Below are 72,089 nucleotides of genomic sequence, written 5' to 3'. Positions count from 1 at the left end.
CCTGTTGGAACAGCAAGTTCCCTTGCCGGTCTAGGAATGGTAGAACGATGGGTTCGATGACGGTTTGGATGTACCGTGCACTATTCAGTGTCCCCTCGACGATTACCAGAGGTGTACGGCCAGTGTAGGAGATGGCTCCCCACACCATGATGCCGGGTGTTGGCCCTGTGTGCCTCGGTCGTATGCAGTCCTGATTGTGGCGCTCACCTGCACGGCGCCCAACACGCATACGACCATCATTGGCACCAAGGCAGAAGCGATTCTCATCGCTGAAGACGACACGTCTCCATTCGTCCCTCCATTCACGCCTGTCGCGATACCACTGGAGGCGGGCTGCACGATGTTGGGGCGTGAGCGGAAGACGGCCTAACGGTGTGCGGGACAGTAGCCCAGCTTCATGGAGACGGTTGCGAATGGTCCTCGCCGATATCCCAGGAGCAACGGTGTCCCTAATTTGCTGGGAAGTGGCGGTGCGGTCCCCTACGGTACTGCGTAGGATCCTACGGTCTTGGCGTGCATCCGTGCGTCGCTGCGGTCCGGTCCCAGGTCGACGGGCACGTGCACCTTCCGCCGACCACTGGCGACAACATCGATGTACTTTGGAGACCTCACGCCCCACGTGTTGAGCAATTCGGCGGTACGTCCAACCGGCCTCCCGCATGCCCACTATACGCCCTCGCTCAAAGTCCGTCAACTGCACATACGGTTCACGTCCACGCTGTCGCGGCATGCTACCAGTGTTAAAGACTGCGATGGAGCTCCGTATGCCACGGCAAACTGGCTGACACTGACGGCGGCGGTGCACAAATGCTGCGCAGCTAGCGCCATTCGACGGCCAACACCGCGGTTCCTGGTGTGTCCGCTGTGCCGTGCGTGTGATCATTGCTTGTACAGCCCTCTCGCAGTGTCCGAAGCAAGTATGGTGGGTCTGACACACCGGTGTCAATGTGTTCTTTTTTCCGTTTCCAGGAGTGTAGTACAATTTATTTCATACACAGGTCTAAACAATTTCTTTTTTTTTTATTATGGGCACTCGAAGGTCGATTTGTGTGGAACATATAGCAAAATCTGTAGTTGAGTAGAATGAAAAACTTTTATTTTTTCATCGATGAAATTGTCTCTTTCCCAGCACACTGGGCGAATTTTATGGCCTTCGTAAGAACAGGTTTTTGGTTCTTGAAAGAAATAAAAATAATCACAACACAGCTACCGCTGCATCGCTCGCCAAGAAGTGCTTTGAGTGCAGACAGCCGGGCGTAGTGGCCGCGCTGTTAGAGGTACCATGTCACGAACTGCGCGGCGCCTCCGGCCGGAGGTAGGAGTCCTCCCTCGGACATGGGTGTGCGTGTTGTCCTTAGCGTAAAATCATATCCATATAAGTATGTAGTTCCGGCAATACTGGCCATGACCACCTCCTTCTGTGCGGATGCACACATATTACCCGAACACTTACGGGACTTGGTAAGAATGTCTTCCACGAGTAATGAGTGTGTTGGGTAGGGACACTACGAGTGAAGTGAGTGGACACACAAGGTGAGAATGTGTGTCTCGTGCGGGGCGTGCGCGAGATGGTCCCAGCAGTCGCACTATCCTCTGTGCCCTCGGTGGCTCACATAGATTTGCCCATTTCATCAAGAGCAGACGGCCTGGAAACATCGCTTCAACGCCAGCATGGTAACGTGTTCGGTCAGAGGGTTAGCTGCACTCTGTATTTAAAAAATTGAGTTAATCGATCAATTGAAACGGGCGCCTTGCGACGTCCGCCACGAACAGATGCAACGAATGAAAACTAACGAAAATGAGATGTAAAAAGTAAAAAAAAAAATGGATAGACCATCTGCCATGTAAGCAGGAGACACCAGGTTCGAGTCTCTGTCGGAGCACACATTTTCACCTGTCAACCGTTGATATAATTATATCAAAGCCCGTCAGCAGCTAAAGGGATTAATATATGATTCTAATTTAGCGTCAGTTAGTTTAACTAGTGTGTAAATCTAGCGACCGATAACCATAGCCGGCCTCGATGTCCTAGTGGTTCTAGGTGCTTCAGTCCGGAACCACGCGGCTGCTACGGTCGCAGGTTCGAATCCTGTCTCGGGCATGGATGTGCTGTCTATACGTTGGTTAGGTTTAAGTAGCTCTAAGTTTAGGGGACTGATGACCTTAGCTCTTAAGTCCCATAATGCTTAGAGCCATTTGAGCCACATTTTCGATTATCTTAGCAGTTTGGTCCCTTAGGAATTCACACACATTTGGACATCTGAGTGCAGACATTTCCACAAGCAATCTGCAAAGTTATGAAAGTGGTGATTAAGATTATCAGATCTATTATAGCTAATGCTCTCAATCATGGCCAGTTTAAACAATTTTTATGTGAAATTGAGAGTGAGTACGCAGATCTACTGCTTCATGATGATGCACGTTGGTTCTAAAGAGGAAACGTTTTGAACCCTTTTACTTTCACACTAACAAAAATTAAACCACTTATCCATGATAAATGCATTCACTTTCCAAAACTAACGAACAATCGCTTCGAGTAAAAAATTTTTTGTGGTAGACGTTACGTCTCACCTGAAGCAGTTAAATGGTAAAATTACATGGGGAGGGAAACACAATTTTTTTCGATGTTAGAAACGGTTATTTCATTCGAAAATATATTTTCCCCCTTTTTGTTCAAGATTTAGAAAGTGAATTTGCATTCGCGTTCGAAGCCTATTGCAACACAACCAGGTAGGTAATTCTGACGTTGACGTTTGCTACTTCATACCAACAATTTTAATTTCAGGGAAGTTATTCACAACAGGTTTCAGGAATTTTCTATTTTTAAGCAAATTTAATATTACTGTAATGGAATCAACTTTTCCTCCTTTAACAAAGACATCTATAACATCTATAACTTTGAAATGCAACTGCTGGATATAAGGAGCAAACAATTCTGAAGTTCGATATTTCAATGTCTTTGTGCTGATATAAAAATACTGATTAAAAACAAATATTGACTTCGCTCTCAGCATAATTCGTCTGCTTTGAAATACCAATAGAAGGAAGAAATATTGATTTTTTCCACCTGCAATAGTATTAGTGACACATACAACAACCCAAAAGACAGTATTTCCCGTTCTTTCCTTACCTGCGTCTAAACATTGATGCGAACAATCATTTTCAAGCATGAATCATAGGAAGAGCAAACAGAAGTCGTCTTATTAATGAGAACCAAAAATCGTAACTGAGATAAAAAAAAACCATACACACTTGACTTACCCACGAGAGTCGAGGCCATTGTTCACATTAATGTTTCAGTTATTGTCATGATTTAATTTTATGGCTACCTCACAATTTAATTTTATCAATAACTAGCATTGTAATTAAGTATGATATCGAATTTATCTTCAGTTTAATTAAGACCTACAACTTCACTTAAAGTTTATTAAGTGAATTATAGGGAACGTTGTGGAGGAAAGAAGATACAGTGTCGAGTATTGAGAAAGGTATCTTGAGATTGTTTGGATCTATAGAGAGGATGAACGAGTCACAACTATGCAAGACATGCGTAAATGGGAAAAATGGGAGGGGTCGACCTCAGCAAACGTACCTCAGTCTGACTGAGGATCCTTTTTGGCAAAGATCAGCCTTAGTTCTACCTTAATTACATTAGTAACAAAAGCCTACTTCTTTAATTTAAGCTTAAAAATTGCCTCTGAAAAGAAATTTCGGACGTTAGATGTTGATTTGGCTCTGATAAATGAGTTTGTCGACCACTGGTATAGGAAGATTTGAACTGACGTCTTAGGCTGAGCCCGAGACAGTGAGCAGAGGATGTAGGATGACGCACTAGAGCAGCAGTGCCACTATACCATATGACGATAACAACTGCGTAGATTAATTACTGCTTATGTAATAGTGTCAACTACCGTTCTTCTAAAAATAAGTAAATCTGGTAGACATAATCATCTGAGTAAGCCAGTCTACATGCATTATAAAGGGGTTTCATAAATAGGTTCATTATTTAGGAAATCAGGTACCTTTATAGGGACGGAACACTAAGAATATCGTATCACCAGCACTGCACAAATTACGGCACAGTGCATGTACCGACCACACGAGAAACCATTGTTATATATGCGTCGTTAATGAGAAACCTGATACTGAGCCTCTGTAAATCATGCTTCGTCTCACACAATGTCCTCTCCAACAGCTGCATCTAATTTCAGTGGCCACCCTGCATCCGTATTTGGTAACTCGGCCTAGCTTAAGGTGCACTCGTGAAGCAAACTCGCTAGTTTTGTGTTATTTACTGCCCATACATTCTGACAGTCAAATACGCTGTTCCGTCTGCACTGTTTACAGGCAGTGTATACATGTTTCTGAGTAAGACGAGCCTCCTTGGCCAACTGTTTCGCGACAGCAATGTTTGCTGAAATTCGAAACTTCCATAAATTAAAGTTTGTTTTTACTCGAACCTACACGCAGTATTACAGTGCGGAGTTACCACCTTTATAGTTTTGATAATGCTTACCTTCTGATTCCGATTTGTAAACGTCTCACGTAAGGAGCGAATCTCACTATTTATTCTGCCACCTTACACAGGTGCAAAACAATAATATATGCCAGAAAACATCAGATTGGCGTGAAATACAAGAAATGGTCGAAAAAGCGTATCTCATCATACATGCCAGATGTGTCATTAGTAAAAGTTGGAACATCTCTTAGACGCCTAAAAATATTGCAGGCTTTGCTTTCTGGACCCAAAAGAACAGCTGTTAGACGAAACTGCTAACAAATAAGCAGCTATGAACCGCACTACTGTAAAATGACCTAAAGTCTAAGGCCTAAATCTAAATCGTGTGTAACAATGAAATGAAAATTATTTACACCAACATTGCGGCAGCAACATTCAAAAAAGTTTGCAGTTGTGTCATGATTTCTGTACAAGTTGTAAATAACTTTTCACTACTATATCTAGATTGGGCCTTAACTTTAGCTCCTTTTAGGGGAAGTTTTCCAACCAAAAGGCTCTGCGCCTCTGTTCGTTCCTGAGCCCTCCCTGTCAAGGCCATTAGCAGAATCAGGGTGACTTCTTATGCCGGAAGTCTTAGCGCCCCTTTGCTCATGAAGTTAACAGGAATAAATCGAACCCAGGCCCGCAGGATGGCAATCCGTTTCGCTGACCACTCAGCTGTCGGGGTGGACTACCACTACATTAAAGACGCGTAATGTGTATTCACAGTACATGTTGCGTATAACCGAAATAGTGTCATGGCCATCTCTCCAATGGTAAAATATTCAGGCCTAGTCCACATTTGGATCTCTGTGAGGGGGCAGCCAAGGGCTGTGTGATCACGATGGAAAGAAAGGATAACGTTCTACAAGCCTGGATGTGGAATGTAAGGAAGCTATAAAATTACAAATGGAATTTGTTAAGGCCCAATCTAGATATAGTGGTGATCATTTAAATGAAAAGGAAAAAAATGGTTCAAATGGCTCTCAGCACTAGGGTACTTAACATCTGTGGTCATCAGTCCCCTAGAACTTAGAACTACTTAAACCTAACTAACCTAAGGACATCACACACGTCCATGCCCGAGGCAGGATTCGAACCTGTGACCGTAGCAGTGAAAAGGAAAGAAGACAATGATTTGTGGTCAGATGAATATAGGCTGATATCAAAAGCAGCAGGAAATTGTATAGCATTCGTTATAAACAGGAAAGTGGAGCAGAGAGTGAGCTACTGTGAACAATTCAGTGATAGCGTTGTTTTCTTCAGAATAGACCGCAATCAACATCGACAGCAATAAATCAGAGACACATGCCTACATTTCAAGCAGAAGATGAAAAGATGGAAAATAGTGTATGAGGATATTGAATTGGTTGAGCACATAAATGGAGATGAAAATCTAATGGTCTTAGGCCACTGGAGTGCAGTTGCAGGGGACGGAGCAGAACCAATGGTTGCTGGTGAATATGAGCCTGGTAGAAAGAGAATGAAGAATAATGGAGTTCTGCAATAACTTTCAGCTAGTACTCTGTTCAAAAATCACAATACGAGGAGGTTTCGAACGGAAATTTCGGAGAAAGCGTGCGATTATCTCCAACGTTTTATATCATAGCCTGCGGTAAAAAAGAGTATAAATCAGTGATCAATACTCAACAACGGAAACGTGATCTGCGCTCTCATAATAGCAATTTTAATTATGATCTTTGTCCTTTTGTAGAGGAAGAGTGAGTGTGTTTTCTGTTTCATTTTGCAATCGATTCCGATGTTCTAGCTGACTGGCGTTTATTGTTCGCGGTCTGTAACTGATACAATTATCTGTAGTAATAATAGCCATTTGTTCAATAAGTATGAAATTAATTATGGTAATATGTGTTTCTGTCAGTAGCGTGTACCTATTCTGCATATTATTGTTCCGTAATAATTAAATGTTGCCCTGGCCATTTTGTGTAGTTTCATTATTCTAGTGACGACATTCATGACAAACGTGATATAAGTTCTTTTAACGGTCGCTTAATGCTAAAATTATTGAAAAAATAACCTCAGTGAACAGGAAACAGCGTCTTTTTATAGTTTTCAATTCGTATTAGGCCAGAGGTACAGTTATCTTATTAACGGTAATATCTATAAATGTGTACGCTGCCATTGCACAACGGCAGCTATCCAGGAGCATGAAGCCCTACAGAAAAAATACTTAAGCATTGTGATTAATGGATTATGGCGTAATATGAAGGAAAGATTTTTAATCCATCGTAAGACGGATAACTTCACGTCGGGATACTATGGTATTTCTGGCGGTAGCGCCATGAGAAAAATTAGCCTTGACTTTCAACAAACGTTTCATACTGTAGGTATAACGGCACAGTTATCGTTGTATGAACTAATATTCAGGTTAAATTAATTTTAAAAATTACGTTATTGTCTGACTAGACAATGTCCCTTGAAAACACTTTTACAGCGATACTGCAGTGTCTAATAAATACTAGTCAAAAAAAAAAAATGGCTCTGAGCAGTATGGGACTTAACTGGTGAAGTCATCAGTTCCCTAGAGCTTAGAACTGCTTAAACCTAACTAACCTAAGGACATAACACACATGCATGCCAGATGCAGGATTCTAAACTGCGACCGTAGCGGTCGCGCAGTTCCAGACTGTAGATTACTTGTCCATTTGGTCGCAAAGCAACCAACTGGTAAGTAATAGTGTCAACCGCTTTCCAACCCTTTGCTTTCATTTTTAGCCAGGTGACCAATGCCTATCGTTGAAAGCGGACGATGTCTTTTATGTCATTTTTAAGACACTCTGCTCGCCAGCGCCTGAAACGCGACTTGCTAAAAACCAGTGGGTGACTGGCGCTGCAAGTTGCTACCTCGGCCCCCCAGAAGTCGGAACTCGCTCTCACTCTAGCTGGCGTCTCGTTCCGCCCAGAGTGTTAATTCTGTCTACCAGTTCGGGCATCAGAACTGCTAGACAATGCATCAAGGTCTCATCTCCCTGTCCCTTGCTACAGGATACACCCCTTGACGCCCCTCTTGTTACTTCTCAGTCTCTGATACAGACTGACCGACTAAAGTCATAAGATACCTCCTAATATCGTCGGACCTCCATTTGTAAGGCGTAGTGCAGAACCTCGACGTCGTATGGCTTCAGCAGGGTGTTGGAAGTCTCCTTCCGAAGTACTAAACCATCATGCCACCATAGCCGTCCATAACTGCGGGAATATTGCCAGTGCTAAATTTTGTTCACGAACTGACCTCTCGATTACGTTCCATAAATGTTCGATAGCATTCATATCGGGCGATGTTGGTGGCCAAATCATTCGCATGAATTGTCCAGAATGTTCTTGAAACAAATTGGGGATAACTGTCTGCTGGTGATACGGCTCGTTGTCATTCATAAAAATTACGTCGTCATTTGGGAACATGAAGCCTTGAATGGCTGCAAATGGTCATGGTCTCTATGCAACAGAGCACAAAGGCTTCCAGTCAGTAATGGGTTCAGATAGGCCAGAGTATACGTCCATTCCATGTAAACATAGCCCACACCTCTATGGAGCCACCACCAGCTATGCACAGTGCGTTGGTGGCAACTTGTGCCTATGGCGTCGTGGGTTTGCGCCACACACGAATCCTACCATTAGCTCTTGCCAAATGAAATCATGACTCATTTGACGAGGCCATCGTTTTCCAGTCTTCGAGCATCCAACCGATATGGTCACGAGCCCTGGAGAGGAGCTACAGTCGATGTCGTGATTTTAGGTCGTTTGCTGGTACAGACCGTTAACGCCAAATTTCGCCGCACTGTCTTAACAGATATGTCCATCGTACGCTTCTGTGTTGTCCTTGATGAGAGGTAATGGTTGAAATGTGGTATTCCCGGAACACTCATGACACTGTGGATGTTGGAATACTGAATTCTTTAACAATCTCCGAAATGGAAGGTCCCATGCATCTAGCTCCAATACCATTCCGTGTTCAAAGTCTGTTAGCTCCGTCAAGCGGCCATAATCACATCGGAAACTTTTCCGCGTGTATCACCTGAGTAGAAACGACAGTCCGGCAAATCCACTCTCTTTATATACCTTGTGCATGCAATACTACTGACACCTGTATACGTGCATACCGCTGTGGCATCACGTTGTCACCTCCACGTGTATTGCATGTCACTCCCGCGCCCGGATCCTCGGGTTCGATTCCCGGCGGGGTCAGGGATTTTCTCTGCCTCGTGATGACTGGGTGTTGTTTGATGTCCCTAGCTTAGTTAGGTTTAAGTAGTTCTAAGTTCTAGGGGACTGATGACCATAGATTTTAAGTCCTATAGTGCTCAGAGCCATTTGAACCATTTGAACAAATGTTTTACCTGAAATACCCATCAGTATGTCCTGAGGGTAACTCGAACTAATTTATCAGTTCCCACTCATATTACTGATACGCACAACACACTCTAAAATAGTGTGCCCGTTTCTAAGCTTTGCAGCAGATATAAGTTGTGTACTGTACTTAGCTGCACTGGCTGTCGCGTTTCACTGGCGATTTTCTAACTGACTGAGATACCTAGAAACAACACGCTACACACTAGCGAGGATGTAACGGCGCCCCATAAGATAAAAAATTCAATACTACTGTGAATAATGTTGGTACAGTGGTAACAATTGACACACATGCTTGAATTAATATGGGGTTTTACTGAAACGAAAAACAGCGTACATAATGACCAACATATGACACTACGTGTCATGCAAAACCAATAATTAATATATTAATCCTTTTTTCAGCAAAAAATAGCTCTGAATAACAAATGCTAAACTTGTCGCCGTTATTTATCAGTAATACCTGTAGTCGAGGAACAATGTTGGGTATCAGTAGTTACGGTGAGAATTTGCCGTCGGGTGTTGTTTCTTTGCATCCCAAATCAGGAGGCACGACCACGGTAGACTTACGACTTCAAGTAACAAATAAATAATCTCACAAACTGAAATTTGGCGGCCTTGGAGGCCAACCATGACGGACGTGGAGGCGCCGCACGCGATCTTCACCAAACGACAGTACACAGATCTCGCACAGACACAGTAACATGGGGTGACCGCCATCCTACTGAATCTCTCACCTTTAAATAGGTGTTTATCAGTCAGGGTAGGTAGCAACTGACTCACTCTCTCACTACGACTCATTTCATTCACGTTTTCGATGCAGCGACAAGGGCGTGTTGCTGTACAATGTTATGTTGTGCTCAATATTTGCAAACGATTTTGGTTTGAATAAAATGAGTTGTCTACATAGATGATTACACTTGGTCATATGGTACGACGTAATTGGGGGGAACACGGAAAAAATTCAGTGTGGCTGGATGGAGATTATAGCCTCCATATACCAGAACACAAGACCATCCTGTTTCAAACAGGGCATCTTCAAACGGTTCGTTCCTGGCGAACAACACAGTTTGTTTAAACATACTTACACAGAAATTATGCAATAACCTAAACTGCTCTGTACAGTCAATTAATTTTTCATTGCCGAACATTGAACACTCGCCACACACCTACACATACACGCACACGCACACACACACACACACACACACACACACACACACACACACACACACACACATACACATACACACATTCTAAAATCATAAGCTAGTGCTACACTGTTCACTGATTTCTGAACACCAGTCTCTGCATCCACTATCGACTGTGTCACTGACATAAGGAGCATAATTTTTTCTTCTAGATTCCCAGTTTGCGGTTTTCAGTTTTCTACTTGCTTGGCTGAAAGATTGGTTCTGTATGTAGTGCAGATTGGTTCTGTATGTAGTGCTTCACTGTACCTTTGGAATGTACAACTTAAAAGCTTCAATCTAGACACCATGTTAAGCAATTATGCTTTAATAATTTCCTTAGCCATTTTACTGAAAAATTTTATTTTTAAGTAGATAATGCTGTTACCAGGTTATTAGTTGTTTTCAGATTGTGTTCATATTTCGTTCGTATGTTCCCCAGAAATGAATTCAGTAGGTAAGACTAGTCTGTGCGTTTATTCCAGATTCCTACCAACTTACGTGGGACCGATATTATTACATTTAGCCATGCAAACCAATCAGTTGTTGGAAAAAGACGAACAGCCTACAGTTATAACTCTGAATAGTAATGAACGCAGGATGGCGGGAAGTATCGCCCGATTTTAGAAGGCAGAGTCTTTGTAAATGGACCAGATAAAATGCTCAGTTGAAAAATGTGAACCATATCTCAGAAAATCAACATTCACAGTCTCTCACGCCACGATGGGTAAACTTTCCCCCCTTCTAAGCATTAAGCCGGTGTTGGAACAGCACGCCGAATCAAGCCGCTGTGGGATACTTCCTGGCAGATTAAAACTGTATGCTGGACCGAGACTCGAACTAGGGACCTTTGCTTTTCGCTGGCAAGTGCTCTACCGACTGAGCTACCCTAGTACGACTCACGACCCGTCCTCACAGCTTTAATTCCGCCAGTACGACGTCTTCTACCTTCCAACTTCACAGAAGCTCTCCTGCGAACCTTGCAGAAGTAGCACTCCTGGAAGAAAGGATATTACGGTGACATGGGTTAGCCACAGCCTGGGGGATGTTTCTAGAATGAAATTTTCACTCTACAGCGGAGTGTGCGCTGATTTGAAACTTTCTGGCTGTAGAGTGAAAATTTCATTAGAGAAACATCCCCCAGGCTGTGGCTAAGCCATGTCTCCGCAATATCCTCTCTCCCAGGAGTGGTAGTTCTGCAAGGTTCGCAGGAGAGCTTTTGTGAAGTTTGGAAGGTAGGAGACGAGGTACTGGCAGAAGTAAAGGTGTGAGGACGGGGCGTGAGTCGTCAACTGGGCGCCGCAGCGACACTGATGTGGGTCATCACAGCGCAGGAGGTAGCCTTGTGTCACCCAAGCGTGGCCAATGCTGAGCCGGCAGAGAACCACAGAGTCATTGCGAGAGGCCCTCATAGAGGACTGCCACACATTCGTATCTCCAGAATAGCACGCAGTTTTTCGTGCGTGCTGAGATTATGCCATTTCGCCTCCCAAAGCCACAAAATCTTGCTGCGTAGTACTGAACGCAGGTTAGTTGCAGAGAAGCAGATCTCCATAAGCGGTTTCCATGTAGCCTGTTTGGCCAGCTTGTCAGCAAGTTCTTTGCCTGGGATTCCGACGTCACCTGGGGTCCCGACAAACACCATTGAACTACCGGAACGTTTCACAGCATAGATAAGACTCCTGGATGGTCACTATCAAAGGATGACAAGGGTAGCACTGGTCGAGAGCTTGTAGGCTGCTCAAGGAGTCAGTACACAGAGGAAACACCTCTGCAGGGCATGAACGGATGTACTCAAGATCACGAGATATATCCACCAGCTCGGCAGTGAGAGCACTGCAGCTGTCGGGCAAGGAATGTTTATCAGTATGTCCTCCATGGACATACACAAAGCTGACATGAGCATCAGCCACTGAGCAATTGGTGTAAACCATTTCGTAGCCTTGGTACTTGTCAAGAATCGAGAGGCAGTGGCAGCGGACAGCCACGGACTTTACTGAGACATTAGGGCCATGTGAAATGTCCAGGCAAAGCTGTGGCCTCGGTGTACACCAGAGAGGTGCACGTGAATGGGCCTCAAGTATAGGTGGTAAAGGCTAGGACTACATTTCGAAAATAAGGGTTGGGACACAAACTGCAATTGGAATCCCTGACGTGGGCCGCCGATGAGGGAGATGAACCGCAGTGGGTGGAAAAAGACGGTGATTCAGATGTACAGGAGAATTAAGGTACCTGCAATGGAGGCACTGCGGCTTCCACAAGGGCGCTGTTCGCAGGACTCGTCCTAAAAGCTTCTCTCGCTAGGCGAACGCCACAGTGCTGCACTGGGTCCAGTAAAAGCAACGCTTAAACGCCGATGAACCATATAGCAGACTCCCTAGTCAAGGCGGGATTGAGAAGGGCTCTGAAGCAGCGTTGAGCGATCGGCACGCAAGCTGATGTTTCTCAGTCAGCGGATGGTATTGAGGTGCTGCACGTACTTCCGCTTAAGCTGACGGTGAGGAAGCCAAGTTAACTGGCCATCGAAACCCAGTCCTAATAATCGATATGTCTACACTATAGTGGGAGGATCGAAATTAAGGTGAAGTTATGGTTCTGGATGAACGGTACGATGCCGACAGACGTGCATAACACACGACGTTGCGGCAGTAAACAGGAAGCCATGGGCTAGAGCCCATGACTGCACCTTGTTGATGGCTCCCCATAAGAGCCGCTCAGCAACACCAGTATTGGTGGAGCTATATTAAATGCAGAAGTCATCTGCATACAGAGAAGGTGAGACAGACGGCATTACAGCTGCTGATTGACCATTAATGGCCACTAAAAATAGAGAGAAACTCAATACAGAGCCATTGGGGACCCCATTCTCCTGGATATGGGGGGAAATATGGGAGGCACTAACTTCGACTCTAAATTCAGGATAGAAATAGAGAGTCGGCCTCAGAGACTCGTATAATGTGGCAAGGATATTCTATCGTCAGGTCGTGACATACGCTTTTCGTAAATCAAAAAACTAGCGGTTGGCGTCTGGAGAAGGCTGTTCGGATGGCAGACTCCAAGGACACAAGATTATCAGTGGTAGAGCGACCTTGGCGGAAGCCGCCGTGACATGGAGTCACTAGACCAAGTGACTTCAGGACCCAAACCTACTGCCGACACACCATACATTCCAGCAGCTAACAAAGAACGTTGGTGAAGCTGATGTTCCGATAGCTATCCATATCAAGTGGGTTTTTACCAGGTTTGAGCACTGGAATGATTGCACTCTCCCGCCATTGCGATGGAAAGACGCCATCGCACCAGAACCAGTTGAAGATGACGAGGAGATGTCGCTTGTAGTCAGATGAGAGGTGTTAAATCATCTGACTGTAGACCCGATCTGGTCCAGGAACTGTGTCGGGGAAATGTGCAAGGATACTGAGGAGCTCCCACTCTGTAAATGTGGCGTAATAGGATTTACTGTGGCGTGTAGTAAACGAGAGGACTTTCCCATCCAGCCGCTGTTGGAGAGTGCGAAAGCATTGGGTGATGGGGGGGGGGGGGGGGGGGGGAGGGGTTAATTCCCGACGCAGAGGCTCGAGCAAAGTGCTTGGCTATCGCGTTTGCGTCGGTAGATTAAACGCCATTTATGTTAACACCAGGAACACCTGTTGGGGTCTGGTACCCGAAAACACGTTTGATCTTTGCCCAGACTCGGGAAGTGACGTATGGCACCAAATGGTAGAGACGTATCTCTCCCAACAATCTTCCTTCTGTCGTTTGATAAGTTGGCGACAGCGAGTACGGAGCCTTTAGGCAATGAGGTGCTCCAGGGAAGGTTGTCGCTTATGCCACTGTAGAACTCGCCGACGCTCCTTAATTGTTTCAGCGTTTTCTGGCGACCACCATGTGACAGTCTTTCTCTGGGGGCCACCCTAAAGAGCTACGGATCGTGTTTTCTACCACAAAAACGATTCTTGTAGTCACCTGCTCAATCATCACGTCAGTGTCCCCGTATGGGGGAGATTGGGTGATGATATCACAGGTGAGAGTTTCCTAATCCGCCTTGTTTAAAGCATATTTGGGCAGAAGTCCATGGGCTTTCCGCTGAGGCAGTGACAAGAAGATGGGGAAGTGGTCTCTACCACGAAGGTCATCATGTGCTCTGCAGTGGATACATGGGAGAAGCTCTGGGCTGCAGATTGAAAAATCAATGGACAAGTAACTACCTTGAGCCACGTTGAAATGTGTGGCGGCCACAGTATTTAAAAGGTAGAACAGAGACAGTGAACTTACATCTCTCCCAGTAGGCATGGTGCCACTCCCACAAGGTGTTATGCGAGTTAAAATCTCCCAAAAGTAGGAAAGGTTTATGGAGTTGATCAATGAGTGCAGCTCATTCATTCAGGGATACTACACCATCGGGAGGTTGACATACACTGGAGACTGTTATTGCCTGCATCATCCGTATTCTGACTGCCGCAGCTTCAAGAGGGGTTTGAAGTGGCACAGGTTCCACAGGTTCACTACAGACTTGATTACTGTCGCTATGGTTCTGGTAGTATCCCATATAGATATGGAGGGCAGTGATCTGCATTGCCAGGAACCAGGTTTTCTGGAGGGCAATGAAGAAAGCAGGTGTAAAGCTTAACAGCTGCAATACCTCAGCCAGTTGGTGGAAAAAACAGCTGCAATTCCACTGGAGGATGACGTCATCGTGAGACTGGGAAGGCATGGAACACTTAATGAGGCATTTTATGCACCCGGGTCACTTGCTACCACCAACTTTTTGCCTGATCAGTCTATAACCAGTCTGAGGGTCTGGCGGGATCTGGGTCCTCAGTGGACGCCAGAATCTACACCTCATCTGCAGACGCAGAGCTTGGAGGTAGCGGTGGTTTGGGTGTCTCTGCAACTCTCTTGGTCTTGGGACCTTCGTCTTGGATTTCTGCCGCTGTTCTTTGGGATTCTCTGGCTTTGAAGACTTCACTGATTCAGTCTTCAGGACTGAAATTGAGCTTGAAGCCCTGAGACCAGCTGCTTTTGGGCGACAAGTGCGTGTCATCTTTCCCATTAACGGGAACTGGGAAGAGAGTGATTGGAGAGAGCCAGCTGCTGTAGCCAAGCCATTCAGGGCGCTTCAGCCCAGAACCACATGCTACTACAGTCACAGCTTCGAATCTTGCCTCAGGTATGGATGTGTGTGGTGTCCTTAGCTTAGTTAGGTTCAAGTAGTTCTGATGACCCCAGATGTTAAATCTCAGAGTGCTTAGAGCCATTTGAAGCATTTGATCCAAGGGACCCTATCCTAGTGAAAGCAACTGAAGAAGTTTTACACTTTTCCAGAAGGGGGGATGGATGTCCCCAATGGTTTGGGGGTTTGCTCCTGAAGTAGGTGGTGCAGGAGCAACAGGGAGGGAAGTGCCCCCCACCCCGACACCATCAAAGGGACATGGGTAGTCTTCTGGCCCCGAGAGATGATTGGGGTTGGCAGAGCTGATGGGGCTAGAATTGTTGTAGCAGCAGCATAAGACAATGTCATGTGTGCTGTAGGTAGGTGTTCAAATTTCCTGTTAGACTCAGTATAGATCAGTCAGTCCACGGTCTTAAGTACTCCATTATTCTCATTTCTTTCTGGAGAATCTGCAATCTGGCGAGCAAGGTGAATGGTGCTCTCAACAGCTGACACAGATGGGAGGCAGGCACATGGAGTAATGGGATGTGATGGGCGTCCACAGTATGGACATGTGACGCTGGAAGTACAGTGGGAAGACATATGACTGAACTTCCAACATTTAAAGCATCACATTGCGGAAGGGATACATTGTTTTACATGACAGCGTTAGACCATCTCCTTGACATTCTCGGGTAATGTATCACCCTCAAAGTGTGCAGCTCATCATTTGACTGCAAAAGAAGGTTCCTGTGAAATATGGTACCCTTGACCACATTTAAGCTCTTATGGGACTTTACAGACATATCGCCCAGCTTGTCACAAGTGAGTAACGCACGTGACTCGGCAGAGGATGCTATTTTTATGAAGATTGACCCAGATCTCATTTTGGACAAAACCTCCACCTTCCCAAACGTGTCACCTCTAAATGCTCAACAAAAAACTGAGGATTCGTCCTCATGACAGATTTCCCATCAGCTCTCGAACACACAAGGTACCAGGGAGAGTAAGACCTACTGCCAGCCTTAGCTTGACGCTCCTCCAATGGTGTGTCCAGGGAGGGGAACGATTTGAGGCCATACTTCTGTGCATTTAATTGAAAGAGTGAATGCTTAGAGACTGCTGGTGTTTGACCACCGGCAAGAGGTGATGTACTACACTTCATTGCGTGTCATTCACCTTGATGCCACCCACTCCAACCTGGGGCCTCCCCACGAGCGCCACCCAGCTGCAGCAATGGCCACCTGGCAGGATAGCGACTGCCAGTAGTTCAGTGCCCCAGGGGAATGGGCATCTACCCCATGGCATACGTGGTGAGTTGGGGCACAGGCATCAGTAGAGCGATACCCTTGTGGTCAGGGGGCTACAACCAACAGGGTATACGGGGGCCCCACTAAAGACTGACTACTGTGCTGGATATCAGGTGCAACCAGGTAAACAAGTCTATTATCATCATCAGCTTAAAAAACTATACTGCATAGCTGATGCAAAAATACCCACTCAGGTATGTGACCTCTCCCATTAGTTGGAGAATGAGCAGAAGTGCAGATCAACGTCGATAGAGAATGTGATAGGTCTCAGCACATGATGGACACAATGCACTGTGTAAGGCGCCCTTCCCAATTTGCTTGTTCCTCCTGAAAATTTGGAAAAATGGAGGTCAAACCCTACGGGAGACCGACACAAAGACCGAAACGTGTGAGACTCCTTTTAGTCGCCTCCTACGATAGGCAGGAAATCCTCAGGCCTACTCTAACCCCCGGACCCGCAAGAGGGGAGGGGGGGGGGGGTTGTGGTCGTGTGTTATAAATTATACCGTGAACTATTCTTCTACCTAAAAGTCTTTTACACTTCATTTTGGCAGTAATACCCCTAGGCCATAAGAGCGCTATGGTTTTCCTTTTATTATATCTATAATTATTGTGCAAACTATTTCTGTGCATTGGGAATTAACCATAACCCTACCACACATATACTTCTGCTTTCGAATGGGAGAAGCTGCAGCAACACTGCTATTAACAATGAAATGCACAAGTGGAAACGCACCTTTACAATGTGTACGTGGATCATAGATGGATATTTCCATTTCTTCCATCAGTAGTTCCATTTGTTCGTCATCATACCAAACGTACATTCAGTTCCTTGGCTTTCTCCGGGAGGCATGGGATGGTAACCAAGTGTCTCATGAAATTATCTAAGACGGGCTAAGCTTCAACCTAGAAAATTGCAAATATTTTTTCATCAGTCACTCCTTGAACATTTGTTGGTGCTAAGCCAGCCGCGGAGGCCGAGCGGTTCGAGGCGCTCAGTCCGGAACCGTGCGACTGCTGCGGTCACAGGTTTGAATCCTGCCTCGGGAATGGATGAATGTGATGTCCTTAGGTTAGTTAGGTTTAAGTAGTTCTAAGTTATAGGGAACTGATGACCACAGATGTTAAGTTGTATAGTGCTCAGAGCCATTTGAACCATTTGTTGGTGCTGAGGTAACAAACAGTCCCCTAACTCGTAAGTTTGTTAGTCAGTACACTTTGCACAAACATCCGTAAGTTGTCTGAATTAGATGCCAACAATTTAGCGGTGGTCATCAGTAACTGCTTGGAATACAGCAGAATAATATTGTTGGAACTTTAAAATCCTCTAAAAATATTGACACTTCGTAGCCACAATCAAATCCAATGAAGTACTATGAAAGTTCGTTTACTACGAAGACCAACGTACAAATAAAGGAGAACTGAACACCTAAATGGGGTGTGCCGTTGTTTGTAGGAACTTCGAATATTACAGAATGTACAGATATTACAAACGTAATTTCCAGAGCCTGACAGAAATGTTTAATTCTATATAGGGTGGTAAGAAACAGTCTGAAATCTTTTAAATATGTTGTAGGGTAGGTGGTGCAGGGAAATAGTTGTTAAGAAAAAGATACTGTATGATGCGTTGTTTCCGACTTAATTAGCCTTGACATTACCCAATCAAGCCGTTGCGAACACATGTTCAAGCGATCATCCAGATAGAATTAGTGTTAGTTGTTCTCACAGAGCGCGAGAATGTTCTTTGGTTTGGGTTCGATCCTTACTATTGTCCTACGTCCAATTTCTGTATCGCTTTCTCGGTCCTTTTAGGAAATCAAACGAAGATAACGTTTAACGACAACGTCTCTGTCGGGCCGCTAGAATCTGTGTGCGCAAAGACCTGCTAGGCTAGCCTCGGTGATGATTAACTCGGAAATGGCGGAACGTATCGAATATTTTGCTTAACAATTATTTTTCGGTACAGCCTAACGCTTTCCAGACTCTTTCTGACCACCCTGTATAACAATTAATTATGGTGGCTAGGCTTGAACTAGCAACCCACCGCATTCCAGTCAGCTTTTCTAAGCGCTAAGCGACTTTGAACGCAGCGCAGCTGGTGGCAGTATTCAGGACATTGCTTTGTATCCATCCATCATACGTGGTTTAGAAATAGCAGTTTGGATGTCTTTCACTGACAACTTCTCTAAATCGACAAATAGTTGCCATTGATGGAAGAACAGGAGCAATTGAATTCCATATGGGCGTTCAAATACAGGTTGAGTAACCTGACATTACCACTGGAAACATGTCCCAAACCACTACAAAGCTGAACAACCAATTCGAAAGCCCGAAAATAAGGAGAGGGGATGGTTGAATTTATTAATACAAACCATTGAGAAATGCACAGAAGTATGATTTTCAACACATGTTTTTAATAGAAACCTGTTATTTTTAGAACAACTGCAAGTAGAAAACGTTATGTAATGCCGTTTGTTACATTGTAAAATGTCAAGAAGACCCGGAGTATTATGTAAGGTAACGGCGACGCTTGAAACCTCAGACATAGCAAATAAGGTCTATAGGAGTTAATTTATGATGACTCCAATGTTTACGATTTTGGCTGTCTTAGTGTCTGCATGATGCGCTTGCTGAATTAGTCAAATGGTTCAAATGGCTCTGAGCACTATGGGACTTAACATCTGAGGTCATCTGTCCCCTGACTGACCTAAGGACATCTCACACATCCATATCCGAGGCAGGATACGAACCTGCCACCGTAGCAGTCGCGCGGTTACAGACTGAAGTTCCTAGAACCGCTGAATTAGTCCTTGTACTACGAATAACTGTAGTACACTGTCTTACCGGATTTCTGTGATAGTGTACTGTACATGTAAGAAACAGAAGTACGTATAGCTGGAACGTGCTATGGTAGCAAATACAACAGCGTGTACAGTGTCGTAAGAACTGTGAAAATTGTTTATTCTGACTCTGGATAGGCGGAGATGATACTCATCTACGGCGAGTGCAGACAAAATATAGTTGGAACCTATAAATTCAACAAAGAAAAGTACACGGACACAGATAGTCCAACGCGCCGCACGTTTGGAAACACCTGCAAACAATTGTATGCAACAGCTATGGTCGTTACACTCAAACGGGTCTGTAACAAACCCATAACAGGAGAGGAAGGTGCAGCTGGTGTGTTGGCTGCTGTTGCACATGAGTTCACGTGACATCCCTAGAGGCAGTACAATGAATGAAATTGTGTAATGCGCATATTTCATCATCACGAATTTCACCCGTATCATGTGTCAATGCATCACTTGTTACATGGAGATAACTTTAATAATCGCCGGCCGGTGTAGCCGAGCGGTTCTACGCGCTTCAGTCTGGAACTGCGAAACTGCTATGGTCGCAGGTTCGAATCCTGTCTCGGGCATGGATGTGTGTGATGTCCTTCGGTTAGTTAGGTTTAAGTAGTTCTAAGTTATAGGGGACTGATGGCCTCAGACGTTAAGTCCCATAGTGCTCAGAGCCATTTGAACCATTTGACTTTAATAATCGAGTGAATATCTGTCAGTGGTCATTAATATAGAAAGTATTGCAGTTGCACCTGTTTACCGATGAAACAGGTTTTAAAAAACACGGTGCAGTGAATATACTAAACATGCGTTACTGGACCTCGCTGGATTCGACGCGTAGAGCGACAGCGACCGTGGCATATAAATGTATGGTGAGAAGTAATTGCGACCATCTCATTAGACCTCACTTCATAGAAAGCAACCAGACACCAGCAAAATACGGGGATTAATGCTTAGATTTTAGAATTCGAGTGATAGCTTATTTAAAATGAATGCAGCAGAATACTAAATATGAGTTAAGGAGGTCTGATCCAAATGCAGGTTTGATTTCCGCCGAGTATTAACTGAGTGAAAGCTGCTTGTTCTTGGGAATAAGCTAATATTGTCAACAAGAAATGACAGGAATATAAATATTAAGAGGCCAATGTGTAAATACCTAGACTCGTGAACAGGGTTCGAAAATATCCTTCTAGAATGGAAAGAATTAACCGAAAATATAATACCATGCGACAGAAATGAATGAAAATAAGTAAAGTAGACTAATTTTCGTGTCGAATTATCACTCATTTCAAATACCGTATGAATAGAAAAATGACAGAATTGAGTCTTTGAACAACATCTTGAACGTGGCCTTTCCACGACAGTTCACTATCCGAACACCTAGACTTTTGAACTGTTCGGTTTCCCTGATCATGTGCCCATTCTGTGAAAGTGAAACGTTTTGTTTTGTTCAATTGTGTGTTAGAAAATGTAGAAACTGAGTCTCACTGTGATTTAGCATTAGTTTATTTTCTACAAGCCATGAACTTATGTCATGAACTGTACTATTTGAAACAGAGCCAATATTGCACACAATCCTTTACTACCGAACTAGTGTCTTCAGTAAAGAGACATATTTTAGACTTACCCATAATACTAAACGGAATATCATTTATATAAATAGAGAACAGGTGTGGCTCCAACACTGATCCCTGGGGCACCCTGAACCCCTCCACATTCATTTTAACATTGTAAATAATGACCTTTTGCTATGTTACTAAAGTAAGAGGTGAACCAATAGTGAGCAACTCCACATGTTCTATTATGGTCAAATTTCTGGAGCAATATTTTGTTATCAACACAATCAAATGCCTTAATTAAATAAAAAATCATGCCTACCGTTCGAAACCTTTTGTTTAACCCATCGAGCACCTCACAGAGAAAAGTGAATATAGCATTGTTAAACGACTTCTAAAGCCAAACTGTGCATTTGATAGCGAATCGTGTGATATAAAATGATAAATAATCCTTATATACACAGCCTTCTCAATAACTTTAGCAAACACTGATGGCATAGGAATAGGTCTAAAATTGTCTACATTATCCCTTTCTCCCTTTTTATGAAGGGGTTTTACTACTGAGTGCTTTAATCGTTCAGGAAACCGACCAGTCCTAAAGGAAAAATTACAAATATAGCTAAATGCAGGGATAACACGTGTAGCACAGTAATGTAATATTTTGCTAGGCTCTCCGTGATAACCATGAGAGTTCTTAGTGTCCAGTGATTTAATGATATCTGTATCACAGAGAAGTGTTTCAGACATCAGTCACGGAAAGAGATTTGTCAAGAAAGTTGTGATTCCCTGTAGAAACTAAATTTTTATTTAATTCACCATCAATGCACAGGAAAGTACTGTTAAACACTTTACATATATTTATCAGTAACAGAAACATTATTATTACGAACTGACTTTGTATCGACGACCGTGCTGTTGACCCGGCACTTCCTTCACAACTGACCATATGTTTTTCATTTTATCCTGTGAATTACCTGTTCTAATTGCATACCACATACTCTTTGTCTTCCTAATACCATTTATAACACCTTACAGTACTGTTTGTAATGGGCTACTGTAGCTTGACTGTGACTACAACATTTTGCTATAATTCCCGCTTTGCTCTACGTGATATCCCTATCCCACTAGTCAGCCACCTGGGCTACCTAATACTGCTAGTACCCCGTTTAGCACGTTCTAATGGAAAGCAACTCCCAAAGAGCACGATAATTGCGTTAAGGAAAGCATTATATTTATCATTTATGTTATTGGCACTATAAACATCCTGCCACCCTTGTTCCTTGACAAGGTTTAAAAAACTCTCTGTTGCTGTTAGATTCACTTTCCTACATAGCTTGTAGTTACATGTGACATTTGTTTGAGTACAAAAAAGTTGAGTACAAATGTGTTAAAAATGGTTCAAATGGCTCTGAGCACTATGGGACTTAACAGTGGCGGTCATCAGTCCCCTAGAACTTAGAACTACTTAAACCTAACTAACATATGGACATCACACACATCCATGCCCGAGGCAGGATTCGAACCTGTGACCGTAGCAGCCACACGGTTCCAGACTGCGCGCCTAGAACCGCGAGACCACCGCGACCGGCAAAGTGTTAAAATTGGTGCATCATAATCTGAAAGGACATTCATCCTTTTACTAACACAATTCCCATCTAATAATGAAGAACGAATAAAAATAATGTATCTGGCTGTGCTAATGTTCCCCTGCACGCTGGTTGAAAAAAAAAACACAGTCTGCGTCAGATCATATGGATTTAGGAGATCTACCAACTTCTAATTTCTTGCACCATCATATACATACTTTATATTGAAAACACCACATATAACTAATATCTGGTACTTCCTACAAAGTGAATCAAGAGGCTTCTCTAGCTTCAGCAGAAATGGTCTGAAGTCAGATCTTAGGGAACGTACAAACAATTTGAAGTTTAGTTTCACTAAACTCAACTGCTCCTGCTCAACATTCAAATATCTGATGAGCGCATTAGCTTGATCAGTCTCTTGACTCGAATAGAATAATGTTTTTTACGTACACTTTAACTCCCCCATCCCGCAGGCAACTCCTTGAAAAACAGGTAGCTAATCTGTATACTGGTAAAGCAAGCCTCCGAAATGTCAAATTAATTAAGAGGTGCTCCGACATACCAATAATTTCACAGTCAACATCTACAAGTACTTTACTAAGACCTCCTATATCTTGATGAAATATGCTAATTCCTTTTCTACTTGGAAACATGACATCCTCTGAAGGTGAGTCTTAATCTGAGGGACTTCCTTTAATCAGGTATGCCTTTCAGGTGACTTCACTCTAAAAAAGGTGCAGCTCTACCACCAGCTACTACAGGATTTTTTCCATGATTGATCATACAATCACCCACTACACTGTCACCTGTAAGCTTTGCCAGCCTCCCATTCACATACCTCTTGAGGTGCTGGTCATGCCTAGTGAATCCCGGTCTACTGACAGACTCAAATCACACCAGTGAAGTGTGATCCATGCCCTCTGCTATCAGCGCCCTCTCCAGCCCCATGTTTATGCACCAACAGGCGCATTAAGATGAGGCCGATCATGACGCTGAAACAGTTGCAAGAAATTCACATCAGTGCCACCAGTTGGAGTAGCTATCCTTACCAGCTCCACCCACTGTCACTACCTGATCCTTCCTAGTAAAACACCTACATAACTCCGCTATGCTGTCAGTCAACTGAGCCAGCCTTGCACTAGGCTTCACAATACTGGTGACCTGGTACTCACTCCCCAACACTTCCTTCAACTGCTGGCCTCACCTCTACCTTGCGAACTATCTAGCACCAGAACCTTCTTCTTTTGGTAAACTTTGCAACTGACGGAGGCCCCTGTAACGTCTCTTAGGAAAATACATATTATGTAATAAAGAGAAAACATTGTGTGTCATGTTTTGTTCTTGTATAGAATTATGTATTTTTTTTATTTAGATAATATCTGTGTCTGGCTAGTACTGAAACCGCCACAGACGATACTTATTAAATATCAAACAAAGATGAGGATAGATGACTAGTATAAATAGTGAAAAAAGAACATTAATTTCTCTGTCGTCTTCTTAGAGTTACGTGAGTAGGAAGAAACTGTGACGTTATATTGTACGCTTGCGTAGCCATCGTTTATCAAGATTGTGAGAGCGACGCCATTGGACATATCCTCGGAAAGGTGTGTGATTAATTGATTTGTTAAACGTTTTGAATAGAGTTACATAGTGAAACCTTGCGTTATGATTTGTAATAAGCTTGCCAGAAATTTTATCCCATCCCTTTAAGACATTTTCAGTTATTTAAATATTATTCGTGGTGCAGAGCTGCGCTACTAACGAACGAGCCGCTGCCGCGGCGCATTCAATTTGCATTAAATGAAATCTATCATACCGCAAAGAAGCGGGCAGGTAATAGTGAAGCAAAATTATTTCTTAAAGCTTTCGGAATAGCAGAGCAGCAGATTTTATGAAGTGTTTTACAGGTTGACGCGGGCTGCTGATGATATATTATTAACAGGGCAAAAAGATAGTTTACCTCCATAACATAAAATAAATCTTGCTGTGCATTGTTCTGGTCTGGCAAACCTTATAGTAAAACCACCTTTTTCTATGACAATAGTCTCATGTTTTCGTGTTAGTCGTGGTAATTATTGGTGTTTTACTGTTAACAAAAATCCACTGCAAAATTTTGATGTTGAACAATCATTGCGTACTGTAACGTTACTATTGATAACGAAATAATTTGCATTAACCTTTTCAATAACTATAAAGTAAGGAAGATATGTTGAACTTTATAGTGAGTTACAGAAACGAAAAAATGTTCCTTTAGTAGAAAGCCAGATCCAGAATAATAAGAACATGATATATTTTGTTTTGTTGAAAATTAATGATCCAAAGACAGTCACACCACAGCATCACTAAAAGGTATTTCGGGGCTCTTTTCGTAGTAACATATTTTATTTCATATATTAGTTGTTACGCGAGTAATAATAAAACAAAGCAAATAATAACGGAGCCAGCAAAACCACCTGACTGCTGAGGACTGCTGCATGTTCCAACATTTACAGCTACAAGTGGCTCCTCTCCACTCAACTCTGACTGTTGGTCAAATCTGTTTCATATACGCCAAGTATAACTGTCTGAATACCTCCTCCTCCTCCTAGCTGCCTTCTTTCCAACTGCCAGTTCGCATTATCCACCTCCTTCCACCTTCCTCAACCTATCTATTTCCTCCTTTGCGCATTGTAACTGCACCAGAAGGGCACACATCTTACGCTTATGTTCCTCTACCAACTTATTTCTACTACAGATTCTGCATTCCCAGTAAAGGATCCCGCTAGAATTCCCACTGGCTCCCCTGCTGTATTCCACCTCCCCCCCTCCAATGAAAATACCTTGAACAAATCGAATCACACACAGTAACCCACTGGTCACAAACCCACGACAAAGCCCACAATTTCTCACTCAGGCAAAATGTTACCTAAATTCAGTTACGCCAGTGAAACTATTTATAGTAACAGTAGCGGTCTCGAAATTCTCCGTCTGCTAAGAAAGCAAATACTTCTATTAATACTACTACAACACAGCTAATACCAATATCAACATCACAAAGTTATTAGCTAAAACCAAAAATTCAAGCGGCGACTGGAACACTCTATGAAGTTAAAGCACTAAATGATACATTTTACTATAAGCCCTAACAAACGTCAGCTTAAAACTAAAACACGAAACGTACTTAACGACTTCAACGCATGGAAAACTCAAACAAAAAAAACAAAAAAAACAGCGCTCAAACGTTTCCAAAAGTTTATTAAATCGTTATTTCACCACAAACAGCAGGAAACATTTCTGAAAACTATTAAATTTAAGAACTGTATAACAGTGCACAAATAACTTTGTCAGTATTTGCCTATATAACCGCTACAGCTGCAACTACATATCGCAAAATGTAAACACGTTACTAAGGCGTGAGGGTTGGACGAACAACATAAGCACATTCGCGAATAACAGACCACTCTACTCAATAACACAGGAAGATTAATGAAAATCCACTAATAAGTTACTTTTACAGAAAATATTAACACAAAAAACTTTAAAATAAGCAACTGAAGACTACAACTTTATAAAATATTGACGAGCAATTTCAACAGCAGACCAGCGCAAGTGGACGTCACACCAAAAAACACGTTAAAGGAGAGCGTATGCTGTGATGTGCCTAAAACCCCAGAAGATATGAAATATCGTGTTGAAGCAGCCGGTGGCAACATTACACCAGATGTACAGAGTCGTATAAGACATTCATTATGCGGTTGACTGCAAATGTGTTCAAAAAATGGCTCTGAGCAATATAAGACTTAACATCTGAGGTCATCAGTCCCCTATAACTTAGAACTACTTAAACCTAACTTAAGTAAGAACATCACACACATCCATGCCCGAGGCAGGATTCGAACCTGCGACCGTTGCGGTCGCGTGGTTCCAGACTGAAGCGCCTAGAACCTCTTGGCCACATCGGCCGGCTGCAAATGGGTGCAGCAAATGATGGGGACCACTTCGAACATTTATTGGCCTGAAATATGAGGCCACGCTCTTTTACTTTCTGTAACAGAAAACAAAAACAGATTTTTAATTTAATTACATTTTTATGTTAGTGAATATTTTCTTCTTAACAAATCAGTGTTGTACAGTATTCTTCAGATAAATAGACTAATAGAAATGTTTAGCCTGTGGACGTAACGTGCTGTTCGTGTGTTTTCTGGACCTACGTTACGTCTCTGTTCTTTTTGTATCTCTAATTATCTCGGGTCTCTCCGATACATACCATTGAACTGCTGAGGAGTTACTCAAGCGTAGCTTCACGTTATAAAATACTCTGTATGTAATGAACATTTTACGATGTAAGGAACGGCGTTCATTAAGTATATTTTGTATTTTTATTTGTGCTAAGAATAATAGCAGGTTTTCATTAACAAAAAATGAGTATGTGTTAAAAACCATACTTCCGTGCATTTCTCAATGGTTTGTATTAACAAATTACACCAGCCACTCTCCTCACTTTCGGTATGCGGAATGGGTGATTCTGTGTTTGTTGTTGTTTGAGACGTGTTTCCAGTGGTAACGTTATGTGACTCACACTTTATGTTCCACCACCAATGATAAGATCAGTAACTCCGACCAGAATGGTGATGCAAGTCCATGGTAAAATATCCCAGTAGACAGATACCTGAGAAGAGAAATTCTTAAATATACTAATCGATCATGGCGACCTGCACAGTTATTTTACATTTATGTTAGTGTGATAGACATTTGCTTGGTCCGCCATTTTCACACTCCTTTAGCAATAGGTAGCAAATGTGCTACATATTTTTACACTCTTTCATTAATGTTTTCGTTAAAACGGTGATGTCGAAATGGAAACACTTGAGACAGAATTACAGATGAGAACGTAGAGTACACGACAAAATGGATCAGGTAACCCAGGGAAAAGTTCTGCGAAATGCAGTTCCACTTAGCCTTAGATTTATCTCACGAATTTCTTAAAAACTATTTTAATTCCAAGCGATGTGTATAGGTCTTTGTCATCGAATACGGAACCCGAGGGCCCAATTAAACAACCTCAAGAATGTTCTCCCTTCAATGTGTGAATGAAGATTATTCTGCGAGATCCTCATTAGCTCCAGTCGATGAAAAAGTGCCACTGCCCAGTATAGCATCTCAACCGTTGAGTGATCGATAGCTCGAAGGAGGAGTGGAACGTTTGCTGCGACTGCCGGTGAGACCGTGTGCGAGCCTGTGTGTGAAGCGGTACGGACAGCGCAGTTCCGCGGGGCAACGGATCGGCTGTTAGTTCTGCCACCCGTGTGGCTGCCAAGCTGGTCTGATTGAGCATTCTCTGGTCGCGGGGCACCTGCACCGGAAACGGCAATAGACACATTATTCCTCTGGCCGACCAGGTATTGAGGCGGGCAGTGAGTCTTCGTCATCCACACATCTTTTGGATGTTCCAAGTTTTCTACTGTTTGTCATCACACAGCTGGTTTGTGTGCTCGGTGAGCTATCCTGCGTCTGGTCAGAGAATTTGAGGAGCGTGTCGCTCTTATCAAAACATAATAGATTCTATTTGGTAACTATCTTAGAGTTGTTATTTCATAGTGTGTTTTAAATTATTGTGGTTTTGCAAACTGCTTTAATGTTTAGTGAGTCATTACTTAGGACATCCAAAGTGTTTTTTAGTCTGGTGGGTTGTGTACTAAAACGCGAATTCGCTTTCTTTAGGCATTTGGAGCCCGTGAGCTGATGCGCCTTACCGGAGAACATCTCGTTCCATATATTTTGGTGTTTTTCACTTCAAAGCCCTGTTTGTGTGTATACAGGGTGAGTCACCTAACGTTACCGCTGGATATATTTCGTAAACCACATCAAATACTGACGAATCGATTGCACAGACCGGACGTGAGGAGAGGGGCTAATGTAATTGGTTAATACAAACCATAAAAAAATGCACGGAAGTATGTTTTTTATCACGAACCGACGTTTTTTTAAATGGAACCCCGTTAGTTTTGTTAGCACATCTGAACATATAAACAAATACGTAATCAGTGCCATTTGTTGCATTGTAAAATGTTAACTACATCCGGAGATATTGTAACCTAAAGTTGACGCTTGAGTACCACTCCTCCGCTGTTCGATCGTCTGTATCGGAGAATACCGAATTACGTAGGGATCCAACACGTGGTTTCCGTTTTCAATTACGGAGTGGAATAGAGTGTGTCCCGACATGCCCGGCCAATAGATGTTCAATGTGGTGGCCATCATTTGCTGCACACAGTTGCAATTTCTGGAGTAATGAATCTTGTACACGCCGCAGTACATCCGGTGTAATGTCGCCGTAGGCTTCCACAATACGTTGTTTCATATCGTCTGGGGTTGTAGGCACATCACGGTACACATTCGCCTTTAACATACCCCACAGAAACAAGTCCAGAGGTGTAAGATCAGGAGAACGGACTGGCCAACTTATGCGTCCTCCACGTCGTATGAAACGCCCGTCGAACGTGTACCTCAACTCTCATGGTAATGTGCATGTGCGTCAGTGAAAAAGACCAATAAAAAGGTGGACGTATTGTACTGTTCCAGTTCTCCTGTACCTAAGGTCCATCACCGTTCCCTTTGGATCCCTATGTAATTTGGTGCTCTCCGATATACACGATCGAACAGCTGAGGAGTGGTACTCAAGCGTCAACTTTAGGTTACAATATCTCCAGATGTAATTAACATTTTTCAATGCAACAAACGGCACTGATTACGTATTTGTCTATATGTTCAGATGTGCTAACAAAACTAACGGGGTTCCATTTAAAAATCGTCTGTTTGTGTTAAAAAACATACTTCCGTGCATTTTTTTATGGTTTGTATTAACCAATTACACTACCCCCTCTCCTCACGTTCGGTCTGTGGAATCGATTCGTCAGTATTAGATGTGGCTTACGAAATATATCCAGCGGTAATGTTAGGTGACTCACACTGTGTAAGTGAGGTTCATTCGCCAACCGTTAGAGTCTCTCTTCCAACTGCGTTTCCACCCCCGCGCAACGTTTAAGATTGGAATCAGCATCTCGGTTGGCCGCTGAAATTCTTCACTATCGGGTGTAAGAGAGGGGTGGTTGCCATGGCCGGTTACTTTAGTATTTTTTAGAAACTTTTCACAACGGTTAAGCCCTCAGTGCCACGGTGTAATCCGATGACCTATGTTTTTACTCCTTTTATTTAAATCTATCTTAAATCTGTCGTATGTTTGTGCCTTAGGGCGTGTTCCCACTGGTTGCTTAGAAAATGAATGTGATGAGCTACGTATCCAGTCTGCCCTAAGTAATTTCGGGTCCGTTCATCCGGACCACATACCCGACGTGTGGTGGTTTATTGATTAGGAGCTTTAACTGCTTTTGTTCGCTTTCAGTGAATCCCTTTTTAGGTAAACGTTAACTATTTGTTGTATTTTAGTGAAACACACTCAAAAATTGTTTGTGTACTACCTAGTTGAAGACTCTTCCCTCATAACCTTTGAAGAGAGTGTTACGTAACTACATATGCTGAGATATTATCTTCTTTCTCTTATTAAAATTTGCTGTAAATATTTAAACTATAGTAAACAGTGGCACACAAGATTTGTGAATTTTTGGAAAGAAAGTAACATTTGTTGTAATTTCCAATTATTTTACTTCATGTTTCTATGAATGACTTTTAGAGAGTTGATAGCAAGTATTTGAAGTAACACAATAACTTTTTGTTATTCGATCTCACTGAAATAATTGATAAAATGTTGATCAATAATAAGTAACTGTTTTAATTAATTGTCTTTAAATTAAGTTTTGCCTTAATTTGTCAAGATCCTTTTGGCCTAATTAATAAAATCGCTTTTGCTGACAGGTGTTTATGAAAATCTTCATACGAATTGTGTGCACCCATTATTTGTTGAGGTCCCTCCACTGTCTGGCAACGCTAACGCTAGTAGTGAGTACCAACACCATTGGGAATAAAGTAAGGAAGTCCAGTGGGAAATACACTGTAAAAGAATTTTTAACAGCTGGTAAAAGACAAATTATCTCTGCTGAAGGCACACCAAGAAGACGACACATACTACCTCTTGACGAGTCTCGGGAGTGCTATTAACTCCCTTTCTCTTCAGCAGCAAAAGTTTTCAAAACTTAAAATACAACACCCTGAGTGTAATGAACTGCAGGCAGTGAGTTGATTACCGTGTTCTTATTCAGATGAATGAATGTGGACCTATTCATCTTACCTTATAGACAAGATAGCTTCTGTTGTTATAGTCCAGACAAAACATATTCTGTTTTAATGTTTGTCTTGAATGTTCTGAACATGCTGAAAAGCATTGTTAATCATTGTGCAGTAGGAAGAAAATTTGTCACGAAAGCTTTTAGCTCTTCATGTAAGGAAGTAAACTCTCCTACAAACACCTCTTCTGTGTTCTACAGTCGGCGAATCACTGCGCAGCCAGAGCAACACCAATAAATCGATGAATTCAACCTGGCTGAGCTTTGACTGTGATGAAAAATATTCGGTTGCACCTGTGACATATTCTACATTGTACCTTAACTCCAATGGAAATTCCCTTTCTGGTAGGCATCAGTTTGTAAAAATAAAGATAATCACGATAAGGAAAGCAAACAATGACGTGCAGATTTCAATACACATGCATCGATCAATAGTAATTCGTTACCTTGTCCTCCAGCGTTTGATACGCCCGGATCTAGTTTGAGGAGGGAGGGAGGGCGGGGTGCAAACTGGGGTATCTGCACCAGACGGCAATCTCATGGGGCCGAAATTCATATTCTTGAATAAAAAACCTTGTTTCACAAAGCACATGCAAGTTTATCTATTGATGATTTATATTATTTTGAAACGCATCTCTGTTGATTTCGGAACAGTTTTGAATACATTCTATTTGGATTTCTGAATGAACGATGAGATGATTTTTGAACGCGTACATGCTATACGTGATGCCTATGCCAGGGGAATCCCCGTCGCATCTAGAAGTAAAAAGCTTTATCTCAGTCAGGGCTGTACGAGCTGAGCCGAATAAGCGGGTGAATGCCAATAGCTGTTTTTTTATGCAGTTGATGGGGTGTGCGAATGATCAGTGTTGTTTTAATGATTAGCAAAATTCATTTATTCAGACTACCAGAGTGGAAATAAACGACTAACAGGAATAACAGGTAAGAGAAATTACATGTTATTTCCTCGTTGTTTACATGAAAATGAAATTTTGACAGAAAACTTTTGCCAGATCGCTACACTCCCTGGTTAGCAGCCGCTTATGTTCTGTTCTCGGAATAACGTGGAAAACGATTTGTACTAAAACGTAATAACGCCCAATCTAGGAATATAACTAAACCGGGGATTCTGATAGGGTTAATGAAGTCAACCGGACATAAGTTTTGACAATGGCAGGAATAGTTACAGAATTAATTATGAGAAGATTGTTTGTTAAGACGAGGAAGGAGAAGTAACACGGTCATCACACAAATGATATGCAAAGGTATGACGATTCCAAATTTATACAAAAATTTTCGTACTACTACATTTCGATCTCATGCTTCAGAAACTGGAAGGTACGAGTAAAACGTGAAACTACTCCGTAACATAAAACCTCTTACCTGCAGTAGGCCCACGTGGCATTTGATATTGGTACGTCGTGAATTATATCTCCTGACGGTAGCTCATAGCAGTTAAATCTTGCTCATTCACCGTACAATTTCATAAGGAGGTCATCAAGCGGTCAACGTAATCGCTGCCGACTCCATTAGGGATCCTACTCGATATCGGTCTCTTTCCACAATGTTTGTGTTAGGAAATCGTGTTCCATGTGCCCTCGAGATGCGAATCGGTCGAGAACTACTCTCCAGACCAAAAGAGGACTCAACTGTAAGAGGAACATTTGTCTACTGTTCAGCCGTCCAGGTGGCATGTTGAAGGCTTCACACCTAATGTAGAGATACGCCAGAGTAAACAAACAGCAGGCCTCCAACAATAAAGACCATACTACTGAGGCCTTCTGTACACCTTTTACCGCGGAACAGCACATCCAGAGATGCCACTTGCAGTTCTGTATTAAACTGGTAACTTCATTCCCTTACAGCCAAATAACGATCCTTGTTCTCCGATATCCTAAGTGGTGGGGCCTGTCTTCTGAATACAGTTTCGGCCTCTATAAACTGTCGTCTCATCCGAGAAACCACACAACGGTTCACATTAAGCCATCGTGCGTCATCAGTGTGCGACTCTCTTGCTACCATTCTTCCTATGGCCCTCCACAGCAGAGAGTCTGCAGGCATCTTCTCTGTGCCGTACTGCACCGTCTGTGATTGTGTACATAGCTATTGTGAATGTTGGCCTGCCCTGGAAACGCTATCCTGCTTAATAGGTGCACTGACGCCACTGCTTTCATGGTTGTCCGTTGATCGGAATGCCATCTTCAGTGTAGAACAAAATCGTAACATCTGGTAGCAGTTTGTATGATTATGTCGTGAATTAGACACAGCACGGGGAAATGGCTACTTGTTGCCTTAAGTAGTGGACACGAGTATGCGTTCTTGGTCTATGTTTTAGCATGTATGTAGCTACTTAAGTAACATGCGAAATAACAAGTGTCAATAACTGTAAATCAAGTCGGAGTACAGTAGGCCGCCAGTACGGAGACTTGCAATACGCTGCTGGAACTTCGGCTGGCGTTCAGTAAGCAATGCAACACATCTTTTTTTCTCGGCCTGTTTCAGTTGAAGAAATGCAGAATACTTGTGGGACGTTATGGAATGTTCCTTCCTCAGCCCCTACACTTTCACGAAGTTCCGACGGATGACGACGCCATAGCTAGTCTCGAAGACGGCGTCTATAACTGAGGTTCGTTCCAAGCAAGGAGTTGTCACTCAGTTTCTTTTGGCGATAAACCAGAACATCACAGATACAGGCGCTTGTAGAATGCCTATCGAGAGCAGGAAGTGAACAAAAGCTCGGTGACTCGTTGGGGGAGGCGTGTGCCATAATCGCAGTAAAGACGCGTAAATCTATCTGATCTTCCACGTGCCGGCAGGCCGCGAACATTACTTCGGCCACTTATTCGAAATGATTGACGGATCAGAAACAAACACCTCACTGCACAATGAACGTATCTGATGGTAGTTCTGACACACTCGTCCACCAGTTTGTGTACTCAATGGTGTCTGCCCACTGTGTTCTTCGCCTCCTTACGTGAGACCATAAAGAGGAACGAAGTACCATCTCTGCGGAGTTACTTCCTAATTACGGGGCTGATCGTGACTATTTTTTTGCCGAACATTGTCACAGGCGATGAAACATGAGTTCAAAGCTTCGAACCGGAAACAAAACGGAAAGCCAGGAAGTGGCGGCACACATTCTCCGATGAAAAAGTTCAGACCCACAGTGTCAGCCAGTAAAGTCACGGCGTCGGTCTTCTGGGAGTCTGAAGGGGTTATTCTGTTTAACGTTCTCCTACACGTTGCAACGATCAACTCGGAAATCGATTGTGCTATTCATAGGAATCTTGAGAAACGACTTCAGCGTGTTCGTCTCCATAAGAATGCAAACCAGCTTCTCGTTCCCCAAGAAAACGTAAGGCCTCCCATGTCTTCGCACCCCAGACGAATGAACAAAACTCATTGGAGTGTTCTTAGTCAACCACAGTACAACCCAGCTCTGGCTCCTTCCGCCTTTGATATGTGTGGCTCATTGAATGATGCACTCAGCGGGAAGCAGTGCGTGGATGATGGGAAGCGAAACGTTAACTCTGAAGTTACAGAGCGAGCATACGGGCTCTTGTAGTAAAGTGGCGGAAGGCAATCGCATTGAAAGGAGATTGTGTTGAAAAATACGGTTTTGTAGCAAAAAGGGTCGGGAATAATACTGCGTATTGGAATATTGAGTAAAACGAATCTGTTTCCAAAACGAAATATGTAGAATTACTTATTGAAAGTACTCCGTACTAGAGCGAAATCATTCAGTTGAGTACTGAGTTATAGACTACTAAAGGAACCGCAAAAATTTCTGTGAGAGCATATGTTTATCTTCCACAACTTAGTCACAACCGCGCTTTTTTTGAGTTGTAGATTCCGTAACAGGTGTTACATTAAGACAAAAATCGTCATTGCACAACGGTAGCAGATAAACATATCTTCGTACATACTTTTACTTAGATCTTTGTGAGATCTGCAACATGATACTACGTAACTTTATGTAGCTCTTATGCATTAGCTTACACCTACAATATGTGCAGGTGGAAAACAATTTCGCTTCATGTAACTGATAAAATCAATAAATTTGGGAGCTATGTTGGCGCAACCAGACATAAACACAGACATAAGGGTCTAACATATGACACACTTCCTTTCTGCATCAGGTGTTACAAATTGTCTACTCTGTGAGCTATCCTTAACTGTACAGGTAATCCAAGATGAGTAGAGCATCGATCTGTTTTTTTTTCTAACAATGGTGTAGGGCACGGAAGTAAGAAAAGATCTTGAGCTCCACAGGTAAAGGGACGTCAGCGGCAGGATGCTTACATATCTTAGCCGAAACCTGAAATGCATAGGTGTCTTTCGTTGCGCCTGTCTGAGACTCAACGTACTCTCGATATGGTTAGCAGCAATCTATACTTTTCATAACATTATTCGGATGATTTGACGAGAATATTGTACAAGAATAAGTAGCAAATACTTTCCAGCACTACCACTTTGGGCCTCTTCAGAAGTGGTGATGCAACCGTAAATACCTCTCTTAATGCTAATCGAAAATCGGTGCAAAAAAAAAAAATTAACAAACGCAAACACAATCTCGATTCATTTTATCTCTTTAATCGAGAATTAATCCTGAAGGATTGTTCTTTTATATATTGTCATCTCTGCTACAATTGCTGGTATTTAGAACATTACAATTTCTCCTCAATTCTCAAGAAGTCTTTATTTTCTCTGAGCTCCTTCCATGCACATAAGATCATTACTTTTCAAATAATTAGACACAAAGAAAGTATTTGGCACACGGTGATATTATCAGTTATGTCGATCAATGGGGAAATGTTTAACTTAAAACAATGAACAGCAGTGGTTGCTCAACTGGTAAGAGCATTGACCGTGAAAGGGAAGGTCCTAGATTCTCGTGAAAAAGTTTGGGAATAAAAAAAGCTGTCTAACTCTAAAAGCGAAAGGCAAGGTTTTGCGCTCTGAGACACAGAAGTATACCCTAGGGAAGTATCAGTACCATTCGCCGTACAAAATATGATGAATGTTAGCATTATAAGTGACAGATTTAAAGCAGAAATAAGCTTGATTATGTCTGTAACAAAACTTAATTCAAGGGCGTTTCAAAAAGATTAGTCCCATTTCACAGTACAAGATGTACTGTATGACAAAGTGGAAACTTCAGGTAAATTTTAATGAACAGATCCAGACTAAAAGATTACCATATAGCTAATAGTAAACTGCCAGTTCGTGTGGTGGGCGGTAATTGGCTCACTAGAGAAACAAGCCTGCTCGTTTATTACGAAAAGTGTTTCGAGTCGAGATGACGAAAACCCAGCAACAAATGAAACTTTATGTTCTCAACAGGTATACTTCAGGTATCATTGTGTGGCGTGATTATCGTGGAGAGTAAGTCAATGCATCGGCTTTAAGGGGTGAGAAGAACTGACATTGTAGTATTGGCCTAAAAATTCGGCTGAGTCCTTTTTTTCTTGCAGTTTGTAAAAAAACACTATGTGACCCCACCCCTCCCTTGTCCTTCCTTCTAACAGTTTTCGGTGAACTGCGTTGTCGCTTATCTAGAGCAATGTAGGTAGTAACACCAGATGAGCTTCGAAAAGTTGAAATCGCCTTCAGTCTACTAATGCTCTGAAAGCATTCAGGAAGTAACCGACAACTTTCATGTATAGGATTGATGCATTTCGGTACATCTGAATGCACCCTATATAATATGCAAACCTGCATGATCATACCAAAAATCAAACAAAATAACCTACGCCATTGACTGCAGGACAAACAGAGTAAATCAGCTTCCGGAGAGATGAAGCTGGCTACTAAGTAATAGAAATGCGCTGTGTCAGGTCGCTGGATACACCGCTCATCAACTTACCTTTCTAAGCTTAAAATTGCAGGTGATAAAATAAATTACCTTACAGTAACAAGTGCACAAGTTCAAGAGATCAGAAAAAAAACTTCGGTTAAACAGTATAATAAGCATAATACCGTCTGCGGTAGACTAATGAAGGTTTGGGATAAGTAGTACGTCATGGAGACGGGAATGAAAGTAGGAAAAATTAATTCACATCTGCTTTCCTACAATTCTTAGGCAATATTTTACAAAAGTGACTGAGATAAAAGACGAAAAACAACAGTACACAAAATTCATGAGTTTAAGGAACAAGTTCAGTGCCAGTGGGTACCAGGGGTAGCAGATTTTAATATTCAGGAAACATTAGAGCCAGTGGGCAGGGAAATACCAGTGAGTTTTTAAGAAATGAGTGTTCAGAAGCCCCATTAGGAAATTCAGATCGGTACTGCTACATTTGTTACCGGTAGGATCGATCAGCACTCAAGTATTACGAAGGTGCTTCGTGAACTCAAATGGGAATCGTGTAGGGAAGACAACGCTCATTTGGCAAGGTGCAATTGCGAAATCCTTAGGGAACCAGCATCTGACACCAACTGCAGAACGATTCTACTGCTGTCAACGTAAGCTCGACATCAAAAAAAGTGGGTCACCCCTGAATTCCAAGGTGTAGGCTGCACCTGAATGTATGCATCCAACATAGCATATCTGTGTTGCACGTAGTCGCAACCATCCACAGTACAGTCGTTGTAAGATACACAATGGGTACTGCTAGAGACTACTAGAGAACACCAGTCTTTATGACAGTCCGTCCAGATGTAAAGTAAAACCACGATAGTACAGAAGACATCTGACAGTCCTTAACGTTTGTAAATTAAACTTAATTACAATAAGTGACATTTCAAATGTTATGGGACAAATAGTTTTGTCACATAAATCGTTCAGTTATCCTTAGGCAAAAATTATATATTTGAGACAGTATATGGATTTATAAAGTTGTATGGCAATTGGAAACAAGTTCTTTGCTGTCTAAAAGGTTTACCCAACACAAGATGAACGTCGTTCAACTTTCAACGGGGAGTGCTTTCCCATCAACTTTATGTAATATTAAGCAGTTAAAATAAAACGTGATTGCCGGCCGCCGTGGTCTAGCGGTTCTAGGCGCTCAGTCCAGAGCCGCGCGACTGTTACGGTCGCAGGTTCGAATCCTGCCTCGGGCATGGATGTGTGTGATGTCCTTAGGTTAGATAGGTTTACGTACTTCTAAGTTCTAGGGGACTGATGACCTCAGCAGTTGAGTCCCATAGTGCTCAGAGCCTTTGATAAACGGCGGCAACCTCTGTACGGAAATCCCAACATTAACAGCGAATCACAAGTAATATCATTGTTCACATTACTCATCACCAGTTACTTGTACACAAAGTTGTACTTTAAATGACATGACCAACGTCTGCGTTCTGGATGCGGATGCAAACCCAGAACGTAAAGCCGTTGTTAACCAAGCAAAACTTTTTGCCTTATCGAGACTCGATCATTAGACAGAAAGAGAATTCAAATATTGACGTTTGCACCAGTATCAGTTATCAATTCTCAACTTGAACGTAAATGACGATAAGGTTTGTACGAAAGCAGGAACCCTAACATGGCAATTACCTTCTTGATAATTAACCTCGAAAGACGTTGTATAGTGTTGCATTGTCAGGCAATAAAGGATGCTCGTCTTTAAAATTGAAATTCCATTATGTAATGCTGGGGACAAGGATGCGAATCCAGCACCTAATCGGATTGTTGAATAAGTAAATAAAATCAGAATGTAGATATCACAGTTTGTCACCAGTAGTGGGGTTGGAACCTTAAGTGACGACTGAAGTTGCATTGCCTGACCGAGATTAATACCCGGTGCCCACCGCCGTCGTTGTCTAACCAGGAACAGACTAGAAATGTCCAGTGTTGGTTCACCATCAGTGAGATTTGCACACGTTTAACTAGAAATAAGGTGACGCAAACGTCTTTGCTGACTGAGATTCGAACGCCGCACACATGGTTATGAAGACACGTTTATAATCAACTTCATATTCAATAGTAGCTAGGAGTAGCATGTTTAGTTGCAAACCTTAACGCCTTACTCACCCCTAGTAACGTGTTGCCTAATATCTGCGATATCATGATATTAATTTACAAGTGTATTGACTGCCGTAAAGAGCAATGTTCTCTAGTAGTTGTGTATCATTGAGATGTAAATGAAGTGCCTCAGTAGAAAGTAATTTCCGTCGTGCACCACGTATTGCTTCAGAGACACTGTGAACATGTTATAAGTGCACAAAACCTGTGTTATATACCAAGTATATACTATTATTTGGAGAAGCTGCCGCCAAACCTCTTTACTTTTACATTGCGCTCAGTTGTCGTGGTTGAATACAGGTTTTCTTAAGGCTACGTCTAATGCACAGCGCTTACAAGAAAGTATAGTTTCCTGCGTCATGCTATTGCTACCTAGGTGAAATATTTTGTGGCAGCTATGTTTAAAATGAATGTATTTTTGAAAGTATTGTTCGTCAAATATTTGAATAAATCGTCAACTGTAGGTGTGCCTGCACATGTTATAGCATAACAGCTGTAGCTGCGTTAGTTTTTACTACAGACTTGGGTAGATTAGGTGTAACTTTTGATCCTTCAAGGGTTGATCGTGGCCCTGCGGCCCGGGTCTGTACTAGCTGCGGCTTGCGATCTACGGGCTAGCCAGGCTGGCCGAGGCGAGACGCAAGTGAGCGAGCTGGCGGTTGCGTTGGGGGGGCCAACAGCCCGGGACGAGCCAGCATCCCTCTGCCTCTGCCGCTCCGTTTGACGTAAATATGTTTACCTCCTCTCCTGCAATCAGTATAAGAGCGGCAAGCAGAAATACACAGCAGGCTGTCTGCCGTAATGGCTCACTAGAAGAGGTCTATTCGAGGTAGAGTCAAAAAATGGTTCAAATGGCTCTGAGCACTATGGGACACATCTGATGTCATCAGTCCCTAGAACTTAGAACTACTTAAACCTAACTAACCTAAGGACGTCACACACATCCATGTCCGAGGCAGGATTTGAACCTGCGACAGTATCGGTCGCGCAGTTCTACACTGAAGCGCCTAGAACCACTCGGCCACTCTGGCCGGCCGAGGTAGAGTCGTCGCTCTCATTGAGGAAGGAGGATGTTCCATCAGAGAAGCTGGCAGGCGGTATGGCGTACCACATACCACTGCAACTAGATGGTGGAGGATCTGCCTTGAAATAGCCACCACCAACAGGACTCCTGATTCAGGCAGGAAGAGAGTGATCTCACAGCAGGAAGACAAGGACGTAGTGTCTAGGAGCAGAGAAAATCCCTTTCTGAAAGCGAAGCACTTGCGGCGGGAGACCAACTTCCCCGGCTCCTGTGACACGATTCTCCGAAGGCTGAGGGACGCTGAACTGCATGCACAACGATCCGCCGTGAATCAAGAGTTCAGCAAAGACTACGTTTTATACCGGCTATCATTTGCGGAGCTCCATCTGATTGCGTCGTGGGACAACGTCATTTTCACTGATGAGAAGGTGTTTTCCCCCAACAACGACGGTCAACGAATCGTTTACAGGCCGCAAGGGACTCGCCATCGACGCGAATATGTAACCACGACGAGAAGAAGTGGCCGGCTATCTGTTACCTGCTGGGGTTAGAATTGTACGAGAGGGGCGGGAATTCTTCACAGCATAGAAGGAACTCTGGACATCGCGCAGTATGCTCACATATTGGAAAATGTGATGCTGCCGCCAGTGCGAACGCTGTACGCAGAATGGGACGTCGCATTGGAAGAGGACCATTCTCCCATTCACAAGTCTGCATTTGTTCAGCAGCGGCTCCACACGATTGGCGACAACACCATGGAATGGCCACCACGGGCGGCTGATAATAACACCATGGAAAACATGAGGGCTGAGATCGCCAGAAAATTAACAGAGAACTGGCCACGAAACCAACCAACTACTGCGGACGCTCTTTGGGACTGCGTCCTGGAAGCCTTGGAGGAAGTTGTTTCTTCAGGCTGTTACGTCCGACGGCTTATACATTCTATGCCAAGACGCGTGATAGAAGTACAAAATATTGAAGGATACTGGACAAAATATTAGAGTTCTTAAAATGTTTTGGTACGTCTTCCTTTTCGTCATTTTTCCTCATTGGAAGCTAGTGGAAGATAGCGTAGCAACAGAAGAGATACGATATAGGTTAGCTTTCCTTTGAGTTTCCCTTTTAACTCAAGTGGGTTTCTTTTGAATATGCTGTTTGTTAAGTATTCTACTTTGATTTCATTATTACCAAGTCTACATACTTACAAACCAATCAGCGTAGATGGACTGTGTCACAGTAGTTTTTGTTATTTCGAATACGTCTCTCTTTTCCCCTCCACCCATGAATACACCCTCCGTCCCCCACACAATACGCCAAGTATTTCGTGTTACGTTTACTCGCCGCGCGGGATTAGCCGAGCGGTCTTAGGTGCTGCAGTCATGGACTGTGAGGCTGGTACCGGTGGAGGTTCGAGACCTCCCTCGGGCATGGGTGTGTATGTATGTGCTTAGGAAAATTTAGGTTAAGTAGAATGTAAGATTAGGGACTGATTTCCTTAGCAGTTAAGTCCCATAAGATTTCACACATATATGAACATTTATGGTTACTCGTTGTTAATATCTCATCTATTCTCTCTCATACTCTCTCTCTCTGACACTATCACCGCAAGTGCCCTTCTATTACACCCCCCCCCCAAAAAACTTTGTAAACAAATCTAGCGGTTTCCAATGACGCTACATTTTCACTTTTAATTGATGCTGTCTTTACTCTCTATCATTCCTCTCACCACCTATGAAACCGTATTCGTTGATCTCCCATTCCCTATAACCCATTCTTGGTTCTGAGAACAGTCCTTCTTTATCTCTCGGTCCTAAGATAAAACGAACTGTGGCACACGTCTAAGTAAGCAATACTTTGCAAGCATTTCACGTTATATTTTGCACTTCTGCACTATTATCAATTCCCATATCCCGCCCACCTTCCTGTTACGCGTCCGCTGACATCTGCATCTGCATCTAAATGAATACTCTACAATTCATAATTATGTGCTTGGCAGTGGGTTCTGTGGTTGGTGGATTAATATTTTATTGATGTGTAAAACGTGTAGGTTCACGTCAGGCGTTGATTTTTAACACACACAAGTAACTCTCCTTCACCCCTAGTAACGCCAAGTGCAGAACGCCAGTAAGCTCCGTAGTTCAATATCCGCAGTAAAGATAACATCCCTTCGCTGCCGACTGGGCATTTGTTTCAGCTGTGACAGATAAAGAAACCCCGTAAGGCAGAGACCCTGTCACCAGCAAGCAGTCGTAAACTAGAAAACGTATTTCATTTAATGAACCAATGGCCATGTAAGTTCACATTGGTCTTACTTTATTTGAAACTGAGACGTTGAAAATCAGCACAAATTATTCATTATTTTATTTCAAGCCCTAGCTTGTGGACTCCGAGCTACTGGTGAAAAATAGTTGCATTTCCAACGTCTCTTCGTTTGTTGTCAGCTGTAACGCGTTCGTTTCAACTCACAGCCACATGATGAGCGTTTTATCACAACATTACAAGATCAAACGTTTCCTTACATCTTTTCAAGTTGCAACATTCCTCTCCATCCTATTGCCGAAAACGGATTTGGGTTTGGCGTTGTGTTCCTTGTGATCACCAACGACGATGTTGTGGATTCAACTTCTAGCCAGCAGAGTATTTTCCATCACATCATTGAAAGTACAAACATGCCGTTCCTAGCTATTATTGGGAAAGAATTTGATACTTAAAGTTTCTTCATGATCACGTGTGCGGGGTTTGAATTCCATTCAGCACAGAGCTTTTCGTCGCGTGATCTCTAGCTAAACATGCTCCCATCTCGCTACTGATGAGCCAACAATAGCTATTTATCGTCTGTTCCTGGCTAGAAAACGGCGGTGCTAGATGGTGGGTTCGAATCCCAGTGAGGAAAAAACAATTCTATCGTCAATTAAACTTCCAACATTTCGCTATTGGTGAAAACATTTGATATTTAACTTCTGATTTTATGTATAGTCGTGCTTAAAAGTATCCGAACGACCTGAGTTGCATTTCACCTGATTCCCATGCGACCTACATATCGCAGCTGTCTAGCAGGTCCTCTAATCGCTCCTTGGTACAGTCGTTTGACTATTGCAAATGGTTCCAACAAGTCAACACTAGAAAACACTGCTCTGTATCGCCATAACTCAAGATGTAAAGTAATAACACGATACTAAAAATATCAGGGAACACCTCATCACGGATAAGACTGTCCTTAAGGCTTGTAAGCTCGCATTTATTGCAATAACTGACATACCTGAAATGTTAGCAGTCTCATTATTGCGTCAGATAGGTAATGCACGTAGTAAGTTCGTCGTATTCATGATTTCCTCTTCAAATACTTGTTATTTAGCACAAAAGTCATTACAAATGTACGTTATTCACGAGCAGCTAGCTGAGAATATGTATGAAATTCAAATGACACGACGAACGGACACGTTCTGCATATGGATTCAAACCCAGATCATGCAAACTAAGATTTCGTGACTGACGGAAATTACAGTCATTCCTGAATAGGCATAAAGAGAGTGATATACCTCGATTTTAGACAGTATCAGTTAACAAATATCAACTTAAAATTACATTACATAAACATTTTTAACTGGCGTGAATTCCTACCCAGCATCTATTGCCCCTGTTAATGAACTACGAGAGATGTTAAATACTGCTTCTTTACAAGTAACTTACTTGAAATGGAGTGAGGTAAAGCTTTGTGTTGGCAGGGATTCGAAACAAGAACCGAATCGGATTGTTATCGAAGTACAATCAACTTTGACATATGGGATTTTCTCTGCAGTAGCTAGATGTATTAAATGAAATGACGAGACGAAACATAAATTTTTCCTTTCCAGGACTCCAACCAGGCACATATCGCTGTCATATTCCAGAGAAAAGGAACGTTAAGTAGAGGTTTGTTACACCAGCAGCGACATGTGAGCATGTTGGAACTAGAAATAATATGACAAAGAGTTTAGTGCTGACTAGGAATCGACCACTAAACATATCGTTGTTGACTACACACAAAGAGACGACAGGTACCGAATGTTTCTCCACCAGCAGATCGGAATAACATCCTTGAACTTACAGTGATCTCACAAATAGTTCTGTCTCACATTGGGAGTCAAAAATGTCAGATATCGTTAGTGTTGACAAGGAATGAAAATGCATTAAAAAGAAAAAATTATTATCCACCAGCAGATAGGTGTTCTCATGCTAGAGCTTGAGAATACATAGTGAAAAGTTTAGTGCTGGGTCAGGATTCCAACCCATGCAACCGCAATATTTGGAGATGTGTAGGAACCTGCAGTTTTGAACAAACAACAAGTTGAAATCGATCTGTTTTGTCACGAAGGGATCACATTCCACGTTAAGGGCGGTCTGAGTGGCATTCCCAGTTCAGAACTAATTTTATCGACATACAGAAGCTCAAATAAAAGACGGAATAAGTGTCCTGTGATCATACACAGGCTTTGTTTCGTCACTAGAAATAAATAACTAGTATAAGAAAAGTTACTGGTGATAGAGTTTCTACATGTCGCCACTCCTTACTTTGTTGTGGTTCCACCTAAAGTCTACTTGATAGAGAAGGAATATCATGTTTAATGTGATTTTCAGACCACATTGCCATTATACCTTTTTCACTTGGCGTAGCCAGAAGAGAACAGAATCTGCCTCTCCCTATAAAAAAACATCGGCAGATGTTGGAACCGAACCGAAACCAACATCACATGAAACTATCAACAGACTTTCCACGACTTATTTCTTTATCATAACACCTTTGCGGCAAACAAGATGAGAATTCCGACATACAGGCTCCCTGTAGTGGTTTGCAGGATGTTCAGTACATTCATTTTCTTGGTTAACCGGTTCGCTATGAAGTAGCTGCCTTTGCTACCCAGTGCATACATTCGACTCTATTTTGTGATCACCGAAATAAAATGAGGTAACTGCCACCTACACAGAACTGCCAACAGTGTAGGATGCAGAAATTTAAATAGGAACTGTTCCTTTCCATTTGAGCTACTCTATTACGCTATCTGTTTGTAGAAACCATCGTGCAGTGCAAAAGAAATGCTGTAACTGTCTGTGTCTCAGGTGTCTAAATCCGGCCATGTGCATTATCTCACAGCACTGTTGAATGCAGAAGTTCTGGATGAACTGTTCTTTCCTTCCAGAGGTGCTGTATCTACGTTACGGCTAGTAGCGTAACGGTAAGCGTCGCGCACTGTTGATAACACGTCGCGTGTTCTGTTACGTTCGCTGCTACATTTTCTTTTAAACGTAATTGTGCTGTCTGCTAAAGTTAGCAATTTCATGGAATTTAGAACATAATTCTCTTCACTTCTCGACCCAAAATAGTCGCATGTTGAAAAAAAGCTAACTTCTGCGTCATTTTGTTGTTTTCAGGTTTAACAGACGGCCAGGCAGCAGATGCGCTCGAGGCTTTTCTATTATGTATGGGGAGAGCGCATCGTGTCAAAATAGTCAGAAAAGTATTTTCTACATTGGCTGTTGTCTGGTAGTGGCATTTTATTCGTCTTCAAACCTTGTTTGACAGCTTTAACTCAGACCAAGTTTTCTACATTCATGTAATCAATAAACTACATGTGCATTGTCGGACTGTTATAGATAACATCAGAGAATTCGCATATATCGTTGATGATTAATTTCTCTCTCATGTTTGGTATTGTTTTAACAACACTAAAACAAGTCTTACGAAAACTGTGTACTGTATTGTAAGAAATGAAATAAAACTACCTACGATAACCTTACGACGAAAGTCTATTTTACCAAAACTGAGTATCTGTACACAAGCGTGCCTATATGTGCACGAATTAGTAAAACACTATTCACTTAGATTTCGACTGAGTCTGTGTTTGAACGGTATGCTGTGTCATACTCAACACGTATGCAAACGTGCCATTTCAAAAATAAAGTTACGTATTCCTAGAAACCCAAAATTTGTTTGTCAGCATCGGAAAGAGGCGTTAAATGTTGTGCAGCATTGTAAGTTTTTCACCATTGCACTATGAGCTGAAAGTATTTTCTTACGATTTTCATATCGATGTTTGATCTGACTGCTTGCAGCTCTTACACAAAAGGAATAAAAACGTTACATTCAGCGAGGCTGGAACCGCGAACCATAACAGTCGCGTATCCACAGGTCAGCACGTCAACACAGAGCTAACGGATAGATATAGTTTGGGTCATCCTCTTACGAGGTCAATAGTGGCTAGAACTCGTAAACCGCTATTTACAGGACGAGAATAGTTACGATTCCCACGTTCAATGACTTTGCTGGGCTGAAAACCGTAAATTTACAATCTTCTGTTACACATCAAGCGATAACAACTCAGGTTATTCAATGGAAATGACACGAGAAATCAAATGAACTTTGAGGCTTAATTCCGTGCACACCAAGAAGTAACTCGTCGATCACAGAGTTGCCAAACATACCTAGCGTTGTTGCCAAATTTCACTTACATTACCAGCAGGACGATGACGAACCGATGTGATGCTACAGCGGGCTGGGAGGTGACCATAGCTGGCGTCTCAAAGACGCGGCTGCTACGGCCTGGAATACGTAAAGCGTATGATTCGCATTTCTGTAACTAGGTTTAGGGACTGGAGCTTAGTTGCTAATAATACTCAGAACTGACTGCTACTAAGCATCATAAATCAGTAACTCTCATAGTTGTTTTTATATTTCTTTCGTAACTGCACTCAAAACTAAGAAATTCGTTCACTGACGTTTTCGTGACTCGCCGATAGTCGAGCACAACAAACAAATAAAAGTAAAAAGAGAATATGGGTGTGTGTGGGTGTGTGAGAGAGAGAGAGAGAGGGAGAGAGAGAGAGATAGGGAGGGGCAGAGGGAGGGAGGGAGAGAGAGAGAGAGAGAGAGAGAGAGAGAGAGAGAGAGAGAGGGTAAAAATTCTTGTAAAGACGTTGAATACTGGTATGTAAAGAAATCTTTCATTGAATAACTCTTTCCACATCATTACGAAATGTCGTATTCATGATCTATGGAACAAGTATTAATCTAATCTAATTAAATCATACCATATTGCTGACTATCCATGATGAGTCATGAAGTACCGAAATTTTCGCCTATATCAGTAAACAAATCTAAACTTGAAAATAAAAGACGACAGTTTTTGTAATAAATCGGGACTCCTATCAAGACCCTTTCATCTCTGTTAACTAACCATGAAAGATGTCCATTATATCTCAATTCAGAAGTAACGAAGTGTGTATGAATTTAAAGATGAAGCGCATGGTATGAAGTTCTGTTACGGAGATACGAACCCAAGACGTAATCGAATTGTTAACTAGGTAAAATCAAATGCTACGTATCGGTTTTTCTTGCCAGCTACTAGGTGTTAAATCTAAAATAACGACACAAAGTTTTGTGCCTGAGAGACAATCGGACCGCACTCCTATGTTATTCCGAGATGCTGGTGGAGAAACATTCGGTAAGTGTCGTCTCTTTGTGTGTAGTCAACAACGATATGTTTGGGGTTTGATTCTCAGTCAGCACTGAACACTTCGTCATATTATTTCTAGTTCCAACATGCTCACATGTCGCTGCTGGTGTAACAAACCTATACTTAACTTTCCTTTCCTCTGGAATATAACAGCGATACGTGCCTGGTTGGAGTCCTGGAAAGGAAAAATTAAAGTTTCGTCTCGTCATTTCATTTAATACATCTAGCTACTGCAGAGAAAATGCGATATGTCAAAGTTGATTGTTTTTCGATAACAATCCGATTAGGTTCTGGGTTCGAATACCTGTCCAACACAAAGCTTTACCTCACTGCATTTCAAGTAAGTTACTTGTAAGGAAGCAGTATTTAACATCTCTCGTAGTTCGTTAACAGGGACAATAGATGCTGGGTAGGAATTCACGACCGTTAAAAATGTTTACGTTATGTAATTTAAAGTTGATATTTGTTAACTGATACTGTCTAAAATCGAGGTATATCACTCTCTTTATGCCTAGTCAGGAATGACTGTTAATTTCCGTCAGTCACGAAATCTTAGTTTGCATGATCTGGGTTTGAATCCATATGTGGAACGAGTCGATTCGTCGTGTCATTTGAAGTTCATACATATTCTCAACTAGCTTCTCTTGAATAACGTACATTTGTAATGACATTTTGTTCTAAATAACAATTATTTGAAGAGGAAATCATGAATACGACGAACTTACTACGTGCATTACCTATCTGACGTAATAATGAGACTGATAACATTTCAGGTATGTCAGTTATTGCAATAAACGCGAGCTTACATCCTTAAGGACAGTCTTATCCGTGATGAGGTGTTCCCTGATATTTTTAGTATCGTGGTATTACTTTACATCCTGAGTTATTGCGATACAGAGCAGTGTTTTCTAGTGTTGACTTGTTGGAACCATTTGCAATAGTCAAACGACTGTAGCAAGGAGCGATTAGAGGACCTGCTAGACAGCTGCGATATGTGGGTTGCATGGGAATCAGGGGAAATGCAATCCAAGTCGTTCGGATACTTTTCAGCATTACTGTACTACGTTAGCAATCCGATTAGGTGCTGGGTTCACATCCCTCTCACAAGCTATATATGGTGGCATTTCGATTTTACACATGAACATACCTTTTTCCTTGTCAATGACACCATATTAAAGGTCGTTGGGGGTAGTTCCCAGGACAGTAACTGTTATGACAGGATTCCCAGTTCAGTACAAAAATATTTTCGTCATTTATTTTCAGGATCTGGATTGATAACTGATACTGGTGCATATGTCTATACTTCATGTCTCTTTGTGCCTAGTGATCCGGTCTCAATAAGGTACAAACAAAGCTTAGCTTAGGTGGCAAAGGCTATAGGTGCTGCGTTTCAATCCAGGTCCAGAACGACGACGTTGCTCATGTCATTTTAAGTTCAAATTTGTGTACACGTAGCTGTTGATGTGTAATGAGAACAGTGATATTACTGGTGATGTTCTGTTAATGTTGAGAATTCCTCAGAGTGCTTGTTGTCGTTAATCGCGTTTTTCTACTGGTTCGTCCAATATCCAGTTTCCAGAGCCACTTGCCATTGAGCGACCTTCAGCACGTGGATGGAAAACCTTTTAGAGAGCGAAAAATCTTTTTCCAATTCTGTACAGCTTTGTAACTCCATATATTGTCTCAAGTATTTAATTTTGACTAAGGATTACTGTACGATATATGTAAAATAATCCGTTTTCTCAGAACTTTTGGAATGTCACTTGTAATTAAAGTTAGTTTATGAGTGTTATGGGGTATCTCATCGCTAGGACCGTGTTTTCTAATACGTTTTGTATGACGATATTAGTTGAGGCTGAGACTGACTGCCATAAAGAACTTTGGTTTCTTTGTAGTCTCTAGCAGTACCCATTGTGTGTAGTCAAACCACTGTACCCCATGGGGTTTTGGTGTTTAGAGGACCTGCAGCACAGCTATGTTATGTTGGTTGCATTCGGCAGTGACCGACTTTTTTTGCTCTCTAGTGAACATTTTGCATACCGGCCACTAAGATAAGAAATGAGGAATTAGGGCTTGCAGAGTAGCTTTTAGACAGTTGTTTCTCCGTCTCCCTATTTGTTAGTGGAACAGGGAAGGAAGTGGTACAGCAGGGCATTCCCTATGCACAAGAACAGTGTGTGATCTCAACAATGAAAGCAGTGTGCAGTGTCGTGTGAATTTGTGTCCTCACATCTCCGATATCCCACTCCAAGTGTTAAAGCAACGAAACAGCACTTTCAGATTATCCTGGTAAAAACCGTCACTGACCGCTGCTCTGAGGAACTTCGCGAGACATCAGTGTCAGCTAGTCGGGTGGTCGCCTAAAGATTGACTGCTGATCGAACCTACCGGTAACAAAGAGGAGCCATGTTTCACTACGAATAATTCAGAATTGCAGAGAATAGCATCGTTACATCCGATGAACAATTCTGAAACATTTTGAAAATAGTTGATGTTCTGCAGTCAATAATATGTTAGTACAAAACTATTCCGTCGTTTTTCTGTGGGGTCTGTTACTGGAAAACTTTCCTACGCAAATGACAAGTAAAGTGCTATTGCCGCTACATACATCTCCCTAATCCGCACATTTTCAGGCGAGACGCGGCTGCTTATACACGCCGCTGTTTTCCTGAAAGACTGCCAGAATGAAAGGGCGTCTCGGTCGGCGTAATAGGCACATGTCTCGGCCGCGCTAGGCGGCCGGGGGAAAGGGTCGGCTAGGGTAATGGGTTTTTGCACGCCGGGGAGACGGGAGTAGTGCCAGCTGCCTTGGCATAAGCGCCAGATTGCTGGCCTTAAGAAGGATAAATTACACGACGCGGACGTATAAAACGCATTATTTACTGCGGACAATCGCCGCACTAAAACACCTCGCTAAGGGTGTGGGCACGGCGGCTACGACCTGCGGAAACGGTGCCTCAGCCACGGCCGGTACCGTAAATCCCAGACAGGCTGCGCGGGGTGCCTGCAGCGCCTCTACTCTAGGCGGCAGGCCCCGTAAACTGTGTGCGACTTCACGAAACTCCTCCAGCATCCACGTGGCGGTCACTTACCATGTGTAGCTAAGGACTGAATGTGGTCTTCTCATTTCTGTACCTTTTGAGCACAAACTGCTCTGTGTAACATGATTTTATCTGCTCGCTAACTCAGTAAGGTGTTTCACAATTTTACAGTTCACGAGGCCGGGTGTGATACCCTCCTGTGGTTAATAACGACAGTATTGTGTACCTTCAATGTGGCTTTGTGACATTACGAGTTGAAACCTCCCACTGTAGGTGGAAAATAAGAGGGATGGGGATGGTGAAGCTTATTTAAAACTGGGACATGGAGCCACAAGTACAGGTTGCAGACGATCCTGTCCCGTCCTACGTGGCTGTGGACTGGCCTTCACTAGGCATTGAGGTCACAAACGTCATGGCATTGAGCTGTGCACGTATTCAGACCAGAATCGTGCACACAAGGTCTGAAAGGGCAGTTCAGTGGCGGAACGGTCATTTGTGCTGCGTCACACGAGGGAAATAAACAGATTCTGAACGCGGAATGGTAGTTGGAGTTAGACGTTGGGATATTCCACGTCGGAAATCGTTAGGGAATTCAATATTCCGAAATGTAATACCATATTCCTATCATTATTTCTCACTCCGGACAACGAAGTGGAAAACGGCCTTAACTGATCTGCGCAAAAATCTATGTGAAACGTACGATGAACGTGTCCGTTAGGGCAGGTGAAATTTGACGTTAATGGGCTTTGGCAGCTGGGTTTCCTTGTCCAAATGAACCGATCATTGGAAATGGTTATATTTGGCTATTTGGAGATCATTTGCAACCATTCAACGATGGAACCCTTACGGATGTTAATGCACCATGTCACCGGGCTACAACTCTTCGCGATTGGTCTGAAGAACATTCTGGACAAATCGAGCGAATGATTTACCCACCCAACTCGCTCGACACGAAACCCGTCGAAAATTTATGAGGTATAATCGAGAGGTCACTTCGTGTACAGAACCCTGCATTGGCAAACAGTTTCACAATTGAGCTGCTCGGGGGAACACAATGGTAAGCGCCATCGCTGTGTATTTTGAGGTAGATGGCTAATGACACCACCTGTGGGATGCACAATGCAGTAAACTTACTAGTAGCTCCAAATTCACTCAACGGATGTCAGGGCCGAGCTTAGTGGTAAGCGCCACTGTCCGTCTGTTGCGGAAACAGTGTTAAGTGACAGAGAGAATGGCTCCTAGTAAAAACATCTCCGAGATTATGGCAACAGTGAACATGGCAGAAGACGAGAAATATACATCCAATGATACTAATATCTTCAAGAGGGATCCAGAATACGTTCCTAACCTTTCATATGATTCAGAGTTATGTTATTTTGTAAATATACTGTCTTTAGTACGTTTCACGAACATAATGGTAAGTGCATGTACATACCATTATGTTCCTGAAGTATGTTAATTTTGAGGGTGGTTTAGAATGGCTACATTTTTTGGCTAAGTGGTATGTGAATGCGCATTTCTCATTTATATTGTTACATGTAATAATAATAATGGTAACAGTAATAGTAGTTTTCGTTGTTATACAGGTTATTAGCGAATCAGATCATGTTGCCCAAAACAACGAACAGTGTATCGCTCCTGCAAAAACCATTCAGGAAAAGGCCCTCGAACAGACAAAGAGGTCGTCTTGGAAAAGGTGCTGCTGTGGCCAAAATAAGAACTGGAACATGGTACTGCTTTGGAAATATCTAATTTCAACTGGTAGATTTCGTGTGATTGAACACCACACAATGTTCCCGTCCGATAGAGATTTCGCGACGATTTAAAATTAAAATTACGTTCGCAAAAAGGCACAAGATGTGTACAGTCCAGATCAGTGGTGCGAGATCATCAAGAAGTCGGATAAGAAGAATCCATTGCTTGTATATAATATAAAAAGAGAGGATTTCTATCAAATACGATACGATAAAGAAGCGTCTGTCTTCAGAAAGAAGACAGTTGATGGTCGAGATGTCAACCGAAGGAAAGTATGTAGGCGGAAGGTGACCTCCGAATGTCCATCATCTTTATTCATCAGCGAGACATTTTGACATGACATTTGGCATGAAATAAGCTTCAGGAAACGTGGAAGGCAAGGCCCAGTTCCTATGTTTCGATTTAAATACAATGGGCCAAGGCTTATTGAAAAGAAGGAAGGTGCTGACGTCCTGTCGCTCCTAAATTACATACCTCCTGTCCACCGTGGATTTATCCTGTCACTAAAGCCAAAATTTTTGAATGAAAAAGACATTAGGTAATGAGAGTGATGAATGATTTTGCAGTTTCAGTAAAGTGTTGAAGACTTACTGTAAAATTTATTATGTAATGCTCTATCACTATGTGTTGTTAACGGTGTATGGTAATGTAATAATTTTTGTATATTTCATTTGTTTCAGTCAGTTCTGAGTTTCATTTATGTCTGCATAGTAGAAGACAGATGTTAGAATCACTACAGAATAAAAGGACTGTTAAAAAAAAACTATTCAGATTTGCAGATGAATTGAAACTTTAGATGCGCTGTATCTCGAAACTGTGATTTTGGCACTTACCAGTTTGTTCCCCCGAGAAGCTCAATTATGGACTGCTATAGGGGCAACATGACTCGATACTTGTGCAGGAGACTTCCAACGACTTGTAGAGTACTTGCCACATAGAGTTGCTGCACCACGCCGAGCGAAAGGAGGTCCGACGCGACATTAGAATGTGTCACACGTCTTTTGTCATCTCGGTGTATTTAGCAGTGTGGTGATGGGTGGATCGACAGCCTAGGGAGTCTTTGAAGAAAAGCAATAACAACTATTATCAAGCAGATGGCGCCTTCTCCTCCTCACCGATTTCGACAAATTGATGGTATGTGGAGGGCTTCGTCAGAAATGAAAATAACAGTTGTAGGGACTCCACATGGGCAAGAGTTAAAAGTTGCCATAAAGGAGATGGCGCAGTGGAAAAGTACATATCGGCAAACGGAGAGTAGTGGGGTCGAATCTCTGTTCGGCAACTTTTTTATTTATTTTTACTTTCACTTTTGGCGTTACTTACACAGGGAAAGAACCGAAATAATGAACAATACATCCTGTTTATTAACATTTTCGTACACAGCTCTAAAAGGGCAGGAAGAAGAAAAATGGGGATTGAAAACAAGTTTCCAAGAAGGGATTGTACTTACAGGGATTCTAATTAAAGTATCCGATGAAACAGGTAAGTCGAAAATTCTCATGTGTCGACCGTCAATCGTAGTACTCTTTTCAACTCACGTACAATTTTGAACTTGACTGACAGTCAGCAGTCGTCTTTTACGTTTTAATGCAGGATACGAACAGCCAATCAGTTGCACATTTTTACTGCACTGACCTTGTTTCCACATCGACTAACGGTATCTTCATCAGGATACGTTCACATTGCATGGAAAGGTTGTTGGTTGGTTGGGGAAGGAGACCAGACAGCGTGGTCATCGGTCTCATCGGATTAGGGAAGGATGGGAAGGAAGTCGCCAGTGCCCTGTCAGAGGAACCATCCCGGCATTTGCCTGGAGTGATTTAGGCAAATAACGGAAAACCGTAATCAGGATGGCCGGACGCGGGATTGAACCGTCGTCCTCCCGAATGCGAGTCCAGTGTCTAACCTCTGCGCCACCTCGCTACATTGCGTCGAAAGATAACGAAACCATGTGAGCTTCAGTACTCGAGTCGAGTAAGTAACTACAGTATAATTTTTACTTATTTGACTTTAGCACTTCAGCTCATAAAATTTTATTATTTCTCCTTTTAATGTGAACCAATGCAACTGTAAATCATTCTGATGAAGGTATCCTTAGTCTTTATCGGAACTAGGTCAATACAATAAATTCTACGCAGTCGGCAGTATGTTCTTATCCGTGATTAAACAATTTACGTTCGTGAGTTGTGCTTCTAGATTACCACATTCAATCGACTTATAAGCAGAACCCGGACCATAGAGGAGCGTAGTACTCGTGGAACGACAGCATATAAGCAAGGTAACCACTTCGTATGCAAATCATTTATCATTTCTAGAAACTGATGTCAGCAGTCTACGTATGTTTACAAGAGAGCAACGGCTCATTTGGACTGAGGATACAAAAAGTGGATGAGTACGCGTCATTAATTCGTTATAATGTATCAAAGTTAAGAAAGCTTCATACTAAACCATTTGACTAATGTGAGATGTCCTCCAGTCACGAGAGTGAATTTCGTCTGTTATACGACGAGATTTTTAAGGATGAAGAAGGATTGCTATTGTGCAGCGTTGAAGTGACTCAACCAAAATGTGCTCTGCGATATCTACTTTTATCGTGTGCCAAAGAATTTGATCAAAATACAGCGAAACCGATCTCATCTTGTCTACAAAGTAAAAGAAATCATATACCAAGGCGATTGTATCTTAGTACATCACCAGCTAACGTTTCCAGTATTTGGTGATACGATGCGTTACCCGTGGATTGCTGCCAGGCTGTGCTACGAGAGAGAACATTCCTTTGTGAATACAAAACTAGTTAGTTTTTCTATAGAAACATTAACACAACGATGTAACTGCAAAAATGCGGTGTGTAAAAAGTACAAGATGCCGAGAAAATAACTGCTTCAGCCACTTGTATAACATCAACTGTAAAATAACAGATGTATTTAATTTTACATAAAAAATTATCACGGGCACCTTAAAAATATTTCTGAAAATTTATTTGCAATCCGAAATTATCTTTTGCCTTTCCTATGACTTTTATGAAAATATTAACAAATGTGCTATATGAATGAATGTTATTTCAGTTTAGTTAGTGTGTGAGTAAAGCATAAACTGGAACTTAAAAAGATGGTTCTGCATAGGATTCGACCCTAAGACCCTCAAATTACCAGGTTGTACTCTTTCCGCTGCGCCAACCGCTACTAGGAAATTACCCTAATATATGAAGCTCATTCCCCACCAGACCAGCGCACAAGGATTTTTTTTTCTAAGCACTTGATTATTCGGAGCTTCCGTATCTGTTACTTTCATTCCCGGCGAATCCCAGCGTATAACGTAAATTTTAACAAATTCGACGCGTAGGCGACGTACGTTTGTGAGAGCTGAGTCTAACATGGCCGTTGCAATTTCACCAAAACTATGTTTCACATCTACTGAATACGCTACAATAAATCCACTGACAACACGGAGATATTGAGATGACACGAACTATTTTGCAGCAATGATCTTACTTATCCGAAACTTATTTTCAAACGTTACTGATGTTCGCGATCATGAATATTACGAAATATAAAAGAAAAGTAATAACTGACATACTTGTTGAGATATTACGTCGTATGGGGCATCAAATTAAGTGTCCGTAAGGATATTGCAGTTACTCTGCTTGTCCTAAAACTTGAAGCCGATTTTGCAAGAGCTTGGTAATGTAAATCTGCCATATACTGAGTGAGCCACAGCTCCACGTAATATAACGCCACCAGATGTTACACTGTTCCTTTCGGAATGGTCCCAGACAATAAACATTTAATATTTAAGCTTAATTGTTGGTTAGTTTATTGATTATACAAACGACCATTAGTAAAAATGTATATGAAGAGAGGGTATATACGTGCTACTTTTACCTGTCAATAATTAATTTTATGAATTAACGTTACTTACTTACAGTGATGAACGAAATACATTTGTGAGTATTGTTTACATTTTGACACTTCTGACAAAGGAAGTTAAGAATGCAGGAGCCATGATCGATGTCAGTGTTATATCAGTAGATGTGTAAATGATAAAGTTCTCTTTAACAGCTAGAATGGGCATCAGAGTATATTGGTCTTGTCCATGTTTAGAGATCAGGGCTGACAAAGTACTTAAGGGATCACTGTGAAGGACACTCGTATCAGACAGCGTTATCAGCACCTGAGACTTCGAATGTAACATTTGGGTCACCATGTGGCCGGATGATCACATATTAGAATATCCAGGATTATGGAGCATTTCACGTATAAGCTTTCGGTCTTTCATTGGTAATCAAGACTTTAATAAAATGGCAAAGGTAATGTTGTCAGACATCAGGGAGGAGTTGTGGTCTAAATATTGACAGACTTATTCATTCTTAACATCACATGACAAAACAATAGCACACAAACATTTGTATTTGAAAAACGCTTTCAATAATATGTGGTCTGTGTTGAACAAAGTGATCAACTGCGGATCAACACACCACACTAACCAGAACTAATCGCTTTATCTGACCTCATAAACGTGAATCCGTGGTATGGCCCAAAACCTACGCTACTATCAAAGATCTACACTCTAAAACTCCGTAAAGAAAAATATGGTTCCCATGAACAGGGTGCTGAGAAGCATATGTTGGATCCCTACGCTGTAGCAGTGAATACGTTACCCTTCTGCAAGTAATAGCGGCACAGCACGATGCAGTCACCGACTGAAGTCATGGACAGCGTCAATCTGTTATTACTGGCGCTGGTGCGAAAAATACGCAAATACGTTGTCTTAGGTACAGCTGATTCGGTGCACAGGTCGTACTTCCCTATCAGACTCTGAAGTCCCGGTGGATTCCAGTGTGAAGGTCTGGTCTGCCAAACTGATTTGACTCCGTGCCACGATTCTGCATGACAGAATATGTCAAACATTTAGATGGCCGACTCAGAACTGTTAAGTACACCCTCGCATCACTCATGGTGTGCATGATACAATAATCAGTACCTCTGGCGGGTCAGATGGTGACTGGCAATGGCTCTAAGTGGCACACTAATAAAGGACACATCCTACCGTTTAGGTAAAGACCTGCTGTTCTTTACTAGCGAAGCGCTAGTACAAGAGTGTGTTCTCTTCCTCTACATCTTTGCTCCCCAGCTCAGTAGCAGAGCATATTTACATGCTTAGACTACTCCGACTTTAGCACAAGCCAATCACAAGCTGGAGCGCAGCATTCGGAGCTGGGAGACGCCTACCTGCTCTGCATGCCCAGATTTGACCAAACAGCAACACTAAAAATTAATTGGGAGAAAAGGAAAATGATTCCTCTTCTCGTCCTCCTTCCCACACATTTACGCCTTGTCTTTGCTAAAAGCATCACCTGGATGGAACCAGGGCCTTCCGTAAAAATATCGTTAGTTCTCTTGTTGTGTCCATTTCGAACTTTCCAAAGAACGGCCACAAACTCGCTAAAAGCATTGTCCTTCACAAATATGTTTTGCAGCAGAGGCTGGATGGCTGGGCGCGACTACCCTGTACCACGGAAGTTCATAGAAACTCACAGCTGTCTCATCGGCTTCCTAACTAACAAGGGCGCACCCTCTGCTTTTTTGCCAGTCATCAATTTCAATTCACACAAAGCTCTGCTCATAGCTGCAGTGACATCACAGCGTTAGTCAGCCTACCTGGACGCGGATGCCAACCGACTGGCTCCACCCAGTGCGTCAGCACAACGAGACTGAGGGACTTGGCAGTCCACAAACGTTTCACCCAGGTTCCGATGGGAAAAACGCTCTCCTCAGCTGTCAGCCGCCGTATGCTTTTACTGCAGTCAACTAACTTGGCACCCTCATCCTTTGAATGCAGGTAAAGCGTGCCGCTGCCCCTTACTAGAGCACACAAGCAAGAGTGTTATCTACTGCCATCCATTTCATGATATGAATGAAGACAGATCGTATCAAATATAGCAACCAAGTAATAAAGATCTTCTTCCCTAGGAACATTAAGCAGCATGACACTGCTCTGCAATCTATCACGACCTCCTCGTTCCTCTCATATTTATTCTTGGAGAGTGTCACACTTTAAAATGGTTAGTGCGACATGCACCAGAATAAATTGTGATACTTCAGTTCGGTCATTATCAATGAAATAAACATGAATCAATCTTTGTACACCATAAAACCCAGCACAGCGTTATACCTTGCCTTTACCACATTCAACCAGGGGTCATACATACACTCTCTGCTACACGGCAACAACATTAAAGTGAGAAATAAAATTGTGATGAGTGTACCATTGTACAGCTTATTTCTTTAACATGTCAGTCTGTTCCTTTAGTACAAAGATGTGTCAACATAATAAAACAACATATAAGTGACATAAAACAACTGAATCTTTACACAAAATGAAAGATAATTAGTTCATTAAGAAAAAATAATATTTGGTAAAAACACACAGAAAATACATGTAATCTTTTAAAAATGAAAACAGGAAGGCATGTATAAAACTAATTAATTGAAAACAACAGGTACCTCCTACAGCTCTCTTCTCAAAGGTCTTTAGGGAGTCCAATTTCTTAAATTTATAGTTATCACAGGAATAAACGCAGTACTAATATGTTGGATGTGCCAGCTATGCGAGATGAGTTTGCCAAGATGGGCTACCCCTTTTACTTGTGATGTGCACTACAGGCAGCAGTCTTGGTGTGGCAGGACCCCCTCCTTGTATGTGGGCAGCAATTACTGGCGTCTCAGTTTCTGACTGTTTTGAATGACGTGTTAGTTGGCAATCCGTTGCCATTGTCGTAGACGTTCAAGGGATTAGCCCGGCAGCATATGGACACAGGATTGAGGTGAACTACCTCCTGCCGTCGCCGTCTGTGTCGACCCATGTTTCCAGAGAAGTAAGTACCTCCATTCAGTGCTCCGCAACTCGTTCCTGTGTGGCTTGCTCGTCCTTCCATTCAGTGGTAGATCGCTCAGGATCTCGTACACCAGAAGCAGTCACGAAAGTGGTCGCCTGCCGGCAGACCACCAGCCCTTCGTTGACAGCTCACGGTGCGCAGAGGCTCTTCTACACCTGCCTCCATTCTTGTAGTCCGCTGACGTCATATCGACCAGCTCCCCTGTAGTCACTATATGGGTGAACGCCACCTGCAGAGAGCAGCACCCCCTGTGTCTCACAGGACTGCCAGACCATCTTAATTGCCGCTCCAGTCCTTGGAGCCCCGTCTGCTCAGCTGCTATGGCCACCATGGTATCAGCGACCTCTCCAACTGCCTGATACTCCGCCATCCACTCAGCTCCCATAGTCTGCACAGTGCTTTCATGTTGGCTTAGTGCCATGTTTCTACAAATACAGAGAGAATTATAACGAAACTGAGAACGATTGCTTTAGATGATTATTCCTGGGGAAAGTCAAGGAATAAAATGGTTTACAGAGCTCTTTTGAGAGAAACAAAATTTGATTATATTCTACAATTATTCCTTAATTGTATTACAGCAATAATTGTAAAGGAATAATTTATTGTGCCTAAATCTTTATAATGTTAATTAGGGGTGACGCATTGTAATGTATGATAATGTAGTGTTAATTTCCCACAACCCTTCATGCAAGTCAAAGTACTAAGCTGGCTTAGGCTACACATTCACTCCAGTCACACCATCTAAGTCAACTACTTAATCATACAATTCAAGTACTATGAAAATTATACGAATACTGAAGGCGCTATAGATTCCTTCCCCATTACTTAGTCGTTGTGGTTACACTAACGCTGGTGTATGGCGTGATTCTCGATAGGTTTCGATATCACCAGTGTGTTCTCTTTGCTACGTGGGCAAAACAACTGCTCCGAAATACTATTTTTTTCTTTTTTTCTGAAACTGACAACAATTTCTCAGGTTCGTGTGCAAATTTTTCACTCCAGCTGCTGCAACAAACATAAAGAAAGCACAACGTACTATCGACATTTGATTGCAAAGCTACATTTCTACCATTCCACTCTTTCCCACAAATTGCCTCGCCCACTCTGCAAAAACATACCAAAGTGACTTGCACATTCCGTGCTCACGTCCCATAGTACTAACTATTGCCTGAGATCTACCACTCAGGTGCTCGCAAACCACTTGCGAAAGCCCACATGAATATCATCGCACAGTAGTGTGGAAAACCACATGCAAAAACCACAAGCGAATAATCATAGTGAACCACAATCGCAAATGTCGCGAAAGCTCATCTGTGTGACCACACTCGAATAAAATATTCCATTCTAGAGTAACATCGCACCACAGGTGACATCCGTAGACGAAAAACACACCACAAGTACATCACGCAACAGGCGGTGATAAAAATCATCCCACAACGGAGACACACTACACTGCGCAATGGTCACAAACCACGTCGAAACACACAAAGTCAAAATGCCTCTCGCGTGGACAAAACACGACCGTACTGCAAAACACCTCTATGGGTCTCGCAAACTAATCTCAGCGATGCCCCTTTCACACACTACACTACGAATTGTAAAAGGGGTCGTAGATTGGCGTTTACTGCAATGCACACACAATAAACAGAAGAGATCTGATTGTAGCTGAACTCAAAGATGTTATGAGAAAATTCCGTCTCCAGTACTCGTGCACTTGTTTTCGGACTCGAAGACATAAAATTCTATCGTTGTTGTGACGCCTGGTTCTGTCGTACCGCGCAAATTGCAAACTGCTACGAGAAGATATTACCTTACGCAAAATGGAACTCAAATAAACAACGAAGTTTCCGTCATGGAATCTGCACATTTATACTCCCACAACTGTAATTAGTCAGCTCTGGGATGACGATCTGTACATCTATAAACCTGATACGAAGAAATAATGGTACAGTGAAATAGTAACAATGCCTGACTCTTACGGTTAGCAGTAGTGGGAGACATTCCAATGCTAATCACCATGGTGAATCTTTGACACTATTATAAGTAAACTAAACATATGCTACTATGCTTATGTTCGGCTGTCACTGACCATTATACTATCTGTGGCTTGTACAGAATGAGAAACTGCCACCATATAAACCCCCTTCTAATTTCTTCTCTTCTGCTTCTGCTGTAACTGCTGTTATCGTGACACCCAGCTTCTTCCAATGAGGGGTTTAACGTCCGATGTGTGATGCACTCCTGCCAATCGTCCAAGTATCAGAGACTCCAGCTCATACGCATGCTCGTGAGCGATACGGTGTATATGAGGGTGTTCATTATACTTGTTGAAGAACTTCTGGCAACATTTCTTCGGTTTGTTGGAGAGCCTAAACGATTTGACGAGAACCTTATGTCCAACGTGAAATTCACAGGCCCGAGCTTCCTTATGTTCTTGCTCCTTCCTTTTCTTTGCAGCTTCCTTAATCCTTTCCAGTGCCATCCAAATTATCTCTCAGAGCGGAATCTGTTTCCGCCGGGAAAGTTCCACTAGCTCCCATACTTTCTATGGTGAGTCTCTGTTCTTCAACACAGCTATCGGTGCCAAGAGAGTTGAACTATGTGTAAGTTCATTCACGACATTTTGGAAATCCCGCAACATCACGTCCCATGTGATGTGCTGTCGAAGACAGTATATGCGTCGCAGATTCCCCAGGTCCTACATCCATAGATTGATGAGGTTCGAACTCGGGTGATTTCCCGATATGCAAATGGGTGCCGTCTTGTATCTCTCCAGAGGGTCCTTCCACCGTTTTGACCTGAACTGAGTCCCGTTATCAGTAATAATTTTGTCCAGCCTGCCTACTTGCGCTACGAAATCTTTCGTTAACACTTTCTAAACGGTGATTGCCGTGGCTTTTCGTAATGGAGTAAATTTAGCAAACTTCGATGTTAATCCAACCCCTACTAAAATTCATCGGAAGCCAAGTCGAGTGACCGGGAGCGTTCCCATTAAGTCCGCGGTTGACATGTGTCGCAGTTTGTTTGGAACGATTGGATGGAGGGGTGCCTTCATTGTCTGACTGTCTGGTTTTGCCTTCTGATAGGCCATGTATACAGACAGAACCTTCCTTATGCGTCTTCCCATTTCTTTAAAATGACACAGGAAGCATGTGAGTGTATCACATTAACTTATTAACTGACTCGTCTGGTATAAAAATGCTCCATATCTTGTTGATTGCTTTTCGTCGGTGGAATAAGATCCCCTTTCTTACAAGGTAGAATTTTCGTAATTTAACTTCTTGGCGGTTATTCCAACGTTCTTTCAGCTGCTTCAGTTTCTAATCTTTATCCTGCTCTCTTCTTATATCCCGTAATGTTGCAGTCATGAAGTTCTCGAAAGCGACTCCAAGCAGATAGAATCTTGTAAGGACCTGGCTCCTAAATGCTGTGGTCTTGCTTACTAGTGTCCCCTCCTCCATAATTTGTTGGAATATTACTATGCCCAGACCTGTTTTTGCTGCATCTGTCAACATGGTTCAAAGGGCTCTGAGCACTATGGGACTCAACTGCTGTGGTCATTAGTCCCCTAGAACTTAGAACTACTTAAACCTAACTAACCTAAGGACATCACACACATCCATGCCCGAGGCAGGATTCGAACCTGCGACGGTAGCAGTCGCACGGTTCCGGACTGCGCGCCTAGAACCGCGAGACCACCACGGCTGACACTGTCAACATGCAAAAATCCGCTGTAAAGTCACGGTCAGCTAGGATAGGCGCCTCCTCAAAGACCCGTTTAAGCGAATTGAATTGATGATCCGGTGCCTCATCCCATATCAACAGTGTCATCTTCCCTGTTAAGGCGCAAAGTCTTGGTGCGCCATTTCCCTTCATTTTAATAATAAATTTATTAATACGATTTGCAACTCCCAGAAACCCTCTGACGTCTTTTCTGGTCTATGGTCTCGGGAATGGGGCTATTGCTTCTAGTTTTCCCGGATTAGATGCAATCCCTTCTGCCGAAATCACGTGGCAAAGAAATCCACCTTCCTCGTGCCGAAACAGGATTTTTCCAGATTAATTGTGAGACCAAGTTGCCTTAGAGCTCCTAGCAGTTCGCCAAGGACCTTCTGTTCATCCCTATTGGGATTTGCGATGAGAATATCATCAACGCAGCACATGATGTCGTTCTTCAGCCTTTGCATCAAAATTCCGTTTAGCACCACCACCACCCCCCCCCCCCTCCTCCCCCAATGAATGCTGCGGACGATATATTCAGGCCAAAGGGCAATCGCTGGAACTGACAGTAGCGTCCTTCAATTAGGAAAGCCGTGTATTGACAACATGAAGGGACAACATGAAGGGACAACATGAAGGGTGTAAATCAATTTACCAGGAACTTGAACAGAGATCAATGGACGAAAACACTTTGACACCATGAAATCTTTGCAAGAGATCCTCCAGTTTCTCCGAATGATTAGTTTCCACCAGGATTATTGCATTGATCTGCCGCGATTCAAGCACCAAACGTTTCGACCCAGCCTTCTTTTCAACTAAATGAAATTGGTTATTGTATGTGGACACACCTGAGTCAGTGATCGCTTCTTGCGGCATCCTCTGTACTTCTCTCTGGACTTTCTGTCTGTATGTGATGGGAATGGGATAAGGTGGGACGAAGAACTTCCAGGTGTTCTTTGACATGGACTGAATACGGGTAATTATTGACGCCTTCTGTCTTAGGTAGGAACACTTCAATGTCGTTAAGTAGCATGGTTTGTAGTTCCGCCCTCTCACCTTCGGTAATACTGTCAGTACCACAAACCCTCTCTTGTATCAAATGATACATCTCGTCTTCGGTGTCCTCTGGGTCTTAGTGGCAATGCATTTCATCTCTCGACACTTATTTCGACTTTCGTAAAAAACAGTCTTCTGAATCTACGCAGATCTTAAGGCACCTCTCTGGACTTAAGCCCGTATCGTCTGATCAACAAAACGAAGCATGATTCTTTTATCCTTATTTAATATAGCTGTGCCACGTCTTAGATCCAGTATTGCATTGCACTCGCGTAGAAAATCGGTTCAGACAGTCAGCTCTGTTGTCAGTTTCGCCACGATCAGGAAGTTTCCCACCAACAGGTGACTGTGACTGAGGAAGTTGGGATGAGGGATGCATTTAACATGAAAGGTAAAGGCCCCTATAATGTCAATCCTTAAACACAACAACTATCAAATCAATAAATTAACAATTTATTCAAAGACAATATTTATCAAACAGATAAGAGACAGTCAACACTTGAGCATCTTTAAGGCAATACCAAAATATCACAGTAAGCTTGCTTCTCAAGCGAGGCAGCAAATTACAATTACGAAAACTGACTTAGAAGAGATGAGCCACTGAGATTTCAATACTTACAGGAACAATAAATCACAATCAGAAACTGATTTAAAGAAATGTGGCTCATACAATTCATTTAAAGCAGCAATAATTTATGAAACGCACGCCAGTGTATTAAGAACCCAAATAACACAAGACGCACTATGAGTTACAATTTAATGTAATTCATTGCCAAGCAAATAACACCCCCACACTTTTTTGAATACACATGAAATACATTAAATGTTTACCAATTGGGCAGGGACACCATCTGAGTGCCTTCAGATAAATGCACGTATATAAAGGAACTACGTACAAATGACGAGCTTTACATAATACGATGCTTTACTAATATCTGAGTAAGTGCTTTCAATAGAAGTGACCAAAATTCAAGGGACGTCGATTGGATGGCAATCAAAATACACAAAAAATTTCATACAGACAATACATAAGTTTCTGGATACTCCCCCCCCCCCCCCCCACCTCCCAAAAGAAAAGTATAACACACTCAACTGCGTGCTAATCAGCTTCCTAATAGTAATTCAACGACCATATTTTTTTCGAAAAGAAGTCGTAGCTGCTGGTTTCCATGCGGTTACACACTCTGCCGGCTACTCTTACTTCAACAACACGGACATTAGGGCAACCAAGAAACAACGCTGCAACGGAAATCTTTCAACGGAACGAAGGCGCACTAAAATCACTTACACCTTTTATGGCGAGCGCTGTTCGAGATGATCTAAAGGGATGGGACTCTCTGAGAAAACAGGCACCAAAGCAAGGCGACGAACAGCGCCCGGAGTTGACATCAGGCAGGTCCACCAGAAGCTCGCGACCACCTCACGAGGTGCTGGCCGAGCTGCTAGCCCAGCAAGCGTGTTTTCTTCTTTCGTCTACGCAGGTACGTCCTTGGGCCTCGCATCAAGTCCAATACCAACTTCCCGAGCGCCAAACAACAGTGAGATCACAACAGGGGCAACGATCCTAGTACAGCCGGGTAATCGATAGTGTCGCGCCAAAGAGCTGGTGTCCAGAAAAGGCCCACCACGTCTCAGTGACCTCGACAAAGTAGCTCTAGCCTAGTCTGCTTGTCCGCTTGAATTACCTTCCATATTTCTATTTTTATTTCTTCACTAATAGATCTGCCCAGTCTTGCAGTCCTTTACACTATTTGTAGGTCTCTTCCGCGATCGCCGAAATCTCACTACCACTATCTAGGATTGCTCTAACTTTCTTTCCTGCTACAGTTCCCATAATGATTGGATGCCCGTCATTATGAGTGAACCCCGCTCTTTCTTCCCACAACGTTTCTCCAAGTTCGTCGTATCTAATAACAATGATGGGGCTACGTCAGAGTTAGTAGCAGAAGAGTTTTGTGCCTCTTCTGGATATTCAACTAGTCATTGACGTTGGTTGTCATTTCCCCGCACCTCTCGTCCAGTGTACGGTCCCCGAAACTCAATTTCCTCAGCCTGATCTCCACTTGCTTTTCCTCCGTTGTACATTCTCACACACCTTCTATTGTCATTGAAACCGGATCCATGCTTTCACCATTCGTTGTTTTGTGTTCCACAGCCTTCATACCTCCTTCCATTCCAGCCTCTGATGCGTGGTAGGTAACTATTGAGGTTCCCATTCCAATCTCTTCGTTGTTCAACTTCATTTCTGCCGAAAGTTCTCGACCGTGAATTGTTTCCGTAAGGCGTTACATTTTGTACATTTCAGTTCCTATTATTGTAATTGTTATGTTGTGGATGCGACACAAGACCTGCGACATATCTGTCAGAGTTTCGTCTGTGCTCTCTGATATTCTTTGCTGGGAATGGGTACTTTAATTCGTAACGTGTGTTACGAAAAGTACTGAGCTCGACATTACACCTGCCACCTAATACTTGTTGATATGCTGACGGACGTTTGGTGTAACGGTGACGTATGATTTCACCGGTACAGCATGATAGTACGTCATGATACTGGTTCTTGTTAATCATTGCTTTAAGGAACGTGACTGGTCTTTTGTAGCCTGAATTTTAAAAATCTTTGTCGACATTCATCACGTATCTTATGCGCTCTTGTTACTCGTTGGACCAGAAGATATTTAGGAAGCTGTCCGTAAAGTTCTTGTAACTCCTACACGTCGCTGATACTCCGAGCATTTTTTCCACCTCTAACCCTTGCAAGTGCCCGCAAATAAAGTCTAAATTGTATTTTAAAGGCCAATTCGGAGGTTAAGTTGCAGAAGCGTGGGTGAGCAAAATTACCCTCATCTCGGAAAAATTCGAGTTGTCGGACTTGCAAGAAATTTTGAAAAAAACCGATGGCGTTTCGTCGTTAACTTCCATCTTACGGAAAATAAAATCCTTTGGATGTCCTCGTTCGACGTCCCCTCATCTGTGCTGCCTCCACGGCTTCGAGGAAATGCAACGTTCATCTCACCATGTCCTCTGCTCGCTGCTAACGGTTATCTGTGGCGTCCGAAATTGTTTCTGGTCCTGTCACGTTCGCGCTTGGTTGTATTTGAAATTGTTTTCTTAGCGCATCATCCAATTTCATATCCATACGCGTGATGATAGCTTCGTGTTGAGATTTGAACCAAAGGAGAGTCCGAACCTCTCCAGTCTCTCTCACTGCAGTTGCAATTGTCACATCCGAATGAGTTCCTAATTTCCGCAGCTCAGACTCTAATTTGTCCATGGCCGCTGTCGCATGAAGATCCGTGGCTTCACGTATTTTCGTGTCGATTCGCTGCCCCGCGTCGCTGTACCACTTTTTCATGCTTCGACCTTCTTGTTGAAATTGATCACCGCCTCTCGTCCTTGCTGTTCTGTGCGTTTACTCGCTTTCGATGCTTCAGGTACTACTCGTCTTGCGAAGCTTGCTACTGTCTTGGCGCTCTCTGCCGTCTTCTTAGCATCATGTGCCATATTTAAACATTTCATTGATTTAATGTTTACCTTACGTAGGTTCTCATGGAGTTGTTCTTCTCGCATCTGATTTACCTGAGTACCGCTATTTTTATGCCCATCCTCGTCTCGTTACTATCTCGTAATAACTCATTAATTTTCTCCTACAATTTGTTGTTCATTAAAAATGGCGCCAGATTGAAGTCCTCTTCCTTTTCCTGTATCGTGATCGACCGAACTCATACTTGATTTCTGCGGTGGTGTTTCCGCATCATTGCGTCTTCCTGTCCGAATTTCTAATAATCACCTCTGTTTCGATATGTTATGGTAAGTTCAAATCTTGTGTCACACGGATCTGACACTGTCCGATCCCTCAAGCTAAACCATATGTCTTTCGTCTCCCTGGTTTCCTTGGTGCACGACATCGTTGTTGCTAACACAATTCAACAGCAACGCCTCCCTACAATCAAACTGTAGCACCACCGTTTCGTTGCGCTCTTCCTCCATGGCGTACGCTTTATTTCCCCGCTCCCAGTTCAGTTTGCTTGTCACCGTGCCCTACTTCTTGTTATCATTCAAATTCTCTATCAACAACAACTTTAATTATCAGCGCAACACGTGGACGATCATATTATATGACTCACAAGATATATGCAATACAATAATTTAAAATAAATTAGCGAGAGAGTTTGCAGTCCGAGACTACTACAATAGTAAACAGCCCACTCTCACCTCACTGTTTGTGGCAGACTGTCTCGAGGTCTCGAGCGTTAAGGCGAAGGGTGCGTTGGGGACGCAGGCTCCTGCCAAATCCCATGCACTTTGTTAATAGATTCAGTGTGCTATCTGATGCTGGGAAGGGGTGGCGGGGGGGGGGGGGGGGAGGCTCTGAGTCGAATCAGAATGCTCCTTCTGCCAGGATAGTGGCCGCTCCTTCAGAAAGGTTCGGACAGGCACGTGAGGGGGGGGGGGGGGGGTTCTTAGTTATTGGTAGCTTCAATGTTAGGCGGGTCTTGGAGCCCATCAGAAACATAGCGCCTAAGGCGGGGAAGAAGTCCTACGTTCAATCGGTGTGCTTGCCGGGGGGCCTTGTTCAGCATGTGGCTCTTCCGGCGGCTATCGAACGTGCGGGATGCAGCCAGCTGCTGACTGTTGCACATGTCGGCACAAATAATGCCTGTCGTCGGGGTTCCGAGGAAATCCTTCTGTCCTTTCGACGACTGGCTAAATTGGCGAAGGAGGCTTCCATCTCTCGCGGAGTGGAAGCCAAGCTGACGATCTGCAGCATCGCACCCAGGATGCACTGGGTACCTCTGGTTTGGAGTCCAGTGGAAAATGTAAACCAGAGGCTACGTCGACTCTGTGGCGAAAATGGTTTCAGATTGCTCGACCTACGCTATGAGATGAAAGGTTGTAGGGGGCCCCTGGATAGATAAGGGGTGCACTACACACAAGAAGCAGCTACGTGGGTAACACAGTAGTTGTGGCGTGCACATGGTTTTTTTAGATTAGATTCCTTCCCACGGGAAACAAACTGTTGGTCTCAAAAATTACCAGTTCATGACACTGATGTGGATGTGCCACATGTAAAAACTGTTAGTTTGCCTAAACAGGTCATTTAAAAGGATTTAAATATGCTAAATCTCATGTTAGTAAATTGGCGAAGTCTCTGTAGCAAGATCCCCAAGTTACTCTCCGAAATAAACAATAGCATCGCCAATATTGTACTAGGTACCGAAAGCTGGTTGAAACCATACATTAATAGCAGTGAAATTTTTAACTCGGATAGGACAATGTTGAGGAAGGAGAAGACTGGTGATATGGGAGGTGGTGCGTTCATTGCAATTAAAAGCTGTTTAAACGCAGTTGAGCTAGATACTGGGTCGGACTGTGAAATACTCTCGATAAAGCTGTCAATCAAACAAGGATTGGCCATTGTATTAGGATGCTTTTATAGACCAACAGCATCGGCAACAAACGTCGCACTGACCGCGAAAATTACACGTTTATCACAGGGGGGAGAAGCAAAGACTCGTGTGAAGTTGTTCTAGGAGCGCTCTCAACATAAAACATTGAGCAATTGGTTAGAAAACCAACTCGAGATGGGAACATATTAGATATATTGGCGACTAACAGACCTGACCTTTCTGAGGAAGTTTATCACAGGGGGGAGAAGCAAAGACTCGTGTGAAGTTGTTCTAGGAGCGCTCTCAACATAAAACATTGAGCAATTGGTTAGAAAACCAACTCGAGATGGGAACATATTAGATATATTGGCGACTAACAGACCTGACCTTTCTGAGGAAGTTAATCTAGAAGAAGGTATTAGCAACCATAATGTCGTTTCGGCTTCTACGTCAGTGGAAGTAGCAAGAAAACCAAAGAAACAGTCTTCTTGTTTGGGAGAGAAAATAAAAGTGACATTAATGAATATCTTTATAACTCCAAGCATTCACCGCGGGACACAAAGATATTGAGCATCTTTGGTCGGAATTTAAAGGTATCGTCAACCACGTGCTAGAGAAGTATGTGCCTAGCAAAAATATAGGGGAGGGAGGGAAATGATCCACCTTGGGACAAAAAACATATTAGGGAGTTGCTGAGAGGGCAGATAATTTTTCACAGTCGTTTTAAACATAGTCACTGCCCCGCTCACAAACACAAATTATACGAAATGAAATCAGTTGTCAAAAGGTCAGTGAGAGATTCTTTTAACGAATTTGAAAACAATATTTTATTTGCATATTCTAAGAATAACCCCAAAAAATTTTGGTCGTATGTAAAATCTATGAACGCTACAGTTAATTCAATACCTTCTCTTGCTGACAGTACGTGTAAGCAACGGATGATGATAAACAGAAGGCCGAAATTCTAAACCTAGCTTTCAAAATCTCGTTTGCAGTAGAAGACTGCTGCACCATGCCCCCTTTCGCTTATCGAACAAACGCAAGGGTGGCTGACATAGTGTTTAGTGTATCTGAGATTGTAAAACAGTTAAGATTCTAGACTACAGGAGAGCATCTGGCCCAGACGGTACCTCGTAAGATTATACGTTGACTATGCTACAAATATAGCACCATTCTTATCCATCATTTATCAGAGATCATTGGAACAGCGGAAGGTTCCAAGGAACTGGAAGAAGGCCCAAGCCCTAGCAGTTTATAGAAAGGGTAGAAAATCGGACGCACATAATTACCAGACAATTTCACTGACATCGATTTCTTGTAGGATCATGGAACATATTTTGTGTTCAGACATAGTGACCTTTCTAGACTCTGAGAAGCTCATCTGCAGAAACCAGGACGGTTTTAGAAAACAGCGATCATGCGAGACACAGCTGGCCCTCTCTGTGCATGATATACAACAAGCCCTAGATACCGGCTGCCAGGTTGATACCATATTTTTCGACTTTCGAAATGGGTTCGACTCAGTTCCGCACTATCTCTTGCTCCAAAAAGAGCGTTCGTACAGTCTATGCGATGACATATGTGGTTGGATAGAAGTTTTTCCGACAGAGAGCAGTATGTCGTCCTGAAGGAGGTGACTTTAACAGAAACAAGCGTAGTTTCAGGTGTGCTCCACGGCAGCGTAATAGGTCCGGTGCCTTTTACAATTTACATGAGGATTTTCAGAGAGTAAATGTGTGGTGTAATGACTGGAAGTTATCTCTCAGTATTAGTAAGTTTAACCTAGTGCGTATAACAAGGCGAAAATCCCCATTTACGTACGAGTACCAAATAAATACCCAGTCTTTGGAAGCAGTAACATCTGTCAAGTATCTATGTGTAACTATTCGAAATGATCTCAAATGGAATGATCAGATTACACAAGTAATGGGCAAGGTGAACTCTAGAACGAGGCTTATTGGTGGAATCCTGAATCGATGCAGTCCTTCAAGAAAGAAATTGTTTACATTATGTTAGTTCGTTTAGTCTTAGAGTACTGTTCCTCTGTATAGGACCCTTACCAGTTGGGTCTGATTCAAGAGATTGAGAGGATCCAAAGAATAGCCGCAATATTCGTGACGGGTTCATTTAGCCATTGCGAGAGCGTTACAGATCTCATAGAAAGTTTGACGTGGGATACACTTGCAGCCAGACGACGCGCTAAACGGAAGGGGCTGCTCACTAAATTCCGATATCAGATCTTCACCGAGGACGTAGAGTATATATTATTACCAACAACTTTCAGATCGCGCAGCGTTCACCATTCAACGATAAGGGAAATTAGAGCTCGTACTGAGGGGTTCAGTCCTTTTTCCCTCGCGCGATCCGCGAGTGGACTTTTGCACGAATTGTGCCCTCCACTGCACACTGCTTGGTGGCTAGCGGAGTATGTAGATGTAGATGTACATTCAGGATCGAAAATAACCAAATACGAAACAAATACAACAGTGAACACCACAAAAATAATACCACAAGGACGTTGACAACGACAGGAAAATGGTTCAAATGGCTCTGAGCACTATGGGACTTAACATCTGAGGTCATCAGTCCCCTAGCAACTTAGAACTACTCAACCTAAGGACATCACACACATCCATGCCCGAGGCAGGATTCGAACCTGCGACCGTGGCGGTCGCGCGGTTCCAGACTGAAGTGCCTAGAACCGCTCGGCCACTCCGACCGTCAACGACAGGAAAACAGGTCGACATGTGACACAGGAGTCACTGACACAAATACAGTAGAGATAAAACAAATAAATACGTAAACGACACAATCAGAGAAATAAGTATATACAAGATACTACTGAACAATGTTTTTAACTAACATAATTTGGACCTGTTTGGTAAGGACGTTAAATGACAGCTTCACAGAAGTGCCAAGAGCCTAGATCCCATCAGCAGTTCGCCAATTGTAAGTTTCCGGGCTATCAACTGCGATCAAGACTTTAATGAAATTGCAAAGGTAATGTAAATCAGAACACAGGGAGGAATTTTGGTCTAAATA

The sequence above is a fragment of the Schistocerca gregaria genome, chromosome 3 (genome assembly GCF_023897955.1).
Source record: "Schistocerca gregaria isolate iqSchGreg1 chromosome 3, iqSchGreg1.2, whole genome shotgun sequence".
NCBI lineage: Eukaryota > Metazoa > Arthropoda > Insecta > Orthoptera > Acrididae > Schistocerca > Schistocerca gregaria.
The sequence above is the reverse complement of the archived record's forward strand: the minus strand, read 5'-3'. Positions refer to the sequence as shown.